Raw genomic sequence first — 65,915 nt, forward strand, 5'->3', positions numbered from 1 at the left:
CTAATCCTTCCATGTTTGATCCCAAAATCCCAAGAAATATAAATCTAAACGGGTAGAAAGGTATGCTGAAAGTTTATTAAGATTCTTTGAAGACAAAGATACTGTATCAATTTATGTTGCATTAGCCTGAATATGATTAAAAAACACATATAATTAAACTCGCATTTGCGATTTAAATCAGAAAACGATTTAAATCAATATAAATGTTTATATTGTAACGCATACTGTCCAGCCTGCATTTCTCTATAAAAATTTACTCTATTGCACACACACACACTAGAAGCAGGAAGCAGAAACAGGGACCATTGTCAGAAGGGAAGAAGGTGACTATTAATTGTTATCAAAAATGACTTAGAATCGATCATGTTGTGATATTTTGAAATATAAAAGTCAATTGATTGTCCATAATATCGCTATTCTATTTTTTCAAAGAAATGTTTGCACAAGCTGGAGTTGAACACACAACCCGTGAGTTGATAGTTGGGCACGTAGACCAGTAGGCTACAAGGGAAGTTGCGTGAAGAGAGAGGCGAAACAGCCCTACACAGCCCTGTCGCAGTACACGAATATAATCATATCGTTATTAAATTCTTTAGATACGCGATTCCATATTATATTAGCAGAAAAGCTTAAAACTACCACTTTTTCACACGCTATTTCACATGCTAGTTATATACTTCGATGCTTAAAATCGTTAGGGAGAAATGGAATACCGGCGTGTATTTTTCCTTTAAAGTACCAATTCCTGGAATCTGACTGGCTGACACCCCTCTGAAGTGGTTCCATAAAATCTGGTATACGGAAAAGAAAGCGTTGCTACATACAAGTATCTTTTAATACAGTCTTTGCTGTGCTCTTGAGGATCCTTGTGATATTTTGAGCTCTAGTTGAATGATAAGTGTCGCATTTTAAATCATTTTCATAGTTAGAAATTATGAAACGCCCTGTTAAAAGCAAGGAAGTTTTTATGCCTGTTGAAGTAAAACAAAATGCCTGACAAAGTATGGCTTGGACAGATTCCAAGTGCTTGTACAAATGTGCTAAAGAAATTATACGTTGAGTATACAGCTTGTCCAAAGTCATCCATTATTAATACTATTAGTAATATCTTCGGTAAAGGCTTTGATGCATAAATATTTCTGATAAAGGTAGGTTGTGTACTTTTGTCCAACTGAGCAATCTTGCTTTCATAAAATATACCAACATTTTAATGACTGATGATTAACATGCTGTAATACACAGTTCAAAATTAAAAGCTCAAATGCTGTACATGAGAGGTTAAGCTCCCCCTGGCGGTTTTACAAGGTGACGCCGGATAGTTTCCGGGATGACGTCAAATGACGCGATTAACCGCGTGATACTGCGTGACACTGCGACACGCCCACCGGGGTATGCCGCGAAATACCCCACCCATTTTGAATTGCTGCATCTGTAATACCTTGTGATACATGCAAGACATCTGTAAACGAAGATGTAGTTACAATAAAATTGGCAATTCACAGAAAACCACAATTTGTATAATATTATTCCTTGATATCAATGATCAATTAAAGGATTTGAAGAAACAGCAGCAATAGCAGATGATTTTGGTTTTGAACCCATCTTTACACCTCAATAATCCATTTGTCCTCGAAAAAAGAAAAGACAGGCATATTTTGAGTCTCATAATTATATGTGAATATGTGAATAACAGTTTAACCCCAAATGTCTGTAATTGTGATTCTGTTAAAATTCAAAAAAGCATCTATCAATAGTAAGAAATTATTAAGAAAGGAAGAAATTGTAAGACATGAAGACATTTACAGGTTATATCCTTTGCTTTGTCTTTTAACACAAGTGTTCAGGATCAAACCCATATTAGGACGGTTGTGTTTCTCTTGTAATCATCAAATGTCATTGTTTTGTCCGTCAGTTCTTTCTCGAGTTGTACCATGGATATTTTATACCATCAATACTTTTCATGCTCTTTTGCATTTTCTTTCACATACAGAAAAAAACTCAAGGTGTTCTTGTCACTGTGCTACACAGTACAGGACACGCAGGGAGGAATTCGCGCAGCTTTCAGCTCAGTGCAGAGTCCAGAGGGAGGACTCACTCAGTGAATGATCTCTCAGGAAATCCCGGGTGAGATTCAACATCCCGGGTGAGGTTTTTCTGCAACAGCCACGACAAGTGTGAAGATGTTCTCTGGATTTCCTGAATGTGGCTTTAAATTAGTTCACATTCTTTGGTAGTTAACAGAACTAAATAATTTGGAGGTACATTTAAAACTTCAGAGAACACTGTAGCACTTCGAGTTTAATTGTGTAAACCTGGCTCTCTATGAACACGAGCAAAGAGTTCTCACTCAACAGAAGACTGCGATGTGAGCACAGTAACATAAAGCACTTGGAGAAACCAGGGATTGAACCCAGAACCTCATACATTTAAGACAAGCACTATACCACTGAGCTACATCCCCAACATAGACATGTGTGGAAGTGACTTAGAGATGTGCAGGTGCTCACAGAACACAATCCATCTTTTGCATCTTTTAAGTGCTCTTGATTAAACTATGCATAGTAAAACAGCAGTACTGATGATTTTCATGGACTGATGCACACTTGTTCTGTACAACTCCAGTGATAAAACCTTGTCTGTAAATATTGTAGAACGTAAAAGGGTGAAACAACGCTCCAACTGCAGGAATGGTAACAGAAAGGATCATTTTCTTATTTAATATGTCCTTTTGAGATGCCTTGTCAATGCACACAGACGTTAGAGCTGAACAAATATTTTGTACACAAGACGGCAGTGCGATATTAGAATTCCTGTCTTCTTGATGGATTCAGACTCCTTCTCAGAGGTCCATGCTCGCCAAATAAGTTTACAGCTGTAGCGGCAATTCTTGTTAATAAGACAGAATTAAGCGTTGCTGTGCTTTCCTAAATGAGGCCCCATCTCACTCTCCCTCTCTGTGGTCCAACCACAGAGAAAGTATTCATGGAGGCTGATTTAAGATGTTTTCTTTTCATAAGGGACAGCTCCCAAACGGAGATGCACTTAGCTAAGCCTGGCTATCATGATCAATGGTCATCCATTGGCGCCTATCTTTCTAGGGAGTGCCGATTGGACATCTGGACTGCATTCCTAAGCGTCAGGAGTAAGTGACTCATATCTCACTTTGATCAACCAATCAGGGATTGGCAGGGCGTGGTAACACCACGTGGGTCTCCAATGCCCGCCAAAATCTCAACCAATCAGCACACATCTGTGTCTTGGTCAAAAACGGAGCGCAAGCTCAGATCGGGGCTCTCCTTGGCCATTTTCGCGCATCCTCAGAAACAATCACGTGACAACTGCTGTTGTCTGCACTGGGACTTGGACTTTGTTCTAAGCACGAGACCGAGGATCCCGTACGTACTCAGAATTCTACCAACGTGAATGCTCCGCTTGATCAACGGCAGCCTACAGTTGGACCCTTGTCGACAACCTGAATAGCTTATTCAGAAGCAGCGCTGGTCCGAGAACGAACCAGCTTCTTCCCGGGCAAAAGAGTGACTTGTGAGGACTCGCAGTCACACTCTGTGCATAGAGACTTTCTACTAGCCAGCCGGACTGCTGGTAGATCCCCTCGGAGCAACGACTGCCCTGCGCGCCGCAGTCAGATTCCTCCGCCCGTCCAACTCTGAGCTGCACCTCGACTGGTTGGTCGGTAGCCAGAGGACGCCGGGACAATGCCCATTGGACAACCGCTGGAACCGAGGCTGCAACAGAGCCTGTCAGCTGGTTTGGTGTTCGTGCCGGGAAATTCCAAATCCATACACAGTGGATAAGTAAACCCCATGTTCTACATTGCGTCTCGAGAATTCAATTGTACCTCAACATAAGTTGTTATCAATTTAATTCATGAGTATTGCATTTACTTCCGAGTTTAGAGTATCAGTGGGTAATAACACTGATTAGCGATTTGGTAACCGAACGATATATATTGACATATATTCTCTGTTGTGTATCTCTTTGTGTTTGCATCTCTTCGAGATTATATACCGTGTGTATTGATAACCCTCACAGTAAGGTCTGCCGCTTGTATCCAGGCAGACTGGTATATGTTTGGTGCACAATTTATATTAATAACTGTATCTCGTGTATTGAACCCGTGTGTGTGCGTTGTTAGTTGTTCTGACAATTGATTTTCTAAAAGCCACAACGAATCACCTCGTGATTGCTGCTGCAATGAATAATTGTCTCAGTAAACCCATCAAACCTCTACACAGCTAAGGAAGAGTAGCTCGGAAAATACCCAACTCAACAAGCGAGCGCGTTGGTTGCTCTTGATCTTAATGCAAGGAGCTTTTTTTTTCGCATTAATGATTATTAACCAGAAACAGCTGCACAACTGGTTGCATTTGTGATTATGTCACTTCTCTGCTTCAGCAAGGTCAATAAAAGACTCTGAAAGTAGTAGAGAAAAACTGAATTAAAATCATTTTAGCAATTCTGAGCGATATCTGCATACAGGCAATCCAATAAGAACGTTGAAATCTTTGAATGTCATCTCTCTATATATTGCGCTGCTTTTTACTTGGAGTAAAACTATTGGATTGAAGGGTTAAAATGTATTGTTGTTATTTGGAGAAATCAATGAACTCGTGATTTTATATGTTTTAAAAGACGGTCATGCGCACAGAAAAAAGACAGTGCTGATTATTTTTCTGGAGACGGAGCACTGATGACCTATCCGAGCCAATTGATAAAGCCCACCCAGTGGATACTCTAGCAGAACGTGGAAGAACGTTCACAATTGTAACCAAGGCAACCACAGGAACAACATCAAGAAGCACAATCAATTCCCCATTTAAATCTTTCGTGTAAGGTATGCCATGTGAAAGCATGAAGTAAATCCCCTGATCTCTTTTGAACATGGACAAGGTATTTCTGATGGAGTGCTATGAGCAAAGATTTAATAAGCTACACCTGCTGATGATTCAGCTTAAAGAAGTAAAAGCTTCACAAACAAAAGCAGCTCGCTACCACAGCCAATATTAAATATACTTGGTGGCACATTACCATTTGCACTGGCTCAAAAGTGGTCTCGGCAGACGTTGTTCCCTACGTAAAGCTGAAAGCGCCAAAGAGCATTTCCATTGAGAAAAAAAAAAATCTTTCTTGATGTTAAACATAGAGAGCCTGCCTTTTAGAAGTTCTCCCTCTAAACACCTTGTGCAGCCTCCCGACAGACTAACAAAAAGCGCCTTTTCACCAACTCAATTTATAATACGCCCCTCAAAACTCACAACCGAATAACAATCCATCCGTATATTTGATTTCCAAGATCCATTCAAGGCAACTTGGCTCTTCGCAAGCAAATAATTTCAGGGAAGAAACTCAGTTTAGTCAACTACTGGTGCATTCAGCACACCATTTGCTTTCGCTTGTCAGGGTGGCCGAGTGGTCTAAGGCGCCAGACTCAAGGACATGTGTCTTTCCAGCTGGCTTGGGTGTTCTGGTCTCCAAATGGAGGCGGGGGTTCAAATCCCACTCCTGACAGCTTCCGTTTTTACCTCTCTTGAATTGTTCCAGTGCTACAGTGAATGACTGAAATATAAAAGCAGCAGAAGAAAGCAAGCAACTCAGTGCAATTTGTAAGTATTCTGCACTGTTAAAATGCACAGGTTTTCATACTTTTTGGAATTCGTAGCTCAAGAAGTGACTCCTGTTTCATTTTCTATTCACCAACTCGATTTGCATTCCGCCCCTCACACCTCACAACAGAATAACAAACGGCTTCATGTGCCACAGCATTCCCCTGTAGATTCGGTTTGCACTATGAATTAGGCGACCCCGAATGAAATATTTTAGTGTTGGCTCAAATGTGAGGAATTTCATGAACCCTCAAAAAGGAACGCTTGCAGAAAATGCCAGCAATTCAAAGCCTGTAGGCAGCATGAACAGACCAATTCTGCAAGTTCTTTTATCGCGGGCGGTGCTTTCCGAGTCGATGGTATTGCATTAGAAATGAGAAGTCCTGAACTCTAAACACGTTCTTGCCATAACTGCTACTCCTGCTGCTACTCCTTCGTCCTCGAAAAAAGAAAAGACAGGCATGTTTTGAGTCTCAAAATGATCTTCTGGATCCACAAGAAACATGTAAATTTGATTGATTCCGCAGTATTTTGGATGTACTGTACTTATAACTTCCATCGAAGAGAGATTTCATCAGTTGCATGAAATTGAAACTTTCGACTTTTTGTCTGGTATTGAAAATATGTTTAAAAAAAAACATAAATAATTTTCTAACAAACAACTCATGAATTATTGCCAGGATCTATATTTAGTGTTCGGTAGTGATAACACTGCTGATATTGGTTGAGTAGAAATCTATGATGTATTGACAGCTTTATCTGAAGCGAGAAGTCCTAGAACGCCATCTATGAAGTTTAAGGATTCATACCAAGAAATGCCTTTTGTTTCCCACCCCAACTGCTGCTTTGGCATTACACATTATGTGAACATTACCAGTTTTGGTAGCTTCTGGGCACGATTTTCCTAAACTGAAACTTATTACAAAATTCTTTAAGATGAACCATGTCCAAAAATTGTAAATCAGGACTAATTTTAATATCAAATGAAATTACTACCGAGGAAAAGGCTTAACTGAAATATGAATAAGACTATGCAAGCCTGAAAAATAGAACAATTCAATTAATAGAACTTATTTTTTTATTTTTTGAGAGATGGGCTCACACACCGGAAGACACTAACGTTTCTCTTCGTTAGAGTATGTGAATAACAGTTTAACCCCATTTGTTTGTAATTGTGATTCTGTTAAAATTTAAAAAAGCATCTATCAATAGTAAGAAATTATCAAGAAAGTAAGAAATTGTGTTATTTCATAAACTGTAAGACATGAAGACATTTACAGGTTATATCCTTTGCTTTGTCTTTTAACGCAAGCGGTCAGGATCCAAGCCCATGTTCGGACGGTTGTGTTTCTCTTGTAATCATCAAATGTCATTGTTTTGTCCTTCAGTTCTTTCTCAAGTTGTACCATGGATATTTTATACCATCGATACTTTTCATGCTCTTTTGCATTTTCCTTCACATACGCAAAAAAACTCAAGGCGTTCTAGTCACTGTGCTACACAGTACAGGACACGCAGTGAGTAATTCGCGCAGCTTTCAGAGGAATCCAGAGGGAGGACTCTTAATGCAAGGAGCTGTTTTTTTTGCATTAATCATTATTAACCAGAAACAGCTGCACAACTGGTTGCATTTGTGATTATGTCACTTCTCTGCTTCAGCAAGGTCAATAAAAGACTCTGAAAGTAGTAGAGAAAAACTGAATTAAAATCATATTAGCAATTCTGAGCGATATCTGCATACAGGCAATCCAATAAGAACGTTGAAATCTTTGAATGTCATCTCTCTATATATTGCGCTGCTTTTTACTTGGAGTAAAACTATTGGATTGAAGGGTTAAAATGTAACCCTTGTTACATCTTGTAAATCAGGACTAATTTTAATATCAAATGAAATTACTACAGAAGAAAAGGCTTAACTGAAATATGAATAAGACTATGCAAGCCTAAAAAGTAGAACAATTCAATTTCTATAACTTATTTTTTAATGTTTTGAGAAATTGGCTCACACACTGGAAGACACTAACGTTTCTCTTTGTTAGAGTATGTGAATAACAGTTTAACCCCAAATATTTGTAATTGTGATTCTGTTAAAATTCAATAAATCGTCTATCAACAGTAAGAAATTATAAAGAAAGTAAAAAATTGTTTTATTACAGAAACTATAAGACAATGAAGTGAGTTTACTTCGCTTTTGTTCTTTTGACTTAAGCGTTCAGGATCCGAACCCATCTGCGGACGGTTGTGTTTCTTGAATCTCTTGTAATCATCAAAAGTCGCTGTTTTGTGCTTCAGTTTTTTCTCGAGTTGTACTATGGATATTTTATATGATCAATACTTTACATGCTCTTTTGCATTTTCCTTCACATACAGAAAAAGTTCAAGTTGTTCATATCACTGTGCTGCACATTTACGCTGGACCACCTGTAACAGTACAGGACACACAGTGAGGAATTCATGCAGCTTTCAGCTCAGTGCGGAGTCCAGAGGGAGGTCTCGCTCGCTGAATGATCTCTCAGGAAATCCCGGGTGAGATTCAAAAGGTAAACCTGGCTCTCTATGAACACGAGCAAAGAGTTCTCACTCAACAGAAGATTTCGATGTGAGTACAGTTATATAAAACACCTGAAGATGCCAGGGATTGAACCCCGGTCCTGTGGAGCAGTAAGTGACTTGTAGTGCTGACATAAGAGATACTTACATAAAGTGCTTTTACTGACCATATTACAAATCACAGGAAGTAAGGTCTTGAAACATTGGGCAGTAGTGGGATTTAAACCCACGCCCCTGAGAGAGTGGAGCCTAAAATCCAGCATATTAGACCATTCAGCCACACTACCTCTGGCCCCTTCTCCTTTCCTCTCGTTGCTGAGTATAAGTGCCTTCATGCAATTGAGCCAGGTTTGAATCCCAGCCAATGCATCTCCAAATCTTTTCAAATGAATCTGTGATCTTGTAGCACATCCTCTGAAACCAGCAATCGAAATTGGAAACGTCTTCTTCAACACTGAAAAGCTCAATTAGGATGAAGCAGTAATACACAGGACAGCAGTACCATATGTGTTCTTGATTGATTCAGACTCGTTCTCAGTGGTTCTTGCTCACCAAATAACTAAAAAGCTGAGGAAGAACGCTACGAAAAATACTAATCAAAATACAAAATAATAATCAGTATTAACCAGAAACAGCAGAAAAACTGGTCACAATTGTGATTATGTCGCTTCTCTGCTTCAGCAAGGTCAATAAAGGACTCTCTGAAAGTAGTAAAGCACTAAAGCACTGCAAAACTGAATTCAAAATCATATTAGGAATTCTGAGTGGTGCCTGCTTACATGCAATCCAATACGGATGTTGTCTTTAAATAAGAATTCTCTATGTTTCCCTGCCTTTTCCCTGGAGTGAAACTATTGGATTGAAGGAATTCTTATGACAGGTTTACAAGGTGCTGTTGATATTTGGATGTCTATGAACTCGTGATTTTTATATACTTTAAATAACGGCCATACACACAGAATAAAATGACAGTACTGATGATTTTTCCTGAGATGAAGCACAGCTTATCTTTCCAAGACTGCTTATAAAGGCAAGCCAGTGGATACTTTAGCAGAACATGGAAAAACGTTCAGTTTCGTAACCAACAAATTCCCCATTTAGATCTGACATGTGAGGTATGCTTTGTGATTGCTTGAAGTGAAACCCACAATCTCTTTTGAACTTAGACAAGTTATTTCTGATGGAGCGCTATGCGGAAAGACATAATCAGCTCTACCCCTGAGGATGACTCGACTTGAAAATGCAGAACATTAACGTTTCACAGAAAAAAGGAGCACAACCGACATTAAAATTGAGGGCGCACTGTGATTTGCACTGACTCAAAAGTGATCTTGGTAGACAAACTTCCCTGCTGAAGGTGGAAACGATAATTTGTGTTGAGAAGAAGAAACACTTTTTTTTCCCTGCTTTGATGTTAAGCTGATAAAGTAGCTTTTAACACATTGCTCCATTTGGTGGTTGTAACACAAAAACTCCTAGCAGCAGTGGGATTCAAGCCCACACCCCAAAAGAGACTGGAGCCTTAATCCAGCGCCTTAGACCGCTCGGCCACGCTACCCGCTGTGCACTGTCTCTTTGTCTCATTACTTGCCCGGAGGAAGCCGGGTGGGTTTTGCTCTTGTCGCCCGAATTAGTGGCGTTATAACCGTGGAACCGACGGCACCTGCTTTTTCTGAGATGCTTCCCCTCTCATGGCGAGATCTCTACTTCTTTAACACCTCTTGATAAAGATCTTCTGTTGAACAGGTTTCAGACCTCTGCGTACAGCACCCTTGATGTCATTTTATTTTTACAGCAGCCGCATCCGGAAAGTTGTGTCTTTTAAGTTTTATTTGAACAACAAAACTACACACAATACAAACAAGAGCACATATAACGTATCAAGAAAATCGTCAGGGGCACATGCTATAATACAATGACACTTTATGAAAAACGATTACACAAGGTAAATAAAGATAAGGTCCGCACAGCTCGTTCTTACATTTCGAAAGAGTCCGTAAATACCCCTTTACGTCTATTTTGAACTGTTCAAACGTAGGACTCTTCCCAGACCATTTCACTTTATACCACATTCCTAAACGAGGATGCTTCTCCTGTTTTAGAACTATTTTGGGCGGTATGGCTTATACAACACACCCACAGTATTCTAATGGTGGACTGCAGATCTGTGCTATAGTTCAGTCGAATTCAAAGGATCCAGCAATCTTACTGGATTTGACTGGGATTCTGAAATGTCTCTTGCAAAAGTATTCGGGTTTGCTTGAACCTTTGATAAAAAAGTGATCTGATCTGAAACTACCCAGCTTACAATCTCTGAGGTAGTTGTCACTAAACTCGGACGTGATGTGGCACACATGTGCCGTGTGCCTTTACTTTTGTAAAAAACTGGTATCGGGAAAAGTTTCTTAATATTTCTTTTGATTAGCATGCAAGAAAATGTGATCATTACCTATGGAATTTCCCGCCAGCGTGGAGCTTGAATTCACAACCTTGAGACTCAGTGTTCAAGAGTCACAGAAGAGGTCAGCCTGGTCTTCAGTTTGCAAACGATAAGCTCCGGCAGTGCTCCTCTGTAAAGCAGATTGTTCGGATCGGTTATGTGGGACGGCACTTCGATACTAAGATCGTTTGCAGCACACGCATGGTTTCCCCCTTCACGCAAAAACATAGACGAAGGAAACTCTCTTGTCTTGGGCTGCTGACTCCCGGATTTAAAGCGCTCTGGGTGCCAGCTATGTCTCTAACAAGCACACTATAAAGACAGGAATTACACTTTGCTCACGTCACGCATGGAATGGCGAGGCTACTTGTTCCAATATTATCTAGTCTCACCTCATATGGTGCCGATTCCTGGTTTTCATTTAAGAAAGAGCACTGCAAACACCGTAAACAGTGCAAAACGTGTGATGAAAGAAGTCTTTTCCCCCCTTTGTCTAAAGCAGAACATAGCGGAGTCATGCCGAGGGTTGTGAGATCAAGATTTCAGTGGAGCACTGTCGTCTACGTCTTTAGCTACATGAGTTGGACATCCTCTTGTACACGGAAAGCAGATTGAGATCCTCTGACATGAAAAGTGACAGATAAAAGCCATTTCTCATCCTTTCTCTTAGTGGTGGAACTATCGCATGTAAATGAGGCAACTTGCAAGGCGAGCAGGCTCGGTGCACACCGAACGCAGATGTCTCAGAGCAGTTGAGACGTGTCCAAGTGGCTGTCAAAGGACAGCAGTTTGCCAGGCGCAGTGGCTTAGTTGGCTAAAGCGCCTGTCTAGTAAACAGGAGATCCTGGGTCCGATTCCCAGCGGTGCCTTTCTTCCTGTCTTACTGTACAGAATTTATCCTTATGGGCAAATCCCATGTCTTTTAATTCAGGTGAATGCAAGTGTTCGTTTCTTTTCTGGAACAACTTGTTTTGAAAGAAATCTATACAGCTTGTGAAAGATGAAACACAAATCTTGCTTATCAGTGAAGAAAAGGTACTCCCAGCAGGCCAGCTAATACCAGCAAAGTTTTTTTTTCACCCTAACCCAGAGAATGGAGAAAAACGAGGCGCCTGTGGCTCTGCAGTGTAATCAGTTCGCGAGTTCGGCGGTTAGCTGAAAGAGTGGTAAATGGAGCTCGCCCCAGCCCGTCCTTATTCTTTTAAAGAGGATAAAAAATTAACTTCGCCGCCATTACTACCAGCTTTAAAAGACTGCCATGGGCACGGAAAAAAACACACTACAGATGACTTTTCTGGAACCGAAGCAGAGATTCCTTTACGAACCAACTGATAAAGCTCAGCCAGTGAATACTGTTAACAGAATGTGAAAGCACGATCAACTTTGTAACTGCTACCACAGGAAAAACAGCAAGAAGCAGGCTCCATTCCCCATTTAAATCTGTCGTGCGAGGCATGCTTTTTGCACGCATGAAGTAAATCCCACGATTGCTTTTGAACTTGGACAAAGTACTTCCAAAGGAGCGCTATGCGCAAAGATTTAACAAGCTCAATCCCCGCCGACGATTTGGTGTGAAGAAGCAGAACATTCAAGTTTCACAGACAGAAGCAGCACGCCAGCACAGCCAACATTAAAACGGAGGGCACACTACGATTTGCATTGACACAATAGAGATCTGGGCAGACATCGTTCCCTGCATAACGCAAAAAGTGGCAAAGCGCTTTTGGGTTGAGAGGACGCAAGAAAGTTTTTGTTTTGTGCCTTGATGTCAAGCTGAGATAGTATCTTTAAACACTTTGCTTAGTTTCTCGAGAGACTGCCAAAAAGCAGTTCCCTCCCTTTCGTCTGAAGCCAGCTGAAAGGGGGTCTCGACAGAAGCACCTGGCAGCGGTGGGATTCGAACCCACGCCCCCGAAAAGACTGGAGCCTTAGTCCAGCGCCTTAGACCGCTCGGCCACGCTACCCGCTGTGCACTGTCTCTTTGTCTCATTACTTGCCCGGAGGAAGCCGGGTGGGTTTTGCTCTTGTCACCCGACTTAGTGGCGTTATGACCGTGGAACCGACTGCACCTGCTTTTTCTGAGATGCTTCCCCTCTCATGGCGAGATCTCGACTTCTTTAACACCTCTGGATAAAGATCTTCTGTGGAGCAGGTTTCAGACCTCTGCGTACAGCACCCTTGATGTCATTTTATTTTTACAGCAGCCGCATCCGGAAAGTTGTGTCTTTTACGTTTTATTTGAACAACAAAACTACATACAATACAAACAAGAGCACATATAACGTATCAAGAAAATCATTAAGGGCACATGCTATAATACAATTACACTTTATGAAAAACGATTACACAAAGGTATTCGGGTTTGCTTGAACCTTTAAAAAAAGTGATCTGAAACTACCCAGCTTACAATCTCTGAGGTAGTTGTCACTAAACTTGGACGTGATGTGCCACACATGTGCCATGTGCCTTTACTTTTGTAAAAAACTGGTATCGGGAAAATTAAAGTCGAAACCCAAAACAGTAACATATTTAAGAGTAAATGCCTCCTAATAGCTAGCAAGCGCTCCTAGTTAGTAAAGTTGTTCGTGTCCCAGCCTGTCACGCGGGAAACCGGGGTTTGATTACCGACGGGGAGACAGCTAGTTTTTTTATGATCAGATTCCAGTCTTTAATGCTGTGTGTGAGAGTTTACGTAACTTTCCTTTTCTCACATTTTCTGACGACTATTCCGAAGGAGCGCCCTATCAACTCCTAATACTTTTCAAAAATCTGCCTGCATGTTTGATTCGTTTTGTTTTACTTAGAAAAAGTTCAATATTGATCATAACTAAAGAAAATTATGATCAGAAACAAAAACAAAATGTTGAAGATGCAACTCGATCTTGAATCAGAGCTGGGTGACATGGGCTTCTGTTCTGATATGGTTGTACGAGAAACAGGAGGAATCTCTTCTCTCCTATGGAACATGAGCTGAATCAGGAATGAGACATGTCATATATCAACGCATGACCTACATCGTAAAACTAAAATAAAAACTAACATTAAGTTATCAGAGACATCCATTTATATACAAACAAGAGACAGACAAAGCAATAATTCTACATTAACTTGTCCTGCACTGATCAGACTAATTGAAATGGTCTGATTCAGAGCCTGTGCAGCTCGTGCTAATACAACAACGACAGTATTGAACCCTCAGCACCATACTGACTACTGAGCACAAGTTCAGCTGCTCTCCAGCTTTGTTACGCACGTTTTTTTATTGCAAATGGAGCTGATCTCCAGACAGTACAGTGTTAGTCAGCAGCCTCTACTAGTAATACATCGCCCCTGTCCAAAATCTCTAGGTAAAAAAAACACATTTTATACATTTGTCTGTTTAAAGATATAATCTCTTTAAAAAAGACAAAGGGTTTGTGTGTCAATTGTTTCGAATTAATTTCGAATGCAAAGAAAAGTAGTTTTCTTCCAAGAAATCACACATTTGTCGCATCCTCCATACTATACTTCTCTCTTGTAGTAGTAAAGCATTTTGATTTAAACTGAACAATATATTAAATGTTTCATCTATACACTTACGATTAACATAGGCAGCCTTGAACGGATTGCGGAGATCAAATATACAGATGGATTCAGAGTGTGCTTTCCAACTTTTGTGTAACATTTTCCTTTGATAGGTCGGAGTTGTTTTTAAAATCTGGATTAAATAAAAAGGAGTGACGTCAGTGTAAAACAGCTTTCCTTCATGGGGAACAACAGTTGTGTTCCATATTTCTAATTATTTTGGTTTCAAGATAGCAATTTAGTATGAAACATAAAAGCCAGCTGGATAAATCTGTTACACCTCATTTACAATGGTCTTTCAACTAATAGCCCGTGCACGGATCAAACCCCAGCTGTTGGTACGAGTTGCGTAAGGCTCTGCAACATGCAGATGAGAAACTAACCTCTGCTTCTTCATTTTATACACAGTGAGCTATATATGCGAGCTTACTGCCCCCTACGGGCTCTGTATTTGATTGCCGTACAAGACCGGCCATGGAGAAATGAAGTGAAGAGGGTGTGTTCATTTAAAGGCTCAGCGTCCCTGGGAGGTCTCAAACCACCACCCTTTTGGTTAACAACCGAACCACAAAGACTCACATACAGCTTAACACTTCTCCGTCTCAGTGAAAGTGATACACTCCATAAAATTTCTGGAGAATCATTTGTCAATTTCCCTACAGGATTAATAAAGTATTTTCTATCTATCTTAAAGGAAAATCGCCAACAGTGGCAGATATCTATTGGAGTTTTTTCATTCTATACTGCGATTTCTGAAGGGTACCCTGTGAAAATACGAATTTTGATGAGAAGGGATGGACATATAAGGTTAGCAGGCTTGGGGAATTGGACCTTATGGTGAAGGCTGCGGGCTCAGCATCAGCAGAACCTGATCAGTATCGGTTGACTCCGATATACTTTGACAACTTAACTTCTGGATTTAGAGACATTTACCTTAGTGTCGGTATACTAAGATGTTTTGCTAACGAGCAAGGAGGGACAAAGTAAATTGGCAGAATGTGTGCTATATTGTTGACTACAAGTCCTCACATGCCAGAGGGTCATTATTAAAAAAAACGTTACAGTAAAATCTCTTGTACTTCACGATTATGAGTGCCTGATACATTGTGTCTCACACCTCAGTGTCAGACCTGTGAGACGAGCTTGTAATCAGGAGGGAGGGCCATAGCAATTCAGCAGAAATTGCATTCACCTTTTCCCAATGCAGTCTCACATGCCATTTTCTCACATGCCATGCTCAGAGGGTCATATTTTTAAAATGGTACCGTAAAATGTCCTGAAGTTCAGGATTTTGACAGTCTGTTATATTGTGTCTCACACCTTGATGTCAGAAATATGAGACGATTCTAAAATCAGGAGGGAGAGCCCTACCAATATAGCAAACATTGCATTTACCATTTGACAATGTATTCTCTCATGCCATGTTCAGAGGGTCGTATTTAAAAAACGGTACAGTAAAATGTCCTGAAGTTCCATTGTCTCTCACACATCTGTGTCAGAATTTTTAGACATTTTTATAACCAGGAGGTAGGTTCACAGCAATAAGCAGAAAGTGCGATCACCCTCTGCTCATCCTCAGTTAACCATATATTCTCATATGCCATGTTCTAAATGTCCCATTTAAAACTGCTATATTAAAATTTCTTGCAAAATGCAAGAGTTTGAGATTTTTTATGATCAGAAGGCAAGGTCGTGGAAAATATGCAGAAAGTTCCAGTGAATTTACGTTTTGCCTTTGTCTTATTTACTCGTGGTATAACATGCCAGTTTGTTTTATTGTGAGTTGTGTTTCTGAAATGTGTTTCATACAAAAATGCAATTTGGACAGTCTCTACTTACATATTCCATTTTACTGAGGATATGTACAGTAATACATCTGGATAAGTATTTTTAAAAATGACTGTAGAGAGCCATCTACAGGCGAAAGATGACATAACATCACAGCAGCAGCATTTAAAATGGAATGAGAAACGCGAAGCAGCAGCTGGTGAATAAGAAGCCAACTCCAGCCTCGTTAATGCAATAGCATTAGGTGAGGTGGAAAAATATTTCTTACTCTGAATCTTAACATTTTTATAGGAGGTGTTCTAGGACTTCTTGCCTCAGAAAAAAAACAAACTGCCAGTACATCACTTATTTTTACTCCATCAATAGCAGCAGTGTTATCAGTACTGAGCCCTAAATGTAGGTCCTGTCATCATATAAAAAGTCGAAAGTATCGACTGCATTCAACTGATAAAATGTATCTTCTATGAGAGTTATATCTTTATCCAAAATACATCGGAAACAAATTTGCACATTTTTTGGGGGATCCTGAAGACAGAATCAAAACCTTTTTTTCCCTTCTTTCCAGGACCAAGGATTATTCAGATGCAAACATTGTCCCAAAATCAATGTACTTTCCTATCGCTGTTGCTTCTTCAAATCCTTCATCTGAACGTTGATATTGAAATATGATATCGTACAAATTGTGGTTTTCTTTTTAAAGCAAATTTTATGCTTCAAATTAAATAAATGTTATTTATTATGAATATGCCAGAACTTTTTCTGTACTTAAGAGGGTTCTGCCATTTTAGATGTTATGCTGTTCATGTCTGATTTATCAAATGTTTCATTAAAATCTCCCATCATTTCTGTATCAGTCTGAAGGCCTTGCAGTAAAGATTGCAATTCATCCAAAAATGCCAGGTTTCCCACTTGTGATAACAAGGAAGGAAATGTACAAGGAAATTAATGTACATTTTCCCCCCAAATCAACAAAGTTAAAATCAAATACCTCCCTCATCTGCAGGTGGAGAGAATTATATCAGAATAAATACAGGTTTAAAAGTTAGGAGCATTGATAGTCCTATTTTAAAATGACACTAAAATGCTCACAATATATTAAAAAAGCACTGTAAAATGCAAAAATAATTTAAAAAATATTAAAACAAGGTAAAAAGTTAAAAGTTAAAAAGAAATAATACACAGTTATAAAGCTCAAGAATTATCAATGGGAAATTACAATGGGTTGATTGTGTTTCATATGATTTAAAAACATAAAATGTTTTTAAAAAATCCCCTTACAATATGCTAAAAATGGCAAGAATACTTCAAACTGGTGTGTAATTTTTTAAAAAAAAATAAAACAAGTTAAAAATAAATACTAAATGGGTTTAAAATTCAGGAATGTGATTGGTCAGATGCTTATGATGAGTGATGCTGGTGTTTTGTGCGCTTTAGCGAATTCAAAAAAATATTCGATTTAAAAACGGCAAGAGCTCGTATGAAAAAAAAGTTAGTAAGTATCTTTGTTATAACAGCTGCGCCAGAACTATTCAGATACATCAGAAAAGTACCTGAACTTGACTGGTTTATATTCAGTTATGTGCATTGGGAACGAAAGGGAGACTTACATGGATTTTATTAGGTTTTAGGTTTTTATTGTCCGAGTTGCCCACTTGACAGATAGATATGTCCTAATTCATGAATTGAGAGAATATTTATTGGCATGGGAACCACTGGTTTTAGCTAGAGATTTTAATTGCCTTTTAGAAAGAGAAGGCAGAATGAGGTGTGAGAGACGGGTCCAATTTGATAAATCATCAATATTATTGCAAACGTTATGTAAAGATTTTAAACTGAAAGATGCCTTCAAACTTCATAGTCAGGGGAGGGCAGGTTTCACATGGCACAAGTCTAATGGGACCCAAGCCTCACACATAGATTTTGTTTTGATACGTGATTTTACTTGCACAACCCCTGTTTTTTTTTTTCTCTGACCATTGTCTACTCTCATGTACACTTTCTATTCCAAAGGCCATTACTGTGGGGAAGGGTGTGTGGAAGCTGAATTTTTCACTTCTGGAGGATGAGGAAGTGACGAGCAGGTTCAGGGAAAGATACAGTGCCTTGCGAAAGTATTCGGCCCCCTTGAACTTTTCAACCTTTTGCCACATTTCAGGCTTCAAACATAAAGATATAAATTTTTTATTTTATGTGAAGAATCACCAACAAGTGGGACACAATTGTGAAGTGGAACGAAATCTATTGGATTTTTGAAACTTTTTTAACAAATAAAAAATTGAAAGTGGGGCGTGCAAAATTATTCGGCCCCTTTACTTTCAGTGCAGCAAACTCACTCCAGAAGTTCAGCGAGGATCTCTGAATGATCCAATGTTGTCCTAAATGACTGATGGTGATAAATAGAATCCACCTGTGTGTAATCAAGTCTCTGTATAAATGCACCTGCTCTGTGATAGTCTCAAGGTTCTGTTGAAAGCGCAGAGAGCATCATGAAGACCAAGGAACACACCAGGCAGGTCCGTAATACTGTTGTGGAGAAGTTTAAAGCCGGATTTGGATACAAAAAGATTTCCCAAGCTTCAAACATCCCAAGGAGCACTGTGCAAGCGATCATCTTGAAATGGAAGGAGTATCAGACCACTGCAAATCTACCAAGACCTGGTCGTCCCTCTAAACTTTCAGCTCAGACAAGGAGAAGACTGATCAGAGATGCAGCCAAGAGGCCCATGATCACTCTGGATGAACTGCAGAGAACTACAGCTGAGGTGGGAGAGTCTGTCCATAGGACAACAATCAGTCTTACACTGCACAAATCTGGCCTTTATGGAAGAGTGGCAAGAAGAAAGCCATTTCTCAAAGATATCCATAAAAAGTCTCGTCTAAAGTTTGCCACAAGCCACCTGGGAGACACCCCAAACATGTGGAAGAAGGTGCTCTGGTCAGATGAAACCAAAATCGAACTTTTTGGCCACAATGCAAAACGATATGTTTGGCGTAAAAGCAACACAGCTCATCACCCTCAACACACCATCCCCACTGTCAAACATGGTGGTGGCAGCATCATGGTTTGGGCCTGCTTTTCTTCAGCAGGGACAGGGAAGATGGTTAAAATTGAGGGGAAGATGGATGCAGCCAAATACAGGACCATTCTGGATGAAAACCTGTTGGAGTCTGCAAAAGACCTGAAACTGGGACGGAGATTTATCTTCCAACAAGACAATGATCCCAAACATACAGCAAAATCTACAAAGGAATGGTTCACAAATAAACGTATCTAGGTGTTTGAATGGCCAAGTCAAAGTCCAGACCTGAATCCAATCGAGAATCTGTGGAAAGAGCTGAAAACTGCTGTTCACAAACGCTCTCCATCCAACCTCACTGAGCTCGAGCTGTTTTGCAAGGAAGAATGGGCAAGAATTTCAGTCTCTCGATGTGCAAAACTGATAGAGACATACCCCAAGCGACTTGCAGCTGTAATCGGAGCAAAAGGTGGCTCTACAAAGTATTAACGCAAGGGGGCCGAATAATTTTGCACGCCCCACTTTTCATTTTTTTATTAGTTAAAAAAGTTTAAAAAATCCAATAGATTTCGTTCCACTTCACAATTGTGTCCCACTTGTTGGTGATTCTTCACATAAAATAAAAAAATTATATCTTTATGTTTGAAGCCTGAAATGTGGCAAAAGGTTGAAAAGTTCAAGGAGGCCGAATACTTTCGCAAGGCACTGTATAAGGAATGGCAGTCTTTGTACGACCTGTTTGGCACAAGAGCACAGTGGTGGGAGGAGGTGAAGGAGCGTACAAAAACATTCTTCATAGAGATGGGGAGGAGAAAACAGGCTAGGATACGAAGGGTTGAAAAGGGATTACAAAATAGATTACAGAGGTATGTTAAGTTATTGCAAGAGTGGTGGGACTTCAGTGAGGAAATTAAATAACTAAAGAATTAGCTTTTAAATCTCTAGAGAAAATATTTAAAACATGTTTCAAAGCAAAGTGAAAGAGCTTGAAGAAGGTGAAAAATGTACAAGATTCTTTTTCAAGAAAAGGGTTGCAGGGAGGGGACTAATGTCAGCATTGAAGGGACGAGAGGGGGTTTAGCAAACTTCTACGGAAGACGTAGCTTCTGTAGCTGAGGATTTCTATGGGGAGTTGTTTGGCAAGAAACAAGTGTCTAAGGATTTGTTAGAAAAATTTGTGAAAGTGATTCCAAAGAGTGTAAAAGATTATACTGTTTTATCAAAAGGCCTTTCTGTAGAGGAGTTAATGGAAAGTTTGAAGACCTTCAAAATGGGCAAGACTCCAGGGTTGGATGGTCTACCCATTGAGTTTTACAGGGCCTTTTGGGACATTTTAGCATTAGATCTTTTAACGATTTTTAAAGAATTTGAGGTTTTAGAAGAAATACAGGACAGCTTTAAGAGGGAGTTGTGATTTAACTATTCAAAAAGAATGATCGCACAGACCTGGCAAATTGGCGACCGATAACTTTATTGAATTGTGATCTTAAACTGCTCTCCAAGTGTTTAACGCTTTGACTAAAATCTGTCCTGGGGGGGAAGTCATTCATCCAGATCAAGCTTGTGGTGTGGCAGGGAGGAGGATCACGGACAGCCTGATACTGATTAGAGATACCATAGGTTATGTGAGAGAGAGGAATTTTAGATTAGCTGTCCTCAACTTGGATTTTGAGAAAGCTTATGATCGTATCTCTTATGAGTATATGTGTAGAGTACTACAAAAAATAGGGCTTTCAACCAGGTTCCTCACTTGGGTAAGGTTATTATATAAGGGTATAGGAAGTAGAATAATGATTAATGGAAGCATGTCAAATGTGGTTAATGTGAATTGCGGTTAAGGGGTGTTGGCGTGAAAGTATTAAATTGGGTCTGACTGAGCTCATTACTGACTTCCGTCACGTAATCTCTGTAAAGGTTTATGAGTTTACGAGTCTCCGTCAGTGGCTAAGTGAGTTGAAGGAAGAGCTCCCCCTTGTGGTGTATCAAGAATACACCTAACCAACCATTTTGTTTAAATACTAAAATGGAATTTGAACAAGAGCAAGTAGAGCACTGCTGGAGTTTATAAACTGTGGTAAGAGTAACTGGGAGAGGAAAGACGGCAGGTCAGGAGGGCTAGAGCTCTGCAGGAGCACATCCCTTCCCCTCCCTCATTTCACTCTCACACCAGGGTCTGTTATACCCCAGTGTGAAATCCAGCCTCCTGCAGTTTAGCTGATCTAGAAGACTGTTGATTGAGCTTTTAAGAACCCAGCTGAGCTACAGGGTCAGTCCTGAGAATAAGGGGTAAATATAGGAGCCACACCAGATTTGAGGGAGGGTCTTTAAACCCAAGCGATAACTTGTTTTACAACAGCAGACAATGTACAGAAACACAATCCCCCCATCTCCTGGTTCTACTGGGAACCAGAGGGGCCTGAAGGTCATGAACACTAATATGGGTTATTGCTCCAGGGGGGAGCTGGAGGAAGTGAGATGAAAAGTGTCCAATTTTGTTAAGGGCAGTAAAGCTCATTAGATCTGACTGACTAGTTAAAATGAATTGATCTGCTTTCTAGACAGAAGCCAGTGCTCTCTTCTCGATATCTGGGAGAGTCAGTCAGTGTCAACAGCTAAGCAGTACAAACAGTCCCTCAATGTGTTCTATGATCTGTTTTGTTTCCTGTTACCACATCTTCCAAAGATGACAGTTCAATCCAACCTGGAGTGTCTTGGACTGCTCTGTCTGTGTCTGTGTCAGTAGGAGGTCTCTTGTCCGGCCAGCATATAAGAGATGGTGACCACTAAATGCAGTAAAATTTAGCTTTTGTAGCTGATTACAGCATCTACAGTAGCAATGTTAAGGTGGCTTGGAACCCTTAGTGTGCCCACACTCATAGAGACTCATAGAGACACTGGCCAGTCAATACCAACCTCCAGTCGGCACAGACCCGACACCTCTTGTCTTGGAGAGAAGACCTGGGTGAGACAATAAAAAAGACAGCTCACAGGAGGCATCTGGACTAAACAAATGGCTGGGTGAGATCCCTAAAACAATTCACAAGGAATGACAGCAGCCAAAGATTGAGAGAAAGTAGAATTGTTTATTGAGATGTGAAGACTCTTAGCTGAGGGCCAACCTCCCATAAATGAACCAAGTGGGACCCCAACCAGCAGTGCAGAAAAAACAATGGACATTGACCTAAGTTCATCTGAGGAGAGAAAATGCTTGTTTGAGGATATCAGGATTGGTTTTAATATATGCATGATAACCTTCTGAGGACCAGCGGCCGAGTTGTTTGATAAGATACTCTGGGATGCCTTGTCAAGCAGCTGAGGAAGAGGCCCTGAAGCCAGAGAATTAATCAGGAAATCCAGCAGGTGTACATTGTGATGGAGAAACCAGCCACGGGTCCCTTCTCATTCACAAACAGAGGATCAGTAGGCAAAGCTCTGGTGTGAAGTTGCACATAATGGGATAGAGACTCATATGGGCTGATGTAAGAATGGATTTTGAAATAATATGTAAGGGTGCTAGACCCTAACTGATCAGTTTTGCTTTTCTTGAGATAGAAGGTTAACGTATTGGGAGATAAGTTATTGATCTTGGATAAACAAGGCTTGGAAGAAGGATCAAAGGATGCAGAAGTAGCAGTAAATTCAGAGCATCTCAGGAAGCCGAAGAATGCTAGCATAAGTAAAGATTCGAGTGTGCTGTCAACCCAGGGTGTGCGATAATCAGATCTGAGAACATAAATGCAGGATGCCAGGATGTCTTAGGTAAATGGTGTGCATTGATTTGGAAGGGGTTTCTCGGATCGTTGGAAGCATTTTAGAAAGAGAGTGATTTGAGGGTGAATAAGAGATGGACAAGTCATGCCAAAAAGGAGTTTGTGGAAGAACTGGATGGAGGTATGCCTTAGTAGTGGATACCTGCATTTTGAGCAAGTTTCTATAATGGCAGATAAAAGTGTGAGAATATCGAAAGATAGAAACTTTGTTTGTTTAGAGGTGGAAGGATTGGAAACTTTTCCAGGCAGTCCAGTAAGAGCCGAGAGTGTGAGGAGCAATCCCTGACAGGACAGGATGGCCCAGTGCCAGCTGGAGATAGTGATGGAAAGGATGATTGAGAAGAATGAGAGTTCTGAATAACGAGGTATTGTACAAGGTTTCAAGTATGCATCTGGTTCCCAAATTTCTTTTAAAATTTGCTGCTGGAGTAAGAGAGGAATGGAAGGAGGATGAAACACCAGTGTGTTAGGAGGAGCTGAAAGAGGAAAAGCTGTTCGGAGAAAAAAAAAATCTCTGTTAAGGGGGAATGAGGCAAGAGAGATGGAAGCAGGAGCATGACCAGCAGGTGGTGCGGGAGGGAATGATGGGATAGATGAAGTAGAAGGTAGGGATTGAACAGTTGGAGCTGCCACTGAGCTATATTGGATGGCAGGAGATAGGAGTGACAAAATATTTAGTAGGACACCTGCAGGTTGGGGCTGAGGTAAGAGGCTGAGGCACTATTAACTTCTCATGTATAGCATTTGGTCTGTTGCAAGAAAACACCCTCTTTCGAATCCCAGTTAGTGCTTAGGGAAAATCTTTTTCCAATTAATGAGTTGTATACTCTTTAGAGTTTTAATAATTTTAAACTGTGTATTACAGCATGTTAATCATTATACATTTAAAAGTCTGAATATTTTATTAAAGCAAGATTGCTAAGTAGGACAAAAGTACACAACCCTCCACCTTCATCAGAAATATTTTAATTATGCATGAATATTTTATGCATCTGTTACAACCTCAAATGTCTAGGGGTAAAGGGGTGTAACATTTAGGATAATTTTTGGAAGCAGGTCGGTTCTGGTGAGGGACTAGGAAGCGTGATATTAAGGGTCGGTAAAAAAGTGATGATTTTAAGTTGAATAAGTGACTGGTATGAAATAAGACAATAACACATAGGGGTCAGGAACTAGAGTGGTGCCAAAGAAGAGAAAATAACAAACAAAATGGAGCTGGCTAGGAAAGTGAGGGAAAGCTAACCTGACTACAAAAGAAAACCCAAAACACACGGTCTTCGGCATCTTCAACACCCTAGTTAACCTCCACTGTCTGCCCAAAACCATACAAGACAAACAGAACTCACCCGCACTAAACTAGTGTTACTAATACAAAATCAACTAAGTTTGTAGAATGTACTCAACAACCTAAACTAACCTTATACACAAAAGCTCACACAAAAACATGAGTGAACTAGGAATACAAATAAGGGAAAACGAGAGTAATCAACAGGAACAGGGTACAAAGGAACACAAAAGGTGAACATATAACACCTTAGGGCAAGGTAATGGCAAAACAAGGATATACACACAAACAAACAAAAGTACAAAGAAACAAACAGAAACCAACAAAGCCAAAGCAAAATCAAAAGTGAAGCGATAACCAAAGCCAAGCGGAATTGAAGTCAAACGAAAGGCCTCTTCCTTCTGAAAGCCACCATGTTTTATACTGAATAAGATGCACTCTGATTGGCTGAGAAGCTGATTGATGATGGCATCATACTGAAACAGTGGTGTAATGGTGGGCCAATGTGGGAGGGAGAACAATCAAAGGTCAGCAGTGTGGAACATAACAAAAACACACTGGGACGTATCAGCATCAAAGTCTTTAACTTGGTAACTTACATGGGTTCTGGTTTTAATGTGTTTGTTCTAACATTATTAATCTTATATTCTGTACTTCATAAAAAGCTATAACGTTTTATCCTTTTCTAAGAATACGTAGTAAGAACACCAGTTTTTGTTATTGTAAAAAGATAAATGTTGTAGTGATTTAACATCACTTGATTACTTGATTGTTATATTAATATGGAATAGTATAACTAAGCAGCTAAAGTATTACAAGTGGACATTTAGGAAACAGTTTGACATTCGTTTCTTTTAAAAAAAAAATTATATTGTCCTTGTAGTTGGTAATGTAGTGAGCTGCACCCAGACGGTTCAAAGCGCGATCAGAGAATTACTTTGTTTCTTACATAGCCGAATATATAAAAATAGTCCACTATTATAGCATGATGTTGGTGTGAGTGTGTGTATCTGGATTAATTATTAAAAGTTATGGTTTTGTGATTTAGGATTTCTTCATGCAATTCTTTAAGTTAAAGGAGGGACAAAGGTTATATATATTTCTAAAAACATTCCAATTTAAATGCAATACAGAATATATTATTAATAACATTATAACAAATTCAGATTCTTGGGCTTGTGCCTTCAGTGCTCCTGCCCCAGTTCACCCTTCAACACATGGGCTCAAACCCAGGTCTCCTGTGTTGCTTAACAGAAGGTTTTTTCAGCTGAGCTACAGAAAACATCCTTCAGTACTAGTGGCTGCAACCGGCTTGTACCATTTGTATGCCTGTCGTTTGTTACAATATTAATAATGAACGACCATCGATGAACTGTAAACTGAAGAGTTAGAGACGACATGTTGAGTCTTGTCTTTTCAGCTTGGAATTTAACCTTTGCAGCGATCCTTTTGGCCATATTTTTTCCATAGCCGGATTAGTAAAAATAGATCGGATTAATAACTGGAGTAAGACGAGATATTTCACACATACTTTGAAACCATACAGCTTTGGAACAGCAGGAGGCGAGATCCATCTGGGAGGGGGGGAAGGTATTTTGTTTTTCCTGCGCAAACCGTATTTGCTACAATACTAAAATGAGTCCCTGAGGCATACCATTCAAATTTTAGAATTATAAAAAATATATCTGTGTTGAGTTTGCACGAGAGACAAAAGGTACCTTTTGAGAAGTCGTGTACTGCTTGCAAAATAGCAGATTTTGACGAACAGCTAATTTTGCTTGAAGAATTTAAAATCTGTCTGTACTGTAGCTTTATTTAGTTTAGAAGAAAGTCACCTTTCTCTTACAAGCGGCTCTGTTAAGCAGAGTTTGTGTTAACACACCACTCCCTTTTGAATGATTTTTAATCAACTTCGTCTGTCAGTGAAAAAAAATGACAGCGGGCACTTTTCCTTCCCCCCTGGTGCGAGGTGATAATGTGGAAAACGTTTTTTTTATTTTACTGGGAGTGTGAACATTGAGTGAGCACTGGGGCGTACAGTGAGACTAACACAGTGAGATTGCTGTGATGGAGAGTTTTAGTAAATATGTTGACAAATATCACAATTTTTGCAAGACAAAATTATATCCAGTTTTGAATGAGCTATGTGACCTTGCCCTGTGAAATTGTGGGAAAGAGGTTTAGAGAACAGCATTACTCACATTGTGGTGACCATAAACTGTTTTATTACACTGTACAGTATAACAGTGTAAAGCAATGTTTTTTTAATGTTTGTAATCGTTATTCTTGCAAGTACATTTTGTATTCAGTTTGGTTCTATGTGTCAGCTGGTGTGTCAGCTGGTGGGCAAATATTCAAGGTGAAAATTCTTCCAAAGCAAAGAACACGGCACCAAACTTTTTCGGCTCTGTATGTCTCTCAAGCCTTTTCTCTTTGGCAGTTTAGTCATAAAGGTGGGAAGACGCCTCCCTTCTCCCCCCTCCCCCTTCCCTCTGCCTGCCTGACCTGTTCCCATTTTTAACCATTCTGTGTCTGAATCATAGTGGGTGAGAGAGAGTAGCAAGAGACAGAAAAAAATTAACCCTGGTTTAATTTTATATTATATTTTACCTTCTTTTTTATTTTATAAGTTAATATAGTTTACTTATTTTTATAGTCGGATTTAATGTATATTTGAACACAGTTTTGCAAATTAATGTTTTTACAAGATGCGGAAGTGTAACAATTTGTCACAGTGAGAATTTTAATACTAATTATTGATTACTAATAGTTATGCACCTGATGCCTGACTTTTAGATGTATATAAAATATTGAACTGTGACTTAACATTCAGAAATACAATCCAAAATAGTCTGTGATATTCGTATAGATTAAACTCTTCTAAAATGTATTTAAAAAAATAAAAATGATTAAACTGTATCATCTTTCCATGTGTAATGTCATTAGAAAGTACAACAATGTTTTGTTTAACGATGGTTTCAAATATAAAACTAACTGGTAAAAAAGCTGTTTAATGACAATTAAAAGATTTCAAGTTAAACTAAATGATTGACATTCCTTTTCTATGTTTTAAAGGCAGACACACTCAGTGCCATAAACACTGCAAGCTGCAGAACAGTCTTCTTACAGCACCATCTCTGCTCTGACTGAGCTCAGTGGGTGCACTATTTTCTCAGCTACCTGCTAAGTTGCTTCATACCATGGGAAGAAATGAGAATGTGATTGTACTGTATCTGTATGAAATGTGTTTAAAATGTTTAATTCAAAAATTTAAAAAATTGCATCTTACACAAAGATTCTAATCTGATCACAAGGAAAATCACCCATTTTTGGATTAAGTGTTTTTAGCTATTTAGATTTTAAAATCATGCAGTGTCTGTTTTAGGCAGACACGTTTTTTCTTATTTTTGATTTTCTTTAAAATTAAAAGAATCAGTTGCCCATCATGCCACACGATATTATGTTACATTTTTATGTTTTTGAGAGACTTCAGAAGGCTTCAACTGATGCATAAAAAATATAGCATAATGCCTTCTCACGTTATGAAGTCACTTGCACCTGGGATCCGGTTTATTCAAACTAAGGTTTCTAAAAATGCAACCAGGTACCGCTTTGTTATTCTCGATTTTAATTACAATCTATATGATTTCGTGTTAAGACTTGAGGCGTCTGTTAAATTGCCCCACTGAATAAAATGTTTTGAATTAAACTGGTTGAACAGTTGACAGTATTCACGTTTCCTTATTCACATTTTTATTCCATTATTAATATAATTTAACATTGAATATGTTATAATAGTTCAGGTGGGTAGCTGCGTCAGCATGCGTAGGCTGCAAAGGAACAAGTAATAGGTTTATTCCATGCTGGAAAAAAGAAGAAAGAGAACACAACGTTTCGGCAGTGGAGCCTTCTTCAGGAGTGAGAGAGACAGGGCAGTAGGCAAAGGTAAAGTAGCGGGAGAACAAAGGTTGAGAGGGAGGAGGAGTGAGAGGCGGGAGCAGGGGACAGAAAGAGAGGCCAATCAAGAGGTGTGAAGTCAGAATGGGTGCAGAGAGGTGTGAAATGAAACTTCCAATGAATGGAGAAAATTTAAAAGAACAGTAATCTGTCGTTAAGGGAAGGGAGAATGTGTGATCCTAGCTGCAGAATAATTTTAGTTTCGGTGGTCTTTCTGATGTATGAGTTTGGAAAACCGTCTTTGAGAACACAGACGGAGAGATTAGAGTGGTCGTGGCCATCAGAGGTGAAATGAGAAACAATGGGCTTGGAGAGATCTTTAATCTTCACAGCCCTGACGTGTTCTCTGAAGCGGTCTCCGAGTCTCCTTCCTGTTTCCCCAATGTAGATGGCTGGGCATTTACTGCAAGAGATACAGTAAATAAGGTTGCTGGAGGTACAAGATGCTGTCTGGGTGATCCGGAATTGTCCTGAGGGGCCTTGAATGAGTGTGGTGGTGGCTGTGTACTTGCAGGTGATACAGCGAGCTCTGTTGCAAGGGAAAGTGCCTGGTGTGGATGGTTGCTGAGGGCGGTCAAGGGAGCTGTGAACAAGGAGGTTACGCAGATTAGGTGGTCGGCGATATGAGATGATAGGTCGATCAGAAAAGAGGGCCCCAATGGAGGGATCATCCTGTAGGATGGAAAAGTTCTGGTTAATGGTCCTGGGGATAGGAAGTGTGTTAGGGTGGTAAGGAAGCACCAAAGGAATGCGGTTGTTATGGCGGGAGTTCCTGATCGGGTTGATGGTCCGGGGGGTGTTTTTGGCTCGGGCAAGGGCCCTGTCAATCACACTGCTGGGGTATCCTCTGTTGATGAAAAATGAGTACATTTCTATAAATCTATAAAAGGTGATTTGAAATACACTAGAATAAGATTGAGACAAAATGGAAGTTATTATATAGGAGAAAGTGTTTTTTTTTTACAAGAAGAGACAGTAAGAGAGGAAGATGCCTTTTTTAAAATATGTCTCAATGGCAAAATTATAATTAAAATAATAAACAAAACCCCATTCTAGTTGTATTTGATGAAATGTCAAAATCAGCTTGAGCACTGTATTTAATGTTGTACGAGTGAATTAACTATTCAGCAAAAAGCACATATACTTTTGTTATTAATTTCAAAGATAGTTCTTTATTTAACAACATCAAACAATAATCAAAAACAGATAATCTGAGGATTCCATCCAGCTGTTTCCTGAAAATAGCCAATGAATCCACTTTAACAACATGGCTGGGTATCTTGGTTTACATTCCCACCTCCCACATTTATATCTTATTAAAAAACACATTAAACATGTTACAGAGGAAAACAGTATACATTCAGTCACAGCGATCTGTCTAAGCTACAAAATAAAGCATGTTCTATTCACAGACATCTGAATTAGGTTAAACAGAAATGGAACAATATTCAATACACAATTTTAAACTTGTGTTCAGGTAGTATGTATCCAAAATACATGACTGAAGTATTTCTGAATGTCATTACAGAGGAGAATATTAAATATTAATTTCAATTTGTATTAAGATTTTATCAGACTTAAATGACTTCAATTTTTTGTGTAATAGCAAGTCCTCTTTCAGATGTGTAGGCAGCCTTCTGACTACAGTGCAGTGTTGTTTAAAGGTTCAGTGCATGGTGTCATCATGATTCACAATAGATTATCCATTCACACAGTTTCCAGAGTCTCATTTCTTTCTTTTGTAGCATTTGTATCGTACACCGTGTCTCTTCTTTTGATGTCTTCACTTGTCTGATTATCACTTTTGAAATTTCTGGAAATGCTGTAGTATTAATTTGAATGATTTGCATTTATTTTACAGTCATTGAATTGAATGCATTGTGTTGTTTTCCAATTTAGTAGCATTTGATACATTCAATGCAATAACTAACTCATTTATTTACAGTATTCATAAAGGTTCAGTGAATAGAACATGATGAGTGCTGTGCATCGATTAACGTATTTGCATTGGTGGATATTGACATCTTTCATGACAAAGTGTCTTTTAGAAACTGAATCTTACTGTGAACCAAATATGCTTTAAGATTGTTTTACTTCTACATGGAATTTGGGTGGATGAATGCTGTGGATACTACAGTATTTTGAAGTTCTACTGCATTATTTCCTGTACTTTTCGATTTCTGTTTTTTTTTCTTAATTTGTGCGGTTGATCTCTTACTCCTTTTGTAATTTCTTTTAATCATTGTTTTTGATAGGTCAAGGAAGATCTTCAAAATTATCACAGCAAATTGTACTAGTTAGTTTTTGAAACTTTTGTATGTGCTCATCAATTCGATTGAGATCCTTTTCAACATCTGTTATCAAATGATTTATTTGTTTAGCAATTTCAGAACCATCTTTGAATTCCTTTGCTTTATTTTTAATGATTATTATATCAAAAATCATGGTGGCTGCGGCAAGAATTCCACCAGCCACTCTGACAACGCGGCCTGCAACGCTGGCCCCCGCAGCTATAATGTCATCTAAAGGCCCAAGTAAGTTCACAGCCTGGAAGCACTGACACAGCATATTATTTGCCATATTTTCAATGTAAGAAGCATGATCTTCTCTAAATACTTTCATCATTTGGCCAACATATTCAATTATGTTTTGGAGCTCCCTCATGTGTTTCTGTATTTCTTCCTGAATTTTTTTAGCATCATCTGTCTTGTTCTTGGTAACAAAGTACTTAGTGATATCTGAGGTTAGGACAGTGGCACCACCGCTTACTCCTGCAACAACCCCTCCAACTGTAAGTGCTAAAGAGGCACCAGCAGTAAAAGGAGCAAGTAGTATCCCACCAATAGTAGCAGCTGATCCTGCAATTCCAACACCAGCTCCCACAATGCTGCCTACTGCAGTGCCCTTGTGGGTTTTTTCAATGCCCTCTGCCAGGGTTTTCATAGATCCCACAAAGTTGTCAATTTCTATCTTCTTTTTGTGGTACAGAAGGACTGTGTAATATGTGAATTTCTGTTGAAAGACACAGAAATTAGAAAAAAAAACAATGCATTGTACTAAACATAAAGGAACACAGTTGTATACAACCTCTAGAAGAATCAGAATTATTTTAGATATTATATATTATACAATTAGTATACATTTACAGAACATTACTACATAATAAAACATTGTATCTTATTCGTACCATTTTGATATCTCATGTACTTCGACACACAAAACAGGACCCTGAAAATGGTCCTGTGATCAATGGTTCTTGATCAGACTATACTTAGGTTTCTCATTGCGTTATTTACCCACATCCAGAACATATTTACCAGATTTCATGTGCCTTCAGGTTTAATTTTTTTTTCCAATTTGTGATTAATAAGGTAAATGCAGTTTATTTAGTTTTTTGATAGCGTACCAACTGCTATCATAATAAAAAAATAAAATATTTATACTGATTTAGTTTTATGTGTTTTCAAATGTTTTACGTTAAGATGCAATTACCAGATCTGTTGTGTTCATTTAAAACATCATAAATTACAGTTTTGGAAAAAATGACAAAGAACCTAAAGTATTATTCAGTGAATCCGTGATGATGGTAAGATAGTGATAGTAGATCCATTCAGCTGATTTCTCCTTAGTGTAACAGTTTATGTCTGTTAATTCATCCTCAGAAAAGTATTGACATTCTTCCACAGATTAATTAATGTGAAATTCAGATATTTGTTTTACGTTGTGAGTTAAATGTTTAAAATCATGACCTATTATATCTATTATGACTAAACCATATTATAAAAAAGCATATACATTTTTTATTACACTAATATATAAATTTGGTGTGCTGTGGCCTCTAAAATATTTAGCTTTTTTCCAAAAAAGTTGGAGAGTAAATTAGGTTCAACCCTGAAAAACTGTAAACTCTAGCTCATGTAAATTCCAATTTCAAAACAATTTCTCCCACAGACTGCAAGATAATTAAAAGCAAAATCTGTGGTCTACTTAATAAGTGACAGTGACAAAACACTGCACTGCAAAATTAGGAGATCATTCAAGTCATGAGACTGTTTCTTAATGTGTTCTTGCATTTCTCCAATGCTTTATGTTGTGCATCTTATTTTCCAAAGCAATTTTTGCACATAAGTTTGTACTAGTGAAAGACGTTGTGATTTATATACAGATGAAGCCATTTAAAATGCGCGGGCGATACCGCATTATTTTGTGGTGCGCTTTAATCGGTCTACCGCGAGTTACTGTAAATTCTCCTATAATACCGCAAGCAAAATAATAGTATCCGGAATTTCCTGAGTTAATAAAGCTCAACCTCTCATGTTTGAACTGTCGCCATCAAAGTCTTTAACGAAGATATTACTAATAGTATTAATAATGAATGACCTTGGACAAGCTGTAAACAAAGTATTGCCTTTGTCCACATTCATTTTTTCATTGACCGTCTTTGTAAAAGTAACACCACAGCATTTCGCAATCACGCATTTGTTTCCAATAATGCAAAGTACAGTGATTCACCATGCCTTTCACATGCTCATAAAAGAGATTGATTTAGGAACATAAACATATTACCATATGCAAACTGTACTGTATACAGTATGTATATGTATATTTAATGTCTTTACTGTGCCCGTTTAAGTATTGAATATTTATATGGAATTTTACCATTGAAGGGAAATCTTAGTGCCTGAGCATAAAAAGAATAGGAGCATACTGTAATGCGTGTGAAGGCCATAAATGATATTAATTTTGGAACTTAAACATACAGTATATGGCTGGTCTCGGTACTTTAAAGAAAACATACAGATGCAGCCATTCAAAGTGCGCGGTACAGACACGTACCAGAGGTAATTGGCTACGGCGTCGCGCATTGTGACGCACGATGACGCGCGGTACCACGATACGTGATTGGTTGACCAACAGGGACACTCGTGGTCCGTTGGTCTGTCGTAGAAAGATTTACAGTAAACGTCTTTATGGTGTCCGTTTTAGTATTTAATATTTATATGGAATTTTACCACTGAAGGGAAATCTTAGTAGCTGAGCATAAAAAGAATAGGAGAATACTGCAACGCGTGTGAAGGCCATAAACGATATTAATTTTGGAACATAAACATACAGTATATGGCTGGTCTTGGTACTTTAAAGAAAAAATACAAACCAATATTCCATTTCTCCCTAAACATTTTAAGCATCGAAGTCTTTAACTAACGTGATACCGGAGTCAACAAGCATACTTTTAGAATTTGATTAAAAGGGAATATTATATGGAATTGCGTATCTAAAGAAATTAATAACGATATAATTATATTCATGTACCGCAACACAAGAATAATACACACTGTACATTGTCTGTTGATAATGTTTCTGTAGTGCTTTTTCAGCACTCTGCATGTGACCTTGCTGGTGGCGCAGTGGGTTAGGTTCCTGACTCCCATGTCACATGGTCTGTGATTGAATCCTATTGGAGCCATGAATTTCCTTTAACAAACATTTCTTTGAAAAAATGAAACGTTTCCCTGCGTCAGAGATTAAATAAAACCTCACTCGCACCAAACAAATTTATATTTCTAAATATCACAACATGATCGAATTTAAGTCATTTTAATAACAATGAATAGTCACCTAGGCGTTACAATATAAACATTTATATTGATTTAAATCGCGTTTTGATTTAAATCGCAAACGCGGGTTTAAATATATGTGTTTTTTGATTCACAATCAGACAAATGCAACATAAATTGATATCTTTGTCTTCTAAGTATCTTAATAAACTTTCAGCATAGCTTTCTCCCCGTTTAGATTTATTTTTCTTGGGATCTTGGGATCAAACGTGGAAAGATTAGATTGTAATCGTTTTTATTTTTTAAATACATTTTAGAAAAGTGTAATCTATACTAAAAAGCTGTACACCACCTGCTATAAAGATACATATTGTAATACTTTCAAGTTTGGATAGGACAGACACGAGAACTCAGACTTGCGGAGTTAAAGCAAGTTAAAGCCTTGATTTTATTTATCACCTTTAAAAGTGGCATCTCAAAGCAAAGTAAATACCCAACACTGATTGTATCCATCTGTCATGCTAATAAAGCACCTTGAATTGAATTGAATTGAATTGAGGGAGAGAGGGAGGAGGGCGAGCGAGAGAGCCAGGACAGACAGGCAAATAAGATACACTCCACAGACATTCACAACAGATACATATCATAAAACGTTTGCACATATAGTTAAGGTATTACTTGGTTTTCAAAGTGCAATGAAATACAATATTGTTGTTGCTGTTATTGCTGTTTTTATCCTGTAAGGCGTTTTGAGAAGCCACCTTTAAAGGCTATATATAAAAGCGCTGATTCTTATGGCATGTGTTCTGCCAGGGATTCAAAAATGTTTTTTTTTTAATCGCGTATCTAAGGAAATAGCAGTATAACCTTGTTCATGCACAAACAGTGGCATGTTACATTATTAATTTGGGTGTCTCCTCTTGCCAGAAAGCTCTAAATTGCATTTTGAGTGCGGTTTTTGGCTTTTTTAAAATTGCAACCCATAAATAAAGCTGATACTGTTTAGACTTTGAATAATTTAAACTGTATTACAGCAGCACAATGGACAATGCAACGTAAATTGCAAAAATGCACTTGGAATCTGTCCAAGCCCTACTTTGTCAGGCATTTTCTTTTACTGCAACGGACATAAAAACTCCCTTGCTTTTAACAGAGCGTTTCATAATTTCTAACTACGAAAATTATTTAAACTGCGACACTTATCATTCAACCAGAGCTCGAAATATCACAAGGATCCCCAAGAGCACAGCAAAGACTGTATTAAAAGAATCGCGTATCTAAAGAAATTAATAAGATATAATTATATCCGTGTACTGCGACAGGGCTGTTTAGGGCTGTTTCACCTCTCTCCTCATGTGACTCTATTCAAAAGCCATTTAGCAAAGAGGGGATGAGAAGAGTGACAAACTAGTATACTTTAGATCTTTTTTTCTGAACTGGGGAAAATCTGATCATGTTTCTCTGTAACAATAATAAAAAACATTGCCACACCCGGACTGTTAAATCAACGCATGAGCACGTCAAAGCCCATTGAGGAGCCGGGCGCAATAATTGTTTTGTCCCTTGATTTACTGATCTGCATTAATTACAGAAATCGAGTTCCTGCTCTTTGCAGACGACCTGGTCCTGCTGTCGCCCACAGAACAGAGGCTGCGGCAGAACCTGGCACTGCTGGAGCAGCACTGTCAGACCTGGGCGCTGACAGTCAATCTGGACAAGACCAGAGTTATGGTTTTCCAGAAAAAAAGCCAGACCTCAGGGAAACAGGTACAAATTCACACTTAACAACAACACATTAACACCTAACAACGGGAGCAGGGCCGAATTAGGCCAGTAACCACTATTGTTAAACATACAGAAAAGAATATTAAAGTATTGGCTTTAGTATTAGCCTTACAGAACATTAAAGTGCCCCTTTCCATTCAGCGGGTGTCTGAGCCGCTGTGTCCTATCTTCTGACAGTCGCTGTTGTGAATGTCTGTAGAGTGTATCTTATTTTTAGTACTATATTTTTATATTATATTTCCTATTAATCAAACTCTATGAGTATGTATCGGCTTGTCCCCCCCTCCCGCCCCTCTCTGTGTACAGTAGAGCCTCCTGTCCAGCCAGCACATGTCCACAGACATTCACAACAGCGACATATCATAAAACATTTGCACATATAGTTAAATTATTAGTTGTTTTTTCAGGAAGTTAAAAAAAAAACACTTGAATTACTTATACAGTCTCTCGAAATAAAGTTATTTTTCAAGCAATGCAACAAACTTCAGGCAAAGTGTTTTTTTTAAATTCAACATTAACAGCCGCATCATAAATCTTGTCAGTCAGCTCTTTTTTCTCTATTTGAATTGTGGCGATTCAAACAACCTGGGATAACAAGTGGTCTCAAAGTCACCGAGCTCACAGAGCTTCAACAACAGATGACAATTCCTTTAGTCCTCCCTTAGTCTTCCTGAAATTGTCGGATTATGAGTGAATAAAAGCATCTTATTAAAAACAGGTTTGCGTTTGTTTGGGAGCTATATTATGTATTTTTCATATGTAAGATATAATGATGTGTTCCCGCTTACACATTGCACGACTTTAAAAGCTAGAAAAACAGGTTTAGATTCACATTATCTGGCGAGGCTTGTTTTGTCAAAGGACAGCACAAGAAAAACAGACAATACATGGGGGGGAGGGCAAGCGAGAGAGAGAGTTTTTTACCCTCTGTCAAAAAAAAACCAAATCACCCGGGGCAGAGACTCTGGGGGGATCATTGTGTGGTACAGAACGGAGCTCAGTCAATCCAAACAAGTTCAGTAGTAAAGAGAGAAAAGTCAACAATTGATTTAAGGACGATCTGTCAAAGTGCAATGAAATACAATATTGTTGTTGTTGCTGTTATTGTTGTTTTTATCCTGTAAAGCGTTTTGAGAAGCCACCTTTAAAGGCGATATATAAAAGCACTGATTCTTATGAAATGTGTTCCGCCAAGGATTTAAATGTTTTTTTTTTTTTAATCGCGTATCTAAGGAAATAGCAGTATAACCTTGTTCATGCACAGTGTCATGTTACATTATTAATTTGGGTGTCTCCTCTTGCCAGAAAGCTCTAAATTGCATTGCATTTTTTGACTTTTTTAAAATTGCAACCCATAAATAAAGCTGATAGAGTTTAGAGTTTTAATTATTTTAAACTGTATTACAGCGGCACAATGCACAATGCAACGTAAATTGCAAAAATGCACTTGGAATCTGTCCAAGCCCTACTCTTTCAGGCATTTTCTTTTACTGTAACGGACACAAAAACTCTCTTGCTTTTAACAGAGCGTTTAATAATTTCCAACTACGAAAATTATTTAAACTGCGACACTTATCATTCAACCAGATCCCGAAATATCACAAGGATCCTCTAGAGCACAGCAAAGACTGTATTAAAAGTATACTAGTGACAAACTAGTATACTTTAGATCTTTTTTTCTGAACTGGGGAAAATCTGATCATGTTTCTCTATAACAATAATAAAAAAACATTATTTTACATATCACCTTTATGTGATGTCACCTTAAGGACAGCACATACAAGGGTTAATTGCACAATGGACCGCGCAAAGAAATTTAATATAGTCTTCTTTAGGTGTGAGGGCAGGAGTGGATCGCAGAAGGCATAATCAGCAAATTAGGAAAACAAAGAACAGGACAGGTGAGACGTTTATCCAGAGAGCAAGTGATCAGAAATAGGAACAGCTGTTACGCCCAGGTTTTACGCTCTCTCTCTCTCTCTCTCTCTGCTGAATGAATAAAATAATTTTATTAAAAACGCGTTTGCGTTTGTCTGGGTATTTACTCTGTAATCTGTGGTTTACATCTACTGTATTGCTTTGAGATGCCACTTTTAAAGGTGATATGTAAAATAAAGTTTTTTATTGTTATAGAGAAACATGATCAGATTTTCCCTGGTTCAGAAAAAAGCAGATTAAAATCTGTAATCTTTCCACTTGTATGTCATCGGAAAATACAAGAAGTTTCTGCTTTGTGTAAGGATGGTATCAAAAAGTAATCTAAGTGGTGAGAAAGCTGTGCTCCTCAAAGCGCTTTACAGGATAAAAACAGTAACAACAATAGTGTTAGGCTGGGCAAACGATTTTTTTATAGAAATACAAAATGAGATATAATGATGTGTTCCGGCTAAGACATTAACGAGTACAACCCCTCTCTCTGCGGGAGTGCTGGCTGTGACGAATTAAACCGGTTTCACAGGTATTTTCAAAGTAGAAGGGGGCGAGATTTCTAGCGAAAGACACCTCCCCCTCCAAAACCAAGGAAGTACAGTACTTACTAGTTAAGAAAGCTAGGCTCCTCAATGAAATCGCTTTAACATGCTAATGCGTTGGTGTAACAGTCCGGGCGTGGCAAGCTTTTAATGTCAACTCGACTCGATTGGAAGACAATGAACATATTCTAGCCCTAAATGAATTAATAGCAAACATGGTTTACATAAAATACATTTTTCCAAGAAAGTTTATAATAATACAATCTATAGTTGAAATCTGAGCCTAAATAAAAAGAAAAAGCATTTTCAGAGAGCAAGTACGCTGTGTTTATGTAGAAAAAGTGATTAGGTTTATAAGCAATCTAATTACTTATTAGTTTAAAATGCTATATAAAATAAAGTTTATTATTAATTTGCTGGACAGAGTGGTGAACATTATGGATAAGACAAAGATAACGATCCTGATCAGTTTAGAAATCTGTGTACGCTGTAAGGTTTTTACTTCTTAAACTTTTAAAATACACGTTTCGAATAAAAAGAAATCATCTTCCTGGTACAGTATGTATAGCAAGCCAGCACGTCTTTTTTCTCCAATCAGAGGGGTTAGACGCTCGGTTAAAAGCAAAGGAGATTGTCTGTTATAGTGGACATAAAAACAAGAGTTCGCTGGCATTATATCCTAGAAGACACAGACCGGCACCAGACCGGGAGAATGCCCGCAGCATAAAAGAAAATGCCTGATGAACTAGGGATTGGACAGTTTACAAGTGCTTGTACAATCGATGGAAATGTTCAAATAAATGTGCAAAAGAAATAAACAAAATAATCATTTATTTCTTTATCATATTGGCTAGCTAATGTCCTCTCTTTGCTAGTTAGTGGCTGTGTTTCTGCGTTGGGTAGCAACGGGTGACTGTTCTCAGGCGGAAGATGTAAACAGCTTAATTTTCGTGTTAAATAATTTTTTAAGATTAAAATTCATCCTATACAGCAATCACATATTTGGGTACCGTTTCATAAAACTTTCATGCTTAAATGTTTAGGGAGAAATGGAAGACTGGTGTGTATTTTTTCTTTAAACTACCAAGACCAGCCATACACAGTACAGTTTACGTACATACAGTAATGTTTATGTTCCTAAATTAATATCGTTTATGACCTTCAGATGCGTTATGCTCCTCTTCTTTTTATTCTCAGCTACTAAAATTTCCCTTTAGTGGTAAAATTACATATAAATATTCAAAACTAAGCGGATTAAAATGTGCACAGTAAAGACATTAAATGAAATAAATCTTTTCACTACCAACCAATGCACCACGAGTGCCCCTGTCGGTCATTTTGGCCAGCCAATCACTTACCGCGGTGCCCTGCAGTGGCTTGTGGGTAGATTACCGTACCGCGGGTTTGTACCGCGCATTTTGAATGGCTGCATCTGTATCAATAGTACCACTATTCTGTAACAGGTCTTTCAGTAAACCGGTGGACCAAACAATTCAATAAGAAGTTTTTTAATTTAATGACAATTACCTTCAAGGAGTCTTTAAGCAAAGGGTCCAGGTGAAGGGTGCCAAGTTCAGAAAACACAGTCTTGCTTATATCATCAGACCCTAAATGAAAACATTTTAAGTGCTTTACTCCAACAGCATAAAGCACGTTAAAAAAAAAACTTAGCCTGTGAATATCAATGTTTAAAGATGTACACAATCTTCAGAAAATGTGTCTTTATAAACACATGTATAGTTCTCAAGTGAATGACTGATACCTTTTATGTTCATTTATGTTTTTTTGTTATGGAATCTTAATGCATGATAACCCCTGTAATACAGTACAAGCACCAGTAAAAAATAGCAAAACTTTGTATTCATTAATCACAGTGTTTTGTCGATTCAATATACAACAGGACAGGATTATTAAAAAAATGAAAGGTTAGTTCAAATGAAAATAATGATTGTATAATTTTAGGACAGCACTAAAAGTCAAACTAATCGGATACATCTCATACAGTTTTGGATCTTGGATAGAAAGAACATCTTTGCATGTACAACAGGAAAGACTAAGCTGTCAGAAGTGAAATCTCTTTGTATTCTGTGAGTCCTAGAACCTAAATAAATTGCTATTATCTCACACCAGAAAGGAGAGATTGTTGAGTTCACATTCATGACATTCATATCACATGAACTGATAAAGGTAATTCTCTAGAACAGGTAAACCATAGCACAGTGTTGAAGGTATTAGTGCTTAATGTGTAAGCCTTTTGAACTGCTTTTCAATTGGCTTGAAGGAAGGCTTGCTTAAAACATTGGACTGTGTCTGGGATCTACTTCCATCGGCTTTCAGCTCTGCCATCAGTAGGAAAGAAAACTGTAAACTAACAACTAAATATTTGAACATTTTTTTTTTTGGTAACCAGACTGAGATTCTGTGTCCCCTTCTCCACAAGATATACTGAGTTAAGGAAACTTTATTTTAACTTAAAAATTACTAACCACCTGTAAGAAATGATTATATTGTTTTTTTAATCAATTAAAATTAATGAATACTCTAACAAGGCAGAATCTCACCAGAGTATTCAATAAAATGCAGAATACAAGGTGATCCTATAGCTTGCCCTGACTCTCCTATAAGGCATGAGGTTATTCAACAAGAAAATCAGGAAGGCATGGCAGAAGAGCACAATAACATTCTGCAGTGAAGGGGTTCTGATGAGCCAACAGCTGCTCCAGTCAGGCTCACTGCCAGTATAGAGCCCAGCCACAAGAAGAAACTGACCCAAGTGTGATTACAGACCAACATGTCTGACTTCTACATCTAAGATTATGGAAATAATTAGAATAATTCAGCCCATTTTTCAAGGTTTTCAGTTTGTACTTTCAGAAGGTAGGAGCATTTGGTTTTTACTTGGAGGCTGTCTGTTAAAATGTGTAAATAAAGCTAAAAGAAAATTCATATTTAATAAGTCTTTATTTCGCCCAGGTCAGGATTTTACATAATGTTGGATTTATGTAAATCTTGCATAACTCTGGGGAGTTATTTTATTCCTGGTAAATCGTCCATATGTTATTTCTGGGTAAGTTATGCATACGTTTGATCAGATTATAACAACAACTTACTTTGTGTTCCATTGATTTCAAGTCAACATAAGTACCGAGACACATGCACTTTAAGTTAAAAACGTAATCACTTGAGATGCTTTAATAAGATGTTTTAATGAGCAAAACAGGATAGTTTTGTCCATTCTTTCTATCCCCCCCCCCTATTATATTAAATGCTGCTCAATTGGATTTGACTTGGACTGGCTGAGATAACTCGAGGTTTGCTGGGATGGTGTGTTTCGGGTCACTGTCATTCTGATGGTGGTGATGGAAGTCATTTCTTCAAAATAATGGCCCAAATATTTCTGTAAACCTCAGAATTCACTCTGCTGCTTTCTCATTATTTATATAATTAATACATTATCTATCAAAAGTATTCACTCCCGTTGGATATATTTATCTATTATTGGGTTACTATATGGAATAATTGAGTATTTAATTGGGATTTTATGCCATTTATCTGCACAAAATACTTTATAATATCAAAGTGTAGCCAATTCTACAGATCCTGCCAAATGAATTATGGATATAAACCAGAAAATAACTGATTGAATAAGTATTCATACTTAAAAAAAACACACACACAAGTGTTTCAATCAATGTGAGATGAGCTCTTAAAATAATCTGTAAATTCAACTGACCAGTGCTTTCAATTTATCCAATGATAAAGGCTTCCAACATCATTTTTCATGCTTTGATGCAGAGATTAAATATTTTGTCCTACAGATGCAGCCATTCAAAATAAGCGGGGTACACTGCGGTACAACGCGGTGGGCATGTTGCATCAAACATGCGTCATAACAATTCATTTCAGGTCATACCGCATTTTACCTCTTGGAAATTAGATTATGTTAATAGTATCCGGAATCACCTTATAAAACCGCCAGGTGGAGTTACAGAAGCAGCCATTCAAAACAACCGGGCGATACTGCGTTATAACGCTTGTCGCGGTATAACTCAAGTTACCGTATAATACTGTATTAATACCGTATATTCTTGCATAATACCACATGGTACCGCAAGTAAAATAATAGTATCTGGAATTTCCGCAAGGTGGAGCTAATAAAGCTCAACCTCTCATGTACAGCGTTTGAGCTGTCGCCATCAAAGTCTTTACCAAAGATATTACTAATAGTATTAATAACGAATGACCTTGGACAAGCTGTAAACTCAAAGTATTACCCTGGTCCACATTCTTTGAAAACGAAAATATTTAATTTTCCACTCATCATGTGAGTGGTGTGATGGTCTAAGTGCCTGACTTCTAAGTGAGAGGTTGGCTGTTCAAATCCAGCTAGTGCTATGCATTTTCTTTTAACAAACATTTCTTTGAAAAAATAAAATAGCAATATTATGGACAATTAATTGACTTTTTTATATTTCTAAATATCACAACATGTTCGAATCTAAGTCATTTTTTTAATAACAATGAGTAATCACCGTCTTGCCCTCTGATCGTGTGGGGATCCGTTTAGATCTCCCTTCAGATTTAAAAGGTTATTAATAATATTTTCGGTGTCACAACTTCAAATTTAGCTGATATTTTGCTGCCTTCGCATGCTTACACAGCTCCATGGGTAAACTATCGTACGTGACTGAGAAAGCTTTAGAGAACTTAACATTTTTATTATCAACAAATTGTAAATACGATGTTTACATTGGGATTATTAATTTTTCACTTAAGTGTATGGAGGAGTGTCAGCTGTCAATGAGAGCAGACCCCCCCCTTAGACTGCGCAAACGATTTTTAAAAATGTTATAAAGAAATGGAGGCTGTATGCGTTACAATATAAACATTTACTGTCAAACTTTAAATCAAAAATTAATTTAAAGACGATCTGTCAAAGTGCAAGGAGAAGCCACCTTTAAAGGCGCTATATAAAGGCGCTATATAAGGGTGCTGATTCTTATGGAATGTGTACCTTTCTTCTTTTTTTCAGCATGGAATAAACCTATGACTTGATTCTAATGGAAGCCCGATTCCACCAGGAATTAAAAAAAACACTCACTCTCTTGTTTCAATACTTTTTTCAAAATCGCCAAAGCGAGAGAGAATTTGAAGTTTATATTGGCATTATTAATTTTTCACTTGAGTGTATGAAGGAGTGTCAGCTGACCCCCCCTCTTAGGCTGGGCAAACCTGTTTTTAATACAAGTAATAGGTTTATTCCATGCTGAAAAAAAGAAGAAAGAGAACACAACGTTTCGGCCGTGGAGCCTTCTTCAGGTGTCAAGACCTGAAGAAGGCTCCACGGCCGAAACGTTGTGTTCTCTTTCTTCTTTTTTTCAGCATGGAATAAACCTATTACTTGTTCCTTTGCAGCCTATGCATGCTGATGCAGCTACCCACCTGTTTTTAATACATCTACTTAAGAAAGTTAGGTGTTAGCATAAACTATTAGTAATCAATAATATTAAATTTAGCACTGTAATAAATTGTTGCACTTTTCCCCACATCTTGTAATACCATATTTTTATTGTTCAAATGTACATTAAATCTTTCTATCATAAAATAAGTTAAATACAAAATTAAAGAAAAAATAGGGTAAATATAATTCAAAATATTTTGCTAAAAATGTTAACTGTTTATAAAAATAAAATGTATTAACTAAGGAATAGGATGGCACAGTTGTTAGTATGCTTTTTGTATGTTTTTTTTTCATAAATACAACAGTAGTACCAGATGTCTCAGTGGCTCTCAAAATTAAATTATGCATGCAAACCTCTGAATTAGAAAGATAACTAAGATATCCATCCATTTTTAATGGTGGTGAAGTGGTTAGCATTGCTACCTTGCAGCACTGGGGCTGTAATGTAGGGCAATCTGAACGAATTAAACTTTGATGCAGGAAAAATGTATTTCTATACATTCTATATAAATGTAAGCTATACTGATTCTCCCCAATGTAATGCAGTTAAAAAAATATCTCTGATGCAGTTCCTATATTAATATAGTTTATGACCATCACACGCTTTATGCTTCTCTTCTTTTTATGCTCAGCTACTAAAATTTCCCTTTAGTTTCCCTACCGGCCATGTAGTACACAGCATTGTGGGATAATCGTTTATTTTAAAGGGAACATAGAGAAACTAGGAACTAGAGAAATCAAGAAAGGCTTTTTTCAACACAATTAATAGATGCACATCCTGTTCACTAGGTTATTTAACTCCACACTGAGCAATCTCCAATATGTTCAGAATTTGATAGCCAGAATCCTGTATTACTTTGAGATGCCAGTTGTAAAGGTGTTATATAAAATAAAGTAATATATTTACAGTAATTTAAAGTATATATTTAAAGTAATAACTTAACAATATATGTAAATGTTTTATGATATGTCTTTGTTGTAAATGTCTGTAATACAGATGCAGCCATCAAAAGTTTTTTTATACATAGCATTCAGAAATACAATCGAAAATAGTTTTGTGGTGTATGCGTAGATGAAACTTTTCTAAAATGTATAACAAAATTAAAGACGATTAAAATCTGTAATCTGTAATCTTTCCACATGTAATGTCATTAGAAAGTACAATAAGTTCCTGCTTTGTCTAACGATGGCATCAAAAAAGAAACCTGTGCTTGATGATAATAAAGGGACTTAGAAGTCAAAGAAAATTATTTACGTTGTTTAATTTTAAACACTAAGTTATGAACGCAATTGGTGCTTCACAGCCATTGTGCATTATTGAGCTCTGCGCTTTCTCCTTTCCAATGCTACCTCTCCCTCTGACACAGTGCAGTGGGCAGCACACTGTTTTCAGAGCCTCTGATACGGGAAAAAAAACCTGCTGATCTGTTCTACATACCAGAAAGATAACAGAATATTATTTTTTTTAATCGAAACGTGTGTTGTGTTTATGAAATTCGTGTATTTTAAACGTTTAATTAAGTAGTAAAAACCTTACAGCATAAACAGAGATTCTAAGCTGATCATGAGGAAGAAAAATCACCCATTTTTTAAAAGTGGTTATTAACTATCGAAACCTGTTTTTTAAGCTTTTAAAGTCGTGCAATGTCTAAGTAGGAACACAACATTATATCTTGTTTTTGATTTATTTTTTAAGAATTAAAATAATCATTTGACCAGCCTAATTTTAAAGACCTCTTTTTGTGAAACTTTTCACAGCCTGTACAAAAAACTATATACACAATACTGCTGACAGCAGGAAAATTCCTATTCTTTACTCAGCAGCTTATTAAAAACAGCCCCCATGGTGTTCAAACCGATTTTCTTTACACAGAAGACTGACACAGCTTCGAACTGTGAACCTGTTTTACTAAGAAAACATGTGTCCGTGGGGGAAGGTGGAGTGTCTTTTGCTGGAAGACTCGTCCTATCCTACTTTGAAAAAAACAGTGAGACCGGTTTAATTCGGCACAGCCAGCACTCCTGCAGAGAGAGATGTAAACCGCGCAGCACCAGGCGAATGCACAACGTTAATGTAGGGCTTTCGGGCTCATGTGGATTTACGCCCTACAACCTGTGGTACCACTGTCTACATACGGTACGAACATGTGATATTTAGCAATATAAAAAATGTCAATATACTGTAGTGTCCATAATATTTGCTATTTTAGTTTTTCAAAGAAATGTTTATTTGTCAAAAGAAAACTCACAGAGATTGCTGGATTGAAACATCCAACCTCATGCTTACATATCAGTCACTTAAGCTGTCACGCCGCCAAGGCAAATCATAAGACATGCACTGAAACAGCAATACACATATCAATATAGAACTATAGCTATACCGTTATTAATTTATTTAGATACACAAATCCATTTTATATTCCCTATTTATCCAATTCTAAAAGTATGCTTTTGTTTATCCGATAACGAGCGTATTAGCAAAGGTTAAAAATATCAATTTTTCACGAAGTATATAAATGTACAGTAATATGGTCAGAAGGAGCAAGTAAAAACATTTCAAAATAACCACATGTACTGTAAGACTTTGATGCTTAAAATGTTTAGGGAGAAATGGAATACTGGTGTGTATTTTTTCTTTAAAATACCAAGACCAGCCATATACAGTACAGTTTACATACAGTAATATGTTTATGTTCCTAAATTAATATCGTTTATGACCTTCAGATGCGTTATGTTCCTCTTCTTTTTATGCTCAGCTACTAAAATTTCCCTTTAGTGGTAAAATTCCATATAAATATTCAATACTAAGCAGATTATAATGTGCACAGTAAACAGATTAAATGATTAAATCTTTTCACTACTGACCAATGCACCACGAGTGCCCCTGTCGGTATTTTTGGACAGCCAATCACGTACCGTGGCATATGCCGAGGTGGCTTGTGGTTAGTTGCGTGCTGTACGGGTTTGTACTGTGAACCTTGAATGGCTGCTTCTGTATATACTGTATACTGTATCATATAAATATACCACGATCCTTGAGCAGAGAATTAAATTTCTGCTGCGTTTGTGGAAGACACAAGACAACTTAAAGTCAATTGCTGGTCCGCAGTCATACCAAGCAACAGTTTAAAGGTACAGCCTTGTGGAAACAAGTTTAAACACTGAGTTTAAACACTCAAGTGCACAAAGCACGTCAGGCCAAAAACTAAGAGCACCATGGGAGCTCATTCTTTGTGTACTGAAATGTTCTTAAAAAAACAGAAGTAAACTGTAACAATTGATAAAACAACTTTAAAAGTATTGTTTTCAATTAAATTGAGCCGACAATTTAACTTACTGTGAAACATGAAGTATTCTTCTCTGATCTTCTTTATGCTCTTCATTGTTTCATTAAATATTTCTTTGTCTTTGTGATTCTGAAGACCTCTAGCGTATTTATCCTTTAGATTCGTAAATCTTTTCATGCAATTCTTTTTACAAAGTTCATTCAGCCATTGGTCTTTCAGTTTCTAAGTGGAATGGTAAAATTTGATGGAAATTCATGTTTTAATAAGCAAAGAAAAGGGATTATAAACAATAATTACAGGTTTCCTAAAGTGCTTTTCCTAAAGTTTCAATTAACATGTTTGCTGCTTCAATGAAGATATACACTTTGTTCTTTCCTTTTTCTGCACTAGACCATATCTACTAAGGCATACAAAACCATAATGTCACCTTTCCCTTTATTTTATTATCAAACTTGTGCATCTTTGTATTCTTTTTCTGTTAATGATAAATCAATTTGAAAAACTTTTGCGAAATGTGATACAACACACAGCATGGCATGATGAAAATTAATTTAGGAGGCGAATGTTACTTGGGAAATATTAGTGAATGTGTTGCAATGCATTGCTGTTCCTTAATGTGACACAGTTGATTTTAACCTCTGGTACTCTAATTCTCTATTACATCACTTCCTAAAGATCAGTAAATACGTCTGTGGTTGTCTGTTTTTTTTTTCCTGGACTACTGATGGCATGAATGAGTCTTGCTGTTAACCAGGCAATTTGTTTTACTCAAGCAGGGCAAACCTTCACCATTCTTGCATAAAAAAACCCATGTATTTTGGCTTTTTATACAGATTTTTAAGGAACTCGTTAACATTGGTCATCTGTGCTTTGAGCTCAGTATTTTGCTATCCCAAAGAACATATAACACACCTATCTGCTGACTAATTAATATTCATGTATGCAATGAAGTAGCTATTAATGTAAAACCTAGACACTTATACTTTCATTGCTCTTCAATAAACAGTGTAATTATTTTCACTAGATTAAAAAATTATTTAGGAAGATGGGAGATATTCAGGTTTTCAGAAAATATTAGCATTTCAGCCTTATTGATATTTATATGTAGCAAATGTGTATGCTTTTTATAAACAAAGTAAACAAGTTAGAACTATTTAACAATGAAATCAAGTACAGTATTCATTCTCTACTGATATTTTAATTTAGTATTTAGTATTTAATGACAAACTATTTTTTAGATTTACCTGTAACTCCTTCTTCTTTTCTTCCTTTTGATTCGTGCCGCTGGTATATTCCAGTTTTTTCATGAACTCCTCAATTACTTTGTCACATTTTTCATTGTAGTCTTTGCACAGTGCATCTTCATTGTGTGGAAGGTGAACTTCCATCTCTGTTACAATATTTTCCATGTTATCTTTTGCTAATAGAAATGTTTTGTTTATCCAGGCCTCATTCATTTCCAGAGCAGCTACTGTCAGACAGACATTGTCTTGTTTGTTCAGCATGTTGATGTAGGAGCGAGCCAGCTCCACAAAGGCTTCACAGAGGGGAAAAGAGTAATGTCAGGTGGTGATATGTTGAGATTAAGCAAATGAGAACAAACAAAATGTGTATATTTATACTGAAAAACCATAAAAATACAACCAGTAATTACTGGAACTGACAGCACCTGTAATGCTTTTAATGCCTCAAACACTTAATAAAATAATGAAAAGTTCTTTGTAATATTTCCTGGATTTTAAAAATATTTAATAATATTACAGGGCAGTAAACATTAATATTTATCATGCTTTGTGTGAGATCCATATTTGCACTTTGAGGCATTAAGAGACACATCTGATTGACATTCCCAGACATAAAGTTGGGGCAACATGTCAAAGGAAATTAAAGACCAAGGGGCTGAGTTTCCTTTCTTCACTGAATGAGAACCTTTGTGTCCTCCAGGTGCTGCTGTCAGTGGCCACATGGACTTTTTTGATATTACAGAAGCATTTCTTTCTCTCTGGGAAATCTTCCACCTGGTGAAGGGGGTGAGATTACATTTTGACTTCTTCCCAGAAGATTGCTTATATCTCATTTCTTATATTCTCAGCAGTAAAATAAGTGCTGAGACGAGTTTTTACATTTGGTTAACTGATTTTTAATTAATAAAATTAATTTTTAATGTAGTTTACATTAAAAACAAAGATGGATTTTCCCTCAGCTGCTCTAATTTGTGAGCATTCCTGAAGTAATTTCCTTAATTAAAAAATACACATTCTTTCATTAACACACTTTTCATATTATTACTATCAATATACAGTAATGAAACACATTAGTATTGCAACAATTGCAGTGATAACATTCAGAATTATTTGAAACATTAATGATATAAAAATTCATTGGTTGTCCCTGTTTAAAAAAAAACACATTTCTGCACGAAAATGTAACAAAGCAAATATGTATTTTCAGGAAAAATATCACATCTTTCACCAGAAACTGAGGAATAAAAATGAAACTGCAATTAGAAATCTGCAATGTAATTATTCGTTCTTTGAATTCTGATGAGGACTGCATTTTAAATTCTAGTTTCTTCAAGGTATTATAAGAAGAAGAATCATACATACAATCACAAAACATTATTGCTACAAAATGTGACAATTTTTCCTTACTATTATTTATTTAATGTACACCAGCACTGACACAATGATCAGTTTATATCAGTGTATATACTGTAAACGTAAACGTTTTCTCCTCCTTGCTCATGAATTCATTCCTCCCCCTGTCTCCACCTCTGCACCAGCCCCTCAGCCACTCTTCTCTGAACTGGGCTTACAGTTTCCTCACCCTATAGCCTGGGAACATGGGTTCAGCCAAGTCTCTCTATGCATTGACATCTTAGTTTACTCATTTAATGATCACTCTTGAATACACTATATACTTCTGGGGAACCAAAACCATGTGTTTTATTTTATTACCTCCCAGTATAAAAGAGGTTAATTTGTCCCATAAATATGCTAAAACAAAGGATGAAAATGGAGACATTTTCAATGTGCCAATGTAACAGACCCCTCCCTCCACCCCAACATCCTTTGCAGCAGGTTCCTCTGGCTCATCCTTCTTCAGTAAGGAGGCAACACTAATCTCTGACCAGCACTGTCAGTTCCTCAGCCAGGTGTACTGTCCAAAGTGTAAAGCCAAAGTGCTAAAAAAAGTGCTTTTTTACGTCAGCTCATTCCATTTTTAGAATTTGAACAAGAAAATCAAGAGATGTAATTGACAACAGTCGCATAACTGAATATCCACTGTCATTTAACAGAGCTGCTTGTGAAGGCTTTACCTCCTGGTGTGCAGACGAGACTTTTCACTGCCTTGGGAGCAGACTGTTTATCACGAACAGTGGTCACAAAGGTGTTGAGTGATGTTAGAAAGTCATGGTCTAAATCTTCATCTTTCATTTTCGGGAGTTTTCTGAAGAAGAATCAAGTACATATGTTAAAAACACTTAAGTAAGCATGCTCTTATTACCAAACTTACATATAATAAAGAAATGTAAATAGAAATTATAGTTTACTTAAATTTATAAATTATAGTTTACTACTTAAAATGTGGATCCATCAGGTAAGATAGAATAGGATTTTAGGAACAGTAGAATGTTATAATTATTATAATAATTAGAGTGATAATTAATATCATATTATGATGTCAGGCAAATCAAAATAATAGGGGTACAGGGGTAAGACTAAGTGACAGAAAACAAAACTGTTTAGCAGAGGTGAAAAGCAAATAAGGAAGAAAAGATGATCTATGAATAGATTGTGTCTCACTTGTTTTTTCCTCACCAAAACAAATCCTAATACATTAGCAAGGATGTGAGGGGACAACAAAAACAGAAGGTTTGAGTTTGAGAGGAAATTACAGACAGAAGTAAGCAGAGTCTGTTGAGTACAGATGATATTTGACCCTTCCTTTCAAATACTGTACACACACTGGAAAGGAGAAATTATATAAAGCACAGCAAACTTTCAAAAACAAGAACAAAATGTTTAAGTATTTGGCAATTCCTGAATAGTTTATTATATTATTATATATAAATAAAAAGTATACTTACTTGAGCACTTTCCCAAGAGCTGGTTGTGGCAGAATATGAATTTCTGTTTTGTCAAAGACTTCCTTATATTTTGTCTTTGTTTCTTTATCCAAGGCATTCAGAAACTTGTCCTTAAACTTATCATGATCAAATTCTTCAAACTGGAAATCTCTTATCAGTATATAGAACAAGTTCGGAAGGTAATCTTTAAGTGACTTATTTTTCTCCTCACTGACGAAAGACATCTGATGTACAACTTGTAAGAGGCAGCTGTACTGGGTTTCAGGAAAAAAAAAATTATGACGTCACATTGATAATGGCCTTTAATTAAAAAATAGAGTTTAACATTGCTGATATTTTTAAATCACTGAACAGTCCTTCGGATGAGACGTAAAACCGAGGTCCTGACTCTCTGTGGTCATTAAAAATCCCAGGGCGTTTCTCAAAAAGAGTAGGGGTGTAACCCCGGTGTCCTGGCCAAATTTCCCCCTTGGCCTTTACCAATCATGACCTCCTAATAATCCCCATCTATGAACTGGCTACATTACTCTGCTCTCCTCCCCACTGATAGCTGATGTGTGGTGAGCGGTCTGGCGCACTATGGCTGCCGTCGCATCATCCAGGTGGATGCTGCACATTGGTGGTGGTGGAGGGGAGTCCCCATTACCTGTAAAGCGCTTTGAGTGGAGTGTCCAGAAAAGCGCTATATAAGTGTAAGCAATTATTATTATTATTATTATTTGAAAAATTCTTAACACTGCATCACTTACAATAAGCACTTGTCCATTTCAGAGTCCCAGGAGAGATGGATCCTACCCAGGAATCAATGTGCAAAAGGCAGGATACACCCTGGACAGGACATCAATCCATCACAGGGCATACACTCACACCAGGGCCAACTCTATCAAACCACTTGGTTAAGCACCTGGAGGAAACCCATGCAAAGAGTATGCAGAGAGCACCCCAGGAATTACACCAAGGGCCCCAGTGCTGCAAGGCTGCAATGATAATCACAGTGCCAATGCACCACCTGGTTTAAACATGGATAATAATATTTTCTTATTTATAATCTCTTTGTTAGTCAGAAACAATAATTTTGATATTTGTTTTAAATTCCAATATAAGTCTTCATTGTCCTTTTTTTCCTGTAATGTCCTGTTGAAATGCTCCAGAAATCTGATTTTGGCTTTTATTTTGGCTTTTATTGGACTTTTGCAGTTCTAGATAATTAGATTGTTTCAGTTTCAGTTTCATATGATTAGAATATGATTAGAAGCTGTCATAAGATTATAAAAAATATTTTACAGCAGACTTCATTAACACTCTGACTGCACATATGTACTTGTGGTTCAGTACTGAAAGGGGTGAAGTGAAGTGACCCAGCAATGATATTAACTAATTCTCCAATTAGACAACTCCACACAGCTGGTACAGTAACAGTACTGGGCATCATGGGTGACACAAATCAGCATAAACAAAGATCACCACAGCTCACCCCAGAATTCACTTTAAACTGAAAACTAAATCTGCTCATGAAATTGGAGGATTATGTAAAGCTCAAGATTTCTTTTTTAGTAATTTATATTGTTGTATAGTTTAAAATGTTTTCTTCCCAAGGATACAGAATTTCTTCAATAGCGCTTCTGTCGATACATCCTTTGATGTTGAAGATTATACTGCTGGACAGCAGTGTTGTCAGTAAAAATATAGTCTTATCAGTTATGAGCCTATTTTCACAGTTGTCCAATCCCTCAGTATCCAGAAGCAGGAGACAGGCATTTGTGTGGAAAGGGTGTGGTCTGGACCACATCCAAATGCCTTTGGTACATCCTTCCACCCCATGTCCAACTTTGAATCCTTGGTCTTCATTAAAGAATCGAGACAGCAGGTAAGACTTTCCAGTCCTGTGCTTACCCACAATGCCAATCACCTCTGCAACACCTGTCATTCCTGACAGAACTTCAGCTGCCCTCTCATTGAGTAAAACTTTATCATTCTGGATCTCAATGAATATCTGTGGAGTTGCCATCATGCCTATTCTGCTCCTGGTAAAATAAGAGAAAACTAACTTAAGAATACATTAACTCATTTTTCACTATTTTATACTATGTGAATTTTGTAAAAATTCTATAGGTTCTGATTCTTATTAATTCATTCAGGATACCTGTGCCACAACAAATTGACTGTAAAAACATGTATACGTACTATAGCTGTCAACAGTTAATGTATATTGATTAGTTTTACACATTATCACAATTCCTTGAACCAGCAATACAAATTGATTCTGAAATTTGCATTATAAGTCAAAGTCATAACTTGGAAGTGATTATATAATGGAACAGTGTTATAAGTTGGGGACTAACTCCTGATTCAACAGCAGCTAAGCAACATTCATTATTTTGTGATCACAAATAACTTAAGGGAGTAGACAGAGGTCTGATTTATGCAAGATTATTTGAAACCATGAAGTCAGCTCTGACTGGATGGCATAAAAATGTGACCTGTGGGAAAACTGGTTTGCCTATGGTTATACTCGATTAGAGCAATACAAATATGAAAAATTCCATTTGGCTAATTTTCCCATTTGGTAGTTAGTTAATTGATCTGGGGACTCATTCAGCTGTTTCTTGAAAAATAAAGACAGGTGTCACATAGAAAACAAAATAAATTCACCTCCCGAATCACAACCCAAATCTCTAATCACCACCAGAGGGCCCCACACGAGAAAACCAATATCACTCTTCCCTAACAGCCAAGTGAATATCTCTCTAATCATCATCACCTTTAATTAGGAGCATTATATTAAAGGCTCAAGTGGCTACTCAAGCATTCATGCCAGGACCATGAGCCCTCAGCTCAGATAATCCTCTCTTCTCTACTTCAGAGAAATAAAATCCTTAACTGAGTTTTAACATTTGCCCTAAAAACCTTCCGAAAAGCTAAATATGGAGCGACTACAAGCTGACTTTCTACTTCTGTCTGGGATATTGAGCCTGAAACCGGTGAAAGGTGTCGCTAAAACCCACACAATGTCACACAGGCTGTTAAATTTAACCATATTACTGTCTAGCTTGTTCCACACTTTGCTAACAAGTCTGCATGCCTGCATCTCTGAATAATGGGGAATTTATTATTCTTTGTGTTTCTACAAAGGCTAGAAGGACTGTGAACCTCTCTCAAGGAGAGATAAGAATTGTACTGAAACAGACATAAAACCATTTAGCCTAGAACAAAACAGGGCTAGTGATTCTCAAGTCAAGAGAGGTGATTTCCCAACACCTGACACAAGGCCATAATTTAAGGGCCACTACTTAGTAAGAAATGCAAGAAGGACTTTTTTTTAAGATTCATTTTAAAGGAACTGACCAAACATACCTTAAAATCATCCATAAATAAATATTTTATTTATCACATTTAAAAGAAACAGAACCAACTGCATTAAACTAAGAGAAACAATGGATATCTGAGCAAATGCCTGTAACTACTGTATCACTTGTATGGTCTTAAATTAAAGAGCAATTCATAATTAAACAGATGGAACAGTCGGAATCCTGGTTACAACAAGCATTACTGTAAGGATTTTTCAGATTTTTCTGATCCATCAACATCGATTGAGGGTCCAGGTTTGAGTCTAGTGAATACATGAGGATACAATCCTCTCCAATTGCTTGTAAAGCAAGTCAGAATTTTGACCTATTAAAATTGCATCCTTCATTCTGTATTGATAAAAGACTATATTAAGTACTGGATGTGTTGCCACATGTTTCATTCCCTTACGAAAGCTTAAACCTAAATTATTAAATTAAAATACAATATAATTCATCATTATCATTTCAGAAATAAACAGGCTGTACTTGTTTGGTATCAAATGAATGGGAGAACCCTGGAAGAAAAGACTCTGGTATGTCTTTGTCTGAGGCTAATCAATAGAGCAAGCCAAGAGCCACACTTTGGAAGTCTGGAAGTTTTAGAAGACGTTAGGTCCTACTAGTGGATGTCAAGTCTAAAGGAAGTCAGCAGACAAGGGAGAAGAAGTAACAAAGAGCTCAGCTAGACAAGAGGAGTAAAGTCTGATCCACTGCTCCACCCTCTCCAGCCAGCAGCCCATCTACATGAGCTCCACAGCAACTCTGGATCAGCTTCTGAGAAGAGTCACAGCAGTCTTCTACTTAACAAATCCGCACCAGATGATGCCTACTTCCCCTCTATCCAAGACATAAGCAATACGGACGCAAAGCTTTTTTAGTTTGCACTGTTCCTTAATATATATATATATGTGTATTTATTAACTTTGTGTTTGGTTTATCTTGATAAAGACTTAATGTAACATGATGCCTTCTGCCTCAAATTAAAATTTGACTTTGTTAACACTACTCTATAACTTAGCAACTTGCACTTTTCAAATTCTCTATTTCCAACCATTTCCACTTTCCTTTCCAAAGGCCTTTGTTGTATTAATTGTATTTCTAATAAACTCATCTGTTTTAATAAACTGAAGGAATCTGGATTTGAATTCACACAGATCAACCTCACCTTTATCTTGAATTAGGAATATTCAGCACAGTGGTAATTATCACATTAAACTGGCTGTGTTTTCAGAGGATATGGTCATCTAAGGGTTGGTGTGGTGATAAACACCAGATCACAAGACCTGTTTTATCCTTCTATTGGTGTTTCAGTAACCTAGGACACATGGTTTTGGTCTTGTGCTGGAAAGTGCTTACAGCAGTGCCTAACCTTTAGTCACATGTGCTGTACATGATTTACTGAAGATTTAGGCAACCCTCCAAAACCATCTGATGCACAGCTTCCTGTTCTCAGCTTTACATATACTTCCATGTAGTCCTCACTTGTGTCTTCTAATTTGTATTTAATTGTGATGAATTTGTCGGTACCTTTGAGGATATTGAATACTTTATCAAATCCCCTTGATCTTCTCTGTTCGAGACATAAAGGCTTTGGTCCTTCAGTCTGTCAGTGTAGGACATTCTCCTGAGTCCCAAACTGTATCTGGTAGTTATCAGACCTAATTCTAACAGGAATATATATATATAGTTGTTGTTGTTGTTGTTTTAGTGTGGTGACCAAAAGTGTACACAGTATACCAAATGAGGCCTTACTATTACTATATTATGTGATTTTAACCTTTTAGTACTCCTGTTTGTCATATGTCCAGAGGCCATTTCCAGATGGAATAATGTCCCCTGAAACATTCTGTATTAATTTTGTAAGTACAGACAGTTGAGGCCTGGTTGACAGCTTAAATTGAAACTAATATAACATTCCCTGATTTGCATTCTGCTCTAATAGATGTATAATCTAACATTTAGTTTTGCCTTTCTTTCTTAATGTTTTTATTATTTCCAGCAATTGTCTAGAAGATATGTGCTCATATTTTATTTTAATTTTATTTTATCTTAACTTAATCTCAGCAAAATTGTGTTTCCAGTGCTTTGGGTTTTACAAAAGAAACACAAATCTGGAAATAATTTCTCCTGGTGGCATAATTCAAGGGACCAATTGTATCGACCCCAAAGCAGCGAACCAACTGGAGTTCAGCCTGTGCAAAACTAGTGAGCAAACTTAAGATCAAATGCAATGAACATGGCTGAAATTTGTCCACAGCTCCATTCTGAACCTGTCCTGAATTGCAATGAACCCAAAGTAACAACTGCTGCCCTCTAGATATTATTGTAGTAGTAGATTAATTTAAACCACTAAACACAAGTTCATTTGGTCCCCAGCTTTTTTTGGTCCCCAGCAGTTTTCGTTGCATCTGAGCTCAGAGCTGGAGATGATCTCCTGATAGTACCGCATTAAGTACTCCGGAGCTTAAGCAGAGCGTGCTAAATCTGAAAGTTCGTTGAAATTGAATGATCTTGACACAGTGGCCTGTCTTGTAATCATGAGCCGAAAAGGTCGAAAGACACATCCTCACAATAAACACCTTTGCATTTCTGGGCACTTGTGCCATCGTTACTAATCTATTCTATCTGCGCTTCCAAACTATTCAATGTTGAGATTTTGACAGCTACATTTATGTATATGAAATACTATGAAGGCAAACATAGGATTAGTGGGACTATTAGAAGCAGAACTAGAAGAAAGCAAAAACATTATAGGAGTCCCATTTACTAAGGTGTATTTGCCTAGATTTTAGTTCACTTCACTCCATAGAATATTAATCTACGTCACAGTATGTCTCCCAGAAATCTATCACAAATGATCAAAATGATGACACTTGCTTCAAGACTGGAATACAATTTCAGTTTTATATTTCAATACAGTATATTAACAGTCACTAATGTTTAAATTAAGTTCATATTAACGATATTATTTCAGTAATGCGTTTCTCTGTCATTCAGAACTTTCCCTTGCGATCTGCTTAGCACTGTACTAACTTGGTTAGTGTAGTAACCTCTAGACGGCAGCAGCTGTTTGTGTTTGTTGCAACAGAGGATATATTTTAGTGCAGAGATAGCGACTAATTTCAGCTGCCAAGTCCTCTGCAATTGGTATTCGGAGTGATTTCCTTCGCTTACCTTTGTGCTGGAATCGGTCAGTACGATTCAATTTCTGTGCGGTTCCCCTCTGGTCTTGACCACAGCTCAGTTCTACAACGATGATCTGGTGTGCACAATAAATCAGCTATATTATATGTTGCTTTTAACCACAAAAAAATGCATTTGTGTTAGTCAGTTAGGTTAAATATTTTTATATCTGTAGCTTCTCCGATAAGAGGAGAAATCAGAAATGATAAAATGTCTAATTTAAAGCAAACAGATACCCATTTCTCTAACGTAAATGTGGGAGGAGACACTTCTATGGATTTTGTATTGTTTCAATGTATTTGAAAATGAAATTAGAACATTTTTTGAATCTGTTTAACGAATAATCTTGCTTTCTCTATAATGTAAAAGGTGCAGGAAGAGATTCTTTTATGCTTAAAACATTAAGATTAAAAGGTTGAACGATGTTTAACGATGCTCTGCTTGTGCCATTTTGTGAACATTCTGCACTATTGTTCTTCATAGAGTGATGTTTATTACACATTCAGGGAAGTCGTTAAAAAAAGATTATCTAAATTTCACTATAAATGATGATTTTCATCCATCTATGTCTTTAAAATTGGTTTAAGGAAGTCTTTAGATCCTCGACAATTTAAAAGATGAGTTCAGTGGAAATGTGTGCTTTACTAACTGAGAAGACCCCTTTGCACAGTTTTTACTACCCCTTTGCACTACCTTAAAGTACTACAACGCGTATTTTTCCCCTTTTACACTTAATTAAGCTCAGCTAAGCCAATTTGAAGGGGGAAAACTATTTGTTTTCAGACCAAAGCACCTCTGCGGTACAGAGGCTCTCTAAGTTGGGTTCTAGATTTTCACTCGACTGCTCACTCCTCTCACACCTGTATCATGCAGTGACAGCATGGTCTTGCGCGGTGGCGGATCCTGTCTGCGATTCTCTTTAACTTGTTATCCGATGTAAACACGCTTGATCATCAAAACAAGGATAAATCGTGACTTTATTTCAAAATGCTTGTTGCTGTCAGATATGTGGTGACTGACTGGAAAAAAAGATTTTCAGTCCTAATCAGATTTTAATTTCCTCGAGGGCCACATTTTCTTCGGAAGAAAGGCCAGATGGCCAGACACAGGGAGGGTAGGTATTTTATGATGGAGGAATACGTAATAAACAACACAATTTACACTTATAATAAATTAAATGAAACCCCTTATATTGTAATATTCAAATGAACAAATAAAACTAGAAGAAATATTCACATACATGTGTGCAAATTTAATGCGATATTTGGAATTGCTTCAGTGACAGAATGTCTGTTTCATCTTTGTAAATGTTTGTTCACACAAAATGTGGAGGCAGAAGACAGAAAACTTTAGAAAAGTTGCTCGTGGAATGTTCTTAAAACACCTTTCAGGCAGTGATTTATGTTTAACAAATCATTTTCCTTAAACAGATCCCTATACAAGTCATTCGCAGCAAAGTCAATTACTTCGAGCGGCAATTCAGGCTGAAGATCTTCAACTTCACTTGCAAAAGGGTTCTTGAACAATCTTATGTTCTGTGAGATACTGTTAAAATCTTGAAAACGGTCCTGAAATTTCTGCTTCAAATGTGAAATCACATTTAAAGTGAACGGGATCGGAAAAGGTTCGGCACATTCATTTCTGTACTTTTCACAAGTTGCGAACTGAACAAAATTGTTTGCTGCCACTTGTTTGTCCAAAAAGAATTATTGTCTGAAGAATTTTTGTCTGAAGGATTTTACGAGTGAAATGATTAAGGGAGGACTATCGTATACAATTCACTGTCACTATCCATTACTTCAGATAATTGTAATTTTTTATCGCACAAAGCCTGCTGATGAAAGATGATGAATACAGTGCAAAATAATCGTTTTTTCCCGGGTCTTCTGTGCGACGAGCAGTTGTATTAGATGACAGGTATATTTGTTCGAGCAAAGCAACTTTTTCTTTGTATATGCTGCCCATCAGTAAATGGTTTCCCTGCCTTAGCTATGACGTGCTATTTTGAAACTCGCCCTTACAATGGATTCTGATTGTTGTGATCGCTTTTTTAAATATTTCATGCTGATAAATTAAGTTTTTCTTCAGTGCTTCTACTTTATCTGAAATCATTTTGCCAATCACATCTGAGTATTTCTGTGCTTCGTATCGTAATGCCTTCGGATATTATACTCTTTGAGAACAGCGACGGTTTCTCTGCGTATTAAGCACAACGCTTTATATTGCTTTCAATCACGAAATAGTTTTCTCATTAAAAATACGGCACTCTTCGTCAACGTTTCTCCACTTAGCTGACATTTCGATGTAAAAAAACAATGCAAGAAAACTCAAGCACAACAAACGTGAACCTGAGGTAAAGGTTATTTAATTTAACACTTGCGCGTAAGCATGTAGTGGTGACGCTTTCCTCTGTTCTCGGGCCGGATAAAGATACCGTAGGTTGGAGACACTTGGGTTAATCCATTCGATCGCTGCATATTGTTAAATGCGGTGAACTCAGCGTTCTGTATAATGCGAGTCTGTTTAAAACCGTTCCTACAGCTGTATCTGAACAGGAGGAAGCGACAGTTACAAGCTGTACAGCTCTATCCTGTCCAGCGCCCTTTATCCTGGAGTTTTCGATAGTTACGTTTAAATCTCCTGTCAGTAACAAAAAAAGCCTAGACTCCAAACTAATCTCATTTCTTGTACTTGAAACAGGTCCAGAGTGGGGGCTCTCTCTATTAGTTTCAAAACTATTATTAGTTCAGACTAATTTAAAGCAGAAATCTAACATGCCAGCAATCTGCGCCACACGATACCTCCTTGTCCGAAGGCTGTGCTGAGTTTGAGATTGTGACTGATCGAAACAAATGATCATCTCACCTGTATCCTCCGGTCCTCCTCTGTGGTGCGAATCGGTAAGGTGGTGAAGGGGATTACCGCGCTGGAGTTTTATAAACACACATTTCCTTTCACTTTCGAGTTTTATTATGACTAGAACAGGGAGTAAGTAACTATCCTTCCTTTCACTTTCAACTTTTCATACTGATAAACTATTCGCGGAAATCCCAAAGAAAGAAAACTTCCTATAGAGACTACTACATTTTTCTAATATAAAACTTTGAAATATAAGCACTAAACAGTTAATCAGAACAGGTTTTAGACTACTTTGTATGTTAATTGAATTGTTTCCATAAAACACCTGCAATTGAGACAACTCACATAATCTGGTTATATTAAAGGGTCTGAGGTGCAGCTCATAAACCTGTCTAAATATTGTTGGATTGGGATTGATGGGTTAAACTAGTGTAGCGCCCTTGCCCAGTGGTGAGGAGGAAGTTTGGAGATACTGTGGAAATGTCTATAGAGATAGGCCCCGTAGAAATGTGCAGTACACAAAATATGTCAGTTTACTTTGACTTTATCCTGTCCATACAGACAAGATTATCTTATTCTCAGAAACCAACCACACAGTGCTCTATAACCACCAATGAGGGCAATGTCTGACTGCTCTATACAGGGAAAGGTGTGTCTCAAATCTTTATCTGTAGCTGGAGACATACTGTATCACCAACAGCCAGTCTCGTCTCTTCTGTTACCTCTAGCATACCTCCTGTCTGACATGATGTAATTTTTTTAACCCTGTGTAGCGTACATTTCTTTACACAGAAAAATACTTAAATTACAATTGCAATCAGCTAACTCCCGTCAGAGTCCTGACTCCTATGTAACAAACAGTTCTTTCCGGACCCTATGCGGACGACACAGTCCGACGGAGTGGGGAAACACTGGGGAAACGTCATGCAGGAATACGGGGCTGAAGACAAGGGGGCGTGTCCAAGGTGCGCTGGTGCACGGGGGAGGTGTGGCCGAGGCGAACAATCCCAAAGAGTAATCCTTAGAGTATCCAAAACACACGAGAAAGTCCAAAACCAGGAGATCCATCAAAACACGAAGTTAAAACCACGAAGGCCGGGTCAGAACCGGCGGACAGGGAACAGGAACTGTGTTGGAATGTGAGTAAGCTAAGGTATCTGAGCTGAGACCTGGGCCGTTAGAAATAACGGACAGACAGGATAAAGTGAAAGTTTAAGCTGTCCTGGACTGCTAATTAAAATAGTAAACACCTCAGTACTACTGTAATAATTTCAGAGGTGAAGCTCAGCCTTATTGTCATGGTCACTGCTAACTGAAGTGATAAAAACCCACTATGGAGGAATAGTTAGTGCTGTTATCTCAGCTGTAGAATCTGGATGCTGTGGTCAGTCTAATGGCCAGGGATGGTGTTCGTACAGATCCCTGTATAGAATAGACTGTACATTTTACTGTAGTACTGTAATATTGAATGTAGTAAACTGTCATATAAGTCCACCCAGTGGTGTGGAAACTTACCTGCTTTTTAAACCAGCTTCAGAAACTATGATGCTGAAGTTTTTTTAAATGGCGATAGATACAGGCCCTGTAGTAATATACAGTATTTCAATAACAGCTGTTTACTTTGGCCTTATCCAGTCAACCAGTGGGGTGTTAACCTGGCCATATAGACAAGATTATCTCATTCCCAGAAACTGACCATGCAGTGTTCTGTAAATACCAGTGAGGACAGAGCCTGACTGCTCAGTACCGGGAATGGCATGTCTCAAGTCTTTATCTATAGCTGGAGACATACTATATCAACAACATGACATGATGCAGTTGTTTTAACCCAGTGCAGCATACTGCCCTACACACAGAAAAAATAAAAATAGAAACAGCTCAGTCCCATCAGAGCCCTGACTCCCAAAAGTCCCTTAACACATCGTTCACAGCAGCACTCAGGGAGGATACTAGCTGAGACAAAACAGTCTGTTTCTCTGAATGGAAAAGGCCCTGCAAAATATTTCACAGTGCTAAACCACTGCTAGATCAAGGTCTAAGTACAGTCTGACACTCCTCACCCCGAGCTACACTTTAATAATGTTCCTGTTGCTTGTGCGAACTAGAATTCCTTTCCTCATCTGTTACAGGCAAAATCAAGAACATCTCTGAGGCCATGATGGTCAAAACCATCCTAATCATTAACTGAACCCAGTAAATATTTTATCAAGAGCCACTAAGAGGACAAAGTCCTGCCCTTCAGATCACCAGGAAGAGAAGGAGAGAGAGAGATTGCTACACATACAGATGCAGCCATTCAAAATGCGAGGGCGATACCGCATTATTTTCCGGTGCGCTGTATGCAGTCTACCGCGAGTTACCGGTAAATACCGCTAGTTACCGTAAATTCTCCTATAATACGGCAAGCAAAATAATAGTATCCGGAATTTCCGCAAGGTGGAGCTAATAAAGCTCAACCTCTCGTGTTTGAGCTGTCGCCATCAAAGTCTTTAACGAAGATATTACTAATAGTATTAATAATGAATGACCTTGGACAAGCTGTAAGTGTAAACTCAAAAGTATTGCCCTGGTCCACATTCATGTTTTCATTGACCGTCTTTGTAAAAGTAACACCACAGCATTTCGCAATCACGCATTTGTTTCCAATCATGCAAAGTACAGTAATTTATGAGAATCGATTCACCATGCCTTTCACATGCTCATAAAAGAGATTGATTTAGGAGCATAAACATATCACCGTATGCAAACTGTACTGTATACAGTATGTATATGTATATTTAATGTCTTAACTGTGCCCGTTTAAGTATTGAATATTTATATGGAATTTTACCACTGAAGGGAAATCTTAGTGCCTGAGCATAAAAAGAATAGGAGCATACTGCAAAGCGTGTGAAGGCCATAAACGATATTCATTTTGGAACTTAAACATACAGTATATGGCTGGTCTCGGTACTTCTTCGGTAAGAAAACATACACACCAGTATTCCATTTCTCCCTAAACATTTTAAGCATCGAAGTCTTTAACTAACGTGATACCGGAGTCAACAAGCATACTTTTAGAATTTAATTAAAAGGGAATATAATATGGAATCGCGTATCTAAAGAAATTAATAACGATATGATTATATTCGTGTACTGCGACAGGGCTGCGTAGGGCTGTTTCGCCTCTCTCTTCATGTGAATTCCCTTGTAGCCCACTGGTCTACATGCTCGATTACCAACTCACGGGCTGTGTGTTCAAATCCAGCTGGTGCTGGACTTTTCTTTTAACAAACATTTCTTCGAAAAAATAGAATAGCAATATTATGGACAATCAATTGACTTTTATATTTCAAAATATCACAACATGATCGATTCCAAGTCATTTTTGATAATGATGAATAGTCACCTTCTTCCCTTCTGATAACGGTCCCTGCTTCTGCTTCCTGCTTCTATTGTGTGTGTGTGTGTAATAGAGTAAATTTTTATAGAGAAATGGAGGCTGGACAGTATGCGTTACAATATAAACATTTATATTGATTTAAATCGTGTTTTGATATAAATCGCAAACTCATTTTTTATTATGTGTTTTTTTAATCATAATCAGACTAATGCAACATAAATTGATACAGTATCTTTGTCTTCTAAGTATCTTAATAAACTTTCAGCATAGCTTTCTACCCGTTTAGATTTATTTTTCTTGGGATTTTGGGATCAAACGTGGAAGGATTAGATTGTAATCGTTTTTATTTTTCAAATACGTTTTAGAAAAGTGTAATCTATACCTGCCCAGACTGTACGCCTTCCTTAACCCCGCCCTGACCACTTTCACTCCTGTCCTGCTCTTCCCCACGCACCCCAGCCGGGCTCTTCGGCCTCTGCCCGGGACGAATGTATATTTTGATCTTTACACCCGGCGTGGCACCGAGGGAGCGTCTGCATTTATAACTTAGTTTTTAAAATTAGTCAAGCAATATGAAGCATCTCCTTTTACTTTTAAGTCCCTTAAATACATTGAGCACAGCTTTCTCACCACTTAAGATTACTTTTTGATACCATCCTTACACAAAGCAGAAACTTTCCGATGACATACAGTACAAGTGGAAAGATTACAGATTTTAATCGTCTTTAATTTTGTTACGTTATACGTTTTAGGAACATTTCATCTAAACAAACACCACAAAACTATTCTCGATTGTATTTCTGAGTGTTATGTTACATCTACAGTAGTTCACTGCTTTAAATACATTGAATTAAGAAAGTTAGATGTAGCACTTTAGATCTTTTTTTTCTGAACCAGGGAAAATCTGATCATGTTTCTCTATAACAATAATAAAAAACATTATTTTACATATCACCTTTAAAAGTGGCATCTCAAAGCAAAAACGTAGATGGGAAAAACAGTTAAAAGGGACAAAAGTAAATACCAGACAAACGCAAACGCGTTTTTAATAAAAATGCTTTTATTCATTCAGCAGAGAGTGAGAGTGACATCCAGCAGAGAGAGACACACACACACAGGTTTCCATTGACAAAAGTAATTGTTTTTTTACATTCCTCTTGTCTAACAGGAATGTTGTGTTTGTGGACAGACTGTTAGACGAGAGGAAAAGAGCACCTCCTTCTACGAAGCATTTCGTTGATCCGATCACTAATTCTTTTCCAGTCGCACGCAGTAAGGGTTGAGAATCTCCGATTCACCATGCTACTAATGGTTTCCCGGAGATTGCAAGGCAAGGCACTTTTGCCTCTGGACCCATCAAAATTTACAGACGTGGTCCACCCCCAGTAAATTTCAAAAGTCACAAGATTTCGAAACATGAGGGTGGCGTAGCGGTCGGCTCTTGTTTTCCCGTCTATGCCGATGCACTGCAAGTACAACCCTCCCTCCATCTCCTGAGTGATGGGTAGCAGTTGGACATCTGGGAGAATTATTTTTCCCACTGGCGTCTGTGACTTCTGCTGTGCTTCCTGGGGGGAGATAGACGACGGGGACAGCATCAACCAATTCCCATGCGGTGGTGAACGGAGAGGCCGGGATGGAGTGTCCTGAGGCGGTGTGTGCTCTGCGGGGGGCAGAGCTTCCGCCAGGCATTGCAACCTGCGCGGCGGGGAGAGGCACTTTTCGGGAGACAGCTGCTCAACTGTTTGACTGCTGGAACTCTAGCCTCCCAATCCTCCCCAGTAATGCATCGTACTGCTCCCGCTGCTGCCGAAATGTCTCCACACAGGTGCTGCTTCTACAGGTTGGCACCCTGGCCAGTGGCCGAGAGCAGAGACCCACGGCCTGTGGCAAAATAACATAATTCATGTAAGAAATAAAGTCACACAGTAGTATTCATCAGTCGCGGAACAGAAGTCAAAATAAACTTTTCTTTTTTTCCGTCTTACCGCTTTCTTTTTTACTGTCCTGGTGGTAGATCGTTTCGCCCGTGCGGTGTTTTCTTGAAGAACAGGCTACAAAGAAATAATTATAATTGCATTTTAAAATTCAAAACGGCAATAATACCTTGTAATATACGCTGTAATAACGTATTTCAGATGAAGTCTGCTGTATTTGCTTACCCTTCGCTCTTTGGAAGCTGGGGCGGCAGAAGCACCCCGTCTCTTCCCGTAAAAGGTCTTGGTCTCCATACTGTACTGTGGTCGCTGTAGTGCAGGTTCGCAGTTTTTTTTGTGATGGGAGCTCACCCAATCCCTTTGTGTATTTATGCTATATTCACATGTACGGCTAGAATGTTCATTGGCTTCCAATGAAAGGTGGGTGCCTCTTGCCGAAGTCTGGAGACATTAGAGGCTTGCCACACCCGGACTGTTAAACCAACGCATTAGCACGTCAAAGCCCATTGAGGAGCCGGGTGCAATAATTGTTTTGTCCCTTGATTTACTGATCTGCATTA

General features: G+C 37.9%; 1 protein-coding gene and 2 non-coding genes across 3 annotated transcripts; 1 reads left to right on the top strand and 2 right to left on the bottom strand.

The window, feature by feature from the left end:
* The first annotated feature begins 5,416 nt into the window (after nt 1-5,416).
* Nucleotides 5,417-5,529, top strand: trnal-caa (transfer RNA leucine (anticodon CAA)). The gene is made up of 2 exons: nt 5,417-5,454; nt 5,484-5,529. It is a non-coding gene; the product is annotated as a tRNA-Leu (tRNA).
* Nucleotides 5,530-12,496: 6,967 nt separating this feature from the next.
* On the bottom strand, nt 12,497-12,578 carry trnal-aag (transfer RNA leucine (anticodon AAG)). The gene has a single exon. It is a non-coding gene; the product is annotated as a tRNA-Leu (tRNA).
* A 16,567-nt stretch (nt 12,579-29,145) lies between these two features.
* On the bottom strand, nt 29,146-60,100 carry LOC138243161 (guanylate-binding protein 5-like). The gene is made up of 9 exons (XM_069198669.1): nt 60,043-60,100; nt 57,169-57,253; nt 52,249-52,671; nt 50,648-50,896; nt 49,877-50,007; nt 47,802-48,094; nt 46,608-46,779; nt 39,337-39,416; nt 29,146-31,007 (listed from the first exon to the last, which is right to left on the bottom strand). The coding sequence occupies exons 3-9, from the start codon at nt 52,656-52,658 to the stop codon at nt 30,252-30,254; spliced, it is 2,091 nt and encodes a 696-aa protein (XP_069054770.1). The 5' UTR covers nt 52,659-52,671; nt 57,169-57,253; nt 60,043-60,100; the 3' UTR covers nt 29,146-30,251.
* Between the last annotated feature and the right edge of the window lie 5,815 nt (nt 60,101-65,915).

This window comes from Lepisosteus oculatus, chromosome 14 (genome assembly GCF_040954835.1).
Source record: "Lepisosteus oculatus isolate fLepOcu1 chromosome 14, fLepOcu1.hap2, whole genome shotgun sequence".
Lineage (NCBI taxonomy): Eukaryota > Metazoa > Chordata > Actinopteri > Semionotiformes > Lepisosteidae > Lepisosteus > Lepisosteus oculatus.

Excerpts from the sequence above, each read along its gene's own strand:
- LOC138243161 (XM_069198669.1), bottom strand. The coding sequence starts at position 52,658 with ATGATGGCAACTCCACAGATATTCATTGAGATCCAGAATGATAAAGTT. Across the intron at positions 48,095-49,876 it reads TCTCGTCTGCACACCAGGAG|CCTTTGTGGAGCTGGCTCGC; the intron begins GTAAAGCCTTCA and ends CCCTCTGTGAAG. Across the intron at positions 46,780-47,801 it reads AAAAGAAGAAGGAGTTACAG|AAACTGAAAGACCAATGGCT; the intron begins GTAAATCTAAAA and ends CATTCCACTTAG.